Source organism: Hordeum vulgare, chromosome 7H (genome assembly GCF_904849725.1).
Source record: "Hordeum vulgare subsp. vulgare chromosome 7H, MorexV3_pseudomolecules_assembly, whole genome shotgun sequence".
Classification (NCBI taxonomy): Eukaryota; Viridiplantae; Streptophyta; class Magnoliopsida; order Poales; family Poaceae; genus Hordeum; species Hordeum vulgare.
The window spans coordinates 342,408,103-342,480,191 of record NC_058524.1 but is presented as its reverse complement, the minus strand read 5'-3'; positions in this window follow the sequence as shown (position 1 = coordinate 342,480,191).

Here is a 72,089-nt window from a genome sequence, read left to right as displayed (position 1 = left end):
GGGTGAGTATAAAGGTGCTCTACAGGTATCTTCGAAGGTGTCCGTTGAGTTCGTATGGATCAAGCCTGGGATTTGTCACTCCGTGTGACGGAGAGGTATCTCGGGGCCCACTCGGTAATACAACATCACACACAAGCCTTCCCAAGAATGTGAGTAAGTGTAAGTCACGGGATCTTGTATTACGAAACGAGTAAAGCGACTTGCCGGTAACAAGATTGAAATAGGTATGCGGATACCGACGATCAAATCTTGGTCAAGTAACATACTGAAGGACAAAGGGAATGACATACGAGATTATATGAATCCTTGACACTGAGGTTCAATCGATAAGATCTTTGGAGAATATGTAAGATCCAATATGGGCATCCAGGTCCCGCTATTGGATATTGACCGAGGAGTGTCTCGGGTCATGTCTACATAGTTCTCGAACCCACAGAGTCTGCACACTTAAGGTTCGGTGACGTCTCGGTATAGTTGAGTTATAGGTATTGGTAACCGAAAGTTGTTCGGAGTCCCAGATGAGATCCAGGACGTCATGAGGAGCTCCGGATGGTCCGGACATAAAGATTGATATATAGGAAGTCCTGTTTTGGTCATCGGAAAAGTTTCGGGCTCATCGGTAGTGTACCGGGAGTGCCGCGAGGGGTGCCGGGGACCATCGGGAGGGGTGTCACGCCCCAAGGGGTCTCATGGGCTATGGGAAGAGATAAACCAGCCCCTAGTGGGATGGAATGAGTTCCCACTAAGGCCCATAAGGTTTGAGAAGGAAAAAACACAAGGTGGAAAGAGTTTCCAAGTGGGAAGGTGGAATCCTACTCCAAGTAGGATTGGACTAGGACTCCTCCACCCCCAATTTTGGCCAAACCTTGAGGGTTTGAGGCTGGCTCCTCCCCTCCCTCCCTCCTATATATACTAGAGGTATTGAGGGGTTTTGAGACACAACTTGCCCACGTGCTGCTCGACCCTATACCATGCAGTTTTTCCTCTAGATCGTATTTCTACGGAGCTTAGGCGAAGCCATGCCGGAGTAGATCATCACCACCACCGGCGTGCCGTCATGCTACCGGAGAAAACTTCTACCTCTCCGCCCCCTCTTTCTGGATCAAGAAGGTGGAGATCGTCATCGAGCTGTACGTGTGCTGAACGCGGAGGTGTCGTCCGTTCGGCACTAGATCGGAGCGGATCATGAGACGGATCGCGGAACGGTTCGTGGGACGGTTTGCGCGGCGGATCGAGGGACGTGAGGACGTTCCACTACATCAACCGCATTTCTTAACGCTTCCTGCTGTGCGATCTACAAGGGTACGTAGATCCAAATCTCTTCTCATAGATGGACATCACCATGATAGGTCTTCGTGCGCGTAGGAAATTTTTTGTTTCCCATGCGACGTTCCCCAACAGTCCTCACCGAGTGACAGTAGGGGTAGCGAGGCATGTATTGTATTGATGCCATCGAGGATAAAAAGATGTTGTTTTTATCATATTGCTTGAGTTTATCCCTCTACATCATGTCTTCTTACTTAGTGTGTTACTCTGTTCTTCGTGAACTTAATACTCTATATGCATGCAGGAGTCTGTCGATGTGCGGAGTAATAGTAGTAGATGCAGAATCGGTTCGTTCTACTTGATACGAAGGTGATGCCTATATTTATAATAATTTCCTTAGATATCTTCATGATTATTCCCTTTTCTATCAATTGATCGATAGTAATTTGTTCATCCACCGCATTATTTTCCTTTCTGAGAGAAGCCTCTAGTGAAACCTATGGCCCCCGGGGTTTATTTTCCATATTATATTTTCAGCTCTATAAACCAAAAATACAAAAAATACTTTGTTGCAATTTATAAACTTTAGTTTTACTTTCACATCTATCAATACTTTATATCTATCTCTATCAGATCTCATCCTTGCAAATAACTCTGAAGGGATTGACAACCCCTTTATAGCGCTGGGTGCAAGTATTTGATATTTGTGCAGGTACTACTATTCGGGCCTTGCTTGTTCCTCCTATTGGATTGATACCTTGGTTCTCAACAAACTGAGGGAAATATTTATCTACTTTGCTGCATAACCCTTCCTCTTCAAGGGAAAACCAACGCAAGCTCAAGAGGTAGCAGAGACTGACATATAAATACACTATCCTGGACATATTTTATGATCGTGAGCCTTCGTAAAATATTATATAATGATCAAGGGTTAATATAGGACATGGAAGACAATGTAATGATCAGGGAAGTTTATATTCACACAAAATTTATATGGTCTCGAATCCTTCAACATGTGATGCTTTCTTTAGATTGTTTGCTAGCCCAAAAATTCCGCACTAAGAAGAGATACTACTTGTGCATCCATAACCTTGAAACCCAGTTTCTTGCCATGAGAGTCCATAATACCTACCTAAGAATTGAGTTAGATCCTTCAATTAAGTTGCCATCGTTGCATCAAGCAATAAAAATTTCTCCTAAATATGTATGATATTGTATTGCAAGGGAAAATAAGATTTGTACGATCTTGTGATGGCAAAGGAATAAAAGGGACACAGTGCATAATAAAGTTAGCTATCATAAGGGCCAATATAATCTGATGTTCCTTTGCATTAAGAAGTCACAAATCCAACAAATTAAAAACACATGACAACATGTGCGTCCCTCTGCAAAGGGCCTATCTTTTACTTTCAGTAGTTTAACTATATGCTTGAATCAATAAAGTATATCCCTCTTCCAACCTATTAATTCGATAGTAGCAAGCATCATGTGTTGAGGAAAGATTCAGACTTATATATCCAAGTGGATGTAGATGGTCATGATTCATTATTGTTGACATTATCCTAGAGGTAAATAAACTGGTTGGAGAGCCATTGAAGCCCCTATCTTCCTATGTGTCCTATGGAAACAAGAGCTCCAAAAATATGCCTTGAAAGTAGCAATCATAGAAGGTTAAATGATAGTTGATTATGTGAACTTGCCAACAAGAAATCTCTTACATATACTCTCCTCTGAATTATGATGAATTATGATTTACCTAGTAACTGAGAATATGGTTTGTTGACTATCAGTAAATTTTATGTTTCATACCCCAACCATTGTGAATGGATTGCAGCTTGTTTATGAGAAGTTATATAATAAAATACTTGTTGTTATACCAAAATTCATCATGCTCATATTATGTTTTTATTGATACCTCTCTCTCAAATCATGTGGTCACTATTTTCAAGCCCGGCTTTCGCTTGAGGACAAGCGAACTCTAAGCTTGAGGGAGTTGATACACTCATTTTGCATCATGAACGACTATTAATATTTATGCTGATCATGTCCATTATCCATTATTATCATACAATTCTTATGCATTTTCTCTATGAATATGCAGAAACATCACTTAGGGGGGATTATCGGGAAACTGGAATTCTCGACTGGGAAATCGAGAAAAAGCTAGAAAAATCAACTTGCTCCAAATGACCTAAAACTTTATGGATATTTTTTCTCGAATATTTAAGAAATTATAGGCCAAAAATATACCAGAGAGAGGCCACCAGCTAGGCAAAAGCCAACAAGGCACGACCCCCCCCCCCCTTGTGGCCGCTCCCTGATGGCTTGTGGGCCCCAGCTGACCCTCTGGCGACCATCTTCACCTATATGGTGTGTTTTTCCTATAAAAATCATATGTTACCTTTCAGGAAGAAGCACCGCTATCTCGAGGCGGAAACCTGGGCACAGGCCCTTTTGCTCTCCAGCAAAGAGATTCTGCTCGTGGAATTCCCCTTCGGGAGGGGGGAATCAAAGCCATTGTCATCACCAATGCTTCCTTCTTTGTGGGAGGACCAATCTTCATCAAGATCTTCACCAGCATCATCTCATCTCCGACCCTAGTTCATCACGTGTATGTAATCTTTGTCTCCAAATCTCACATTGGTGCCTATGGGTTACTAGTTGTGTTGATTACATCTTCTAGTTGATGTTTTTTGGATTACTTGGTGGAAGATATTATGTTCATATCCTTAATTAGTATTATTACACCTCTAGTATTGAACATGTTGATGATGCGTGAGTAGCATTTAGTGTTCCTGAGGACATGGGAGAAGTCTTGTTATAAGTACTCATGTAAAGTTGGTATTCGTTCAGTATTTTGATGATTTGGATGTTGTTACTTCTCTTAGTGATGTGATGTGAATATCGACTACATGAAACTTCACCATCTTATCAGCCTAAGGGAAGTCATTGTGGAGTAATACATAGATGATGGGTTGCGATAATGAAAGAAGCTTAATTCCTAGTTTATGTGTTGCTTCATAAGGGGCTGATTTGGATCCACATGTTTCATGCTATGGTTAGATTATTCTTAATTGTTCTTTAGTAGTTAGAGATGCTTGCGAGAGGGGTAATCATAAGTAGGTTATTAGTTCAAGTAAGAACAACACCTTATCACCGGTTCACCCAGATCTCAAATCATCAAAGTAGTGAACACGAATCAACTTAATATGATGAACTTCCAATGTGTCCTTGGGAGCACTTGCTTTATGTAAGAGAACTTTCGGGCATGTCCCGTGCTATAAAAAGGATTGGGATACCTTGCTGCACCTTTTCTACTACTGCTACTTGTCACTTGTTACGAATTATCTTGCTACAAAATTATCTATCACTGTTACTTACATCACTTTCAGAGAATTCCTTGCTGAAAACTGCTTATCATTTCCTTCGGCTCCTCGTTGGGTTTGACACTCTTACTTATTGAATGGACTACGATTGATCCCCCATAATTGTGGGTCATCAGTCGGCACAAAGCGAGCTCTCGTGAGATAGGAGGTTCACCTCTTTCTCTTCTTCGCTCAATCACTTGTTCCCGCCAAATGAGAACATAATATTGGTACTCAAGTGAGGCCATGGCAATCTTCTTTTCTTCATCAAAGTTGTGAAAACGGAAGACCTTATCAAATTTGAGTGCCCATGAAATATAATCTTCGGGATCGTTCCTTCCGGAGAAGTTAGGCATGGTGAACTTGAGATTGCTGAGGTGATGCTCCTCATTGTGGTTGCTTTGGCGGTGCCCTTTTCTTAGCGGAGGTGCATCATGGTCATTGTGGACTTGATGTTGTTGTTCTTGCCTTGGATCTTAGTCATCTATTGGCTCATCGTGATGTGCTTGGGGGCGGTGTCGAGGTCCTCGCGCCCTATGTTGTAGCTTTTCGTGCTCCTCGTCGTGTGTGGCTTCGTCTTGACGTTCACACGTGAGTGCTTCTTGTTCTTTACGTGCTTGGCAGTTGCGTTCTTACATGACGTATGTTGCTTCATGGAGAGCATGTTGAGCTTCAAGCGCTTGTTCTACATGTCATCGTTCGTCTTCATAGCGTTGATGTATGCGTTATCCCTCCAAAGCATACTATTCTGGTGATATATTGCCATGGAAAGGATTGTCCGATTCTTGGTTATGGTGTCGTTGAGCTCGTGGTGGACTTGCGCTAGAAGAGTACTCATCGAAGTGACAACTTGAGTAGCTCCGTCGTGATGAAGTAGAGGTTGAGGACACATTGGTCACCATCAATACGCGAATCTCGTCCATTTAGCGTGATAGCTTGTCATCAAGATAGTCCCCCGTGCGCACCTTGGATTCATGCAAATCGGTGGCAAGTTGATCAATGTGATCATTGAAGGCATCTTGTGCTTGGTGCATTCCTATTTGGGAGCCGAATGAGTGTAGTTTGGTGACATAGTTGTTATCGTCATCGTATTCCTCCTCGAAGGACGGGTTTGTCATAGTAGTCATATCGATAGCACTCAAGTGGATATAAGTGGAAGAATGAGAAGACAATACCAATTACCGTTCCAAATGTTGAAAATGGATCAAGATCACTCAATGTGCAAGTATGAAAATAGTGGAATTGGTACCGGAATTAGTCTTCTCACACCTACTCAAATAAGGCTTATGGAGTAGCTTGGTTAGGATGGTGGCACAAAATTCAAGCAATCCAAAGATAAGATTCAGTAATGTTGAAAGAAATTCGCAAATTCACAAGTCAAAGAAGCTGGATCAATAGCAATGAGTATACACGGAAACACACACACGGATAGAAAAGTGGGGTTGTGCAACCAAAGAATGAGCAAAAAATGTGGTATCCATGGAAAACGCTCGTGTTGCACAACACTAGAGAGACACTAGCACGATTGCTCAAATGGGCATGATACCGACTTGTGCACAACCTATATGGAACAAAATGTGTCGTTCTCCTATTCCCGGCTTCCACTATATGTATGAGGCACGATGTCACTCGCTCAAGTGATCCAACATGATCAAGTATGATACGATATGATATCAATATGTTATGCAATTGTGCGATGCTATTGCTTTTGCTCTTTGCACTTGCTTAGCAGCTTTCGTTGTCTTTCTTTTGTCAATGATATATTGTATTGTCATTATGCGATATGCACACACCAAGATTGCAATTATGTATGAGGGTACTATCTAAAAACAAAATATACAAATATGACACCATAATGTGATTGTTCTGGTGTTTGCATGAAATTGAAGCTATGCGGCGTATGTACCACTAATGTGCACAAGTAGCGTAGCCCGCAATACTCAATGTCTACTCTCCATACGCAAGTTACGCAAATAGGCTTGGGTTAACAATGAAATGGCAAAGTTATATGACAAGAATGTCATCGCGGTTACCATCCTTGCTTATGGTGAAGTGTCAACGAAGAGTCGGTTGTCGATGATCCTGAGCGATGATGAGCAGCGATGTCAGTGTAGAACCACACCTAATTAGTTGAGACACCTTAGGAAGTGGCGGCGCTCGTGACTCAAAATAACAAATGCAAATGGGTTGTGGAAGAAATGGCGGTAGCAAATGCGGAAGAGAAATGGTGTAGAAACAAAAAAATTGGGGGGGGGATTCAGCTAGGATAAAGTTGTCCGAATGTCAGGGCTTTCTCGGTCGTTCGGAAGGGCTCGTACATCCGACGGTGTCTGGACGTCAAGGAGGGCTCGGTCGTCCGGAGCATGTGGACTGGCCTCGGTGGCTGATGAAAACGAGGCAAACGGTGATGAAAACGAAAAATCTAGGCGATTTGGGGGATGAAATGATGGGGATGGTGGGGAAAAGCTAAATCCACTTGTCCAAAACAAAGTCCATGGGTCCAAATCAACAAAATCTCTTCAAATCCAATGAATTCAAGAAATTTTGGTAGGGCTATTTTTGTGGGAATTTTCGAAATTAGGTCAAATCAAAAAAAAATTGGCTAGAAAGTGGGGGATGAGACTCCTAGGTGTGAATCAACATGGCTCATGATACCAATTTGATACGGGGCACACCCGATGTAGTCGATCTTTTTACACTTGGAGGGGGAAAAGGGAGAAAACTAAGAGAAACACACGAACTCAAGAACAATCTCCAATCACTCATCCACTAGACCACTCAAACACAAGAGATAAATAGATCCAAAGTCAACAAAAGGATACATGTAACCGATAGTCTTCCCTACGAGAGGGGCCTTGTATCCACGAGGGGATTTTCCCTACATGAGGTGCATTGGCATCACTATAGATCTTCTCACATGGAGATCTTCTCCATGGGAGGAGGATAATACATGGAGCTAAGCTCAACAAATAATTTGTCAATACATTAGCTAACCCTAGATGCAGGTAGGGGATAAGTATTTGTAGTACTAGGCGAAATAGAGGGCTACACGGGCTATGGCCCAAGGACCTATGCATGGACAAGTCTTTGACGTCCAAGAGGTGTCGGTTTTATGGAGGCTGAGGAGAGTTGGACGTCCTGTGTTGTCCGGTCGTCCGAGGGTTCTGGATCGGGTACGCTGTTGCCGGATTTCTGGAGCTTGCCACACATCCGAGGCTCGGTTGTGCGGCGGGGTCCGGATTTCTGAGTTTTTTGCTCTGACTTGGCGCTGTCAGATGTTCGGGAGAGATCGGACGACTGGGCGCTGTAGCGTGTGGCTTCGTGGAGAGCAAGCCATTGGTCGTTCGGACAATATCGGACGTCTGAACGCTGGGATGTCTTGGACATCTAGACGTTGGGATGTCTCAGACGTCCAGACATGCTCAGGCATCCGGCTGGTGGAGCGTTGAGCTCGGCATCTTTGTGTTCCTTCGTGGTTGTTCCATGACCTCCGTCTGAGTACCTGAGTATGCAAACAGTTTTCACTTGAGGTAGCGACCATGTGTCGAGTGGATCCAATGGTGGATAAGAAAGGAGAGATGTCACCTCAGTTTCAATAGCACGTGCACGGGCTCTTGTCATGGGACCACTTGGATCTTGAGGTGTTGGTGATGTATCCATGGAGGTGATCATGGGATGCTCCGTATTTGTCGGTCTTGGGCTGTTATAGGAAGATTAAACACAAAGAAGACACGGAGATTTTTGGCGTGGTTTCGATAGGTGGTGCTATCGTACGACTTGATGGAGACTTCACCCCATAGAGGGTAATGTAGGATCCAAAGTATGTCTAGAGGGGGATGATTAGACTACTTGACAAAATAAAAACATAGCCTTTTCCCAATTTTAGTTGTGGGCAAGTTTTAGCAATTATTGTAAGTCAAGCACACCCTACACATGCAAATCTAAGAGTATAGCAGGGGAAGTAAAGACATACACATGTAAAATAGAGCGTATGGATAGGAAGACCAAATGCAAAGGTTCACACGACGAATTATGCCGTGGTTCCGTTGGGTGGTGCTATCATAAGTCCAGGTTGATGTAGACTTCAACCCACGGAGGGTAACGGCCGCGAAAGTCCACGGAGGGCTCAACCATTGAAGGTTCCACGGAGAAGCAACCTTGTCTATTCCATCAAGGCTTACATCCGCGAAGGACTAGCCTCACTTGGGTAGATCATCACAAAGTAGGCGATCTCCTTGACCATACAAACTTCTTGGTTCAACTCCACAACACGAAGTAGGAGGCTCCCAAGCGATAACTGGACAATCTAGGAGGCACCACCCTCCAAAAGGTAATAGATGTGCTAGAACGATGAACTCCTTGCTCTTGATCTCCTCAACACTCAATCACGCTCTCACAAATTTGGCATGGGTAGAAGAGATTGATTGGGTGGAAAGCAACTTGGGGAGGCTAGAGATCAAGTTTCAAATGGATGGATAGGAATATCTTGGTCTCAACACATGAGTAGGTGGCTCTCTCTCAGAAAAATGGATATGGAAATTGTATGTGTGTTTTGAGTGCTTCGACCACAAAAGAGATGTGGTGGATGGGTATATATAGGTATATCCAAAAATCCAACCATTACAACGTTGTTGCCCAACTCAGTGAAACCGAATTGAATCTCGGTGGCACTGACTTGCACAAAATGTGGCAACTTTCGCATTCTCGGTGAGGCCGGTATAGGAATCTGGGTGGTACCAATATAGGTGACCTAGGGCAGTTTCCAAATCTTGGTCAAATTGATTCCAAAACTAGGAAGTTCTGATTCTTAAAAACGACATACCAGAAACTTGGTCACTGATTGCGGTGGCACCAAAAGGAATGTTGGTGGTACCGAGACTCTAGGGTTTGGCAAAGGCTCTGTCTGGTGGAAAATCAGTAGGGTCGAATGGAAATTCTTGGTGGCCCCAATTTTGATGTTTAGGCTTTGGACGGAGAACTTTTGTGGGAGAATGGATGAGTATTTTTGGTGGCTATCTCTAAGCACTTGAGCAACCAATTCATCATAGATACATCACCCCCTTTTAATAGTATTGGCTTTCCTATGGACTCAAATGTGATCTCTCACAAATATAAATTGTAGAGTCTTGTAGCTTGAAACTTGGCCAATCCTATTCCTTTCTTTGCATCTAGGGGTTCTCATCACAATCCTTAACCAATGTATCTTTGAACTTTTTTGAAATACACTTAGATAACATCATTAGTGCAATGACACATATATTTTTATTAATTACCAAAACGACCATAGGGAGAAGTCGTGCTTTCAAACTCCCCCTTTTTGGTAATTGATTACAATATATAGATCAAAGCTTCCGCAAAAGGTATAATCAATGATTAGCATCGCCGCTTTGTTAAATATGTAATAAGCCAGAAGTCCTCCTAAATTTGTGCATTATTTTAGATATGTGTTTGAATGCAAATGCACAATCAGTTAGGATAATGGGTCACTCTTCCACATCACTTACATCTTGGTGGTGCACACAAATGATATGTATGAATAGTAATTGACATTACACCAAGCAAATGATTGAATGATCAACATGTAGATAGCTGAGAGGTATGACATAGTAGCATCAACAATCAAAGTGTATGATCAAGCACGATAAAGTTTAATACATCCAAAAGACCTATTGTTTTGAAAAAAATAAAGAGATAAATAGAAAAGCAACTCTCTCTCTCTCTCTCTCTCTCTCTCGAAGCCCTATTGATTTATACACTTCTCCCCCTTTGGCAACAAGTTGCCAAGAATTTCAAAGGTCTAGAACTAAGCGTCGCTCTAGGCTCCATCTCCTCCCGTAGGAGTTGATGGCGTCGATAGGAGAGCATCGGTGAAGGCTTCAGCAGATGTCTTCTGAGGTGGAGCTGTGGACACTAGAGTTGCAAGAGCTGGTGGAGCTGATGGAACTCATGCTTGAGCTGATCAAGATGGTCTTGCTTTCGGAACAGACACAGTTGCAGATCTAGCCTGAGTCCTGAACTTAGTGGTAGTACGAATAGACGTATCATCCTCATCGTCACTCCTTGAGCGAGGTGTGTGCACTACATCAACTTCATGCTTCAGTTGATAAATAGTTGTAGTCAACTGTGTCATCCAGGTCATGGAATTTTGTCTCCACGATCCTTCGAGACTCTTTTGGTTCAGCAAGATGTCAATGATATTCTTCTCCATCCCTTTGATGGTGCTGATAAGATAAGTGAGTTGTTCCTCTCTGGTCCTCAACTATGGAGATGGAGCTGCTCTAGATGTGTATGCCTCTGTTGTTACCTCTGCCTGAAATCGAGCTGAAGCTAAGCTAGGATGACTGGGGTCCATCACTATTTTGTTGCCTTAAAACTCTAGTTTTAGTGGCAAGTGTGGACGATCAAGCAGATATGCATTCTTACCAATTTCGGAATTGGTCAACATTTGAATGTACGGAGCCTATCCACATGATCTATTTTTATCAGCATTTGTCCTTCTGTCTGTCTCAACAATCATATTCATCACTCTAATCCTGGTTTGAGTGTCAATGTGGTGCAACATGTTGATGGAATACCCCCTGATCATCTTACCATCACCTGACTTAGGCAGCAAGGCGTATCTAATGATGGTATTGGTGGTAGGTATCCGAGCTTGCAAGAAATAGACAGATCCAAGCATGTGGGTCTTCACGTACTTGTGGGGCACTAGATTGTACATTTGAGCCATAGAGTTGTGATGCATTTTTGTCTCGGGGTAAACATCCAAGTCACTCTCAAGTGCCTTTGAAGCTCCTATGATGGTTTCCCACTCCTCAACAGTCGATTCATACCTATGACCTTTAGTCATCCACACTATTCTACCATCTCGATAGAAATGTGAAGTGGAGTAGAACTGCATGATCATCTCATTGTTCCAATCATTCATCTCTCTCCCAACAAAATCCTCTATGTCAATGGCTTTCAAATTTTCTCTCACGCGAGGGACATAGTCATCATGTTCCTTGATAAATTCCCACTCTACATGTCTCATGTCGCTCACAGCTGAACTCTTGTCCAATAGCACAGTCTCATAAAAGTCATGTTGTTCCTTGGTGTGAAAGTGACCATCGAGAGTTGTCCTTCTCCTGACAGCATAGGGATCTGCTGCTCTCAATAATCTCATTCCTTGATCTCTCCCCTTCTTCATGTCCTCTGCAACAGGATGAACATCATTATGCACTCGCACGTGAGATCTCAGCTTCTTCAGAACAACATGTTCTTCTTCTTCTTATTTTGTTGCAACATCTCTGTATGCAGAGCCTTTGTTCTTATGTGTTGTAGGAATATGCCTTGTAGTCCTCATGTGCTTAGGAGCTAAAAGCTTTTTGGCCTTGGAAGCAGTAGACTTTGCCTTTTTCGCAGATTTGCTGGGTATAGCATGTGCCATCAACTTCTTCTTCTTGGAAGGAGGTGGATTAGCAGGTACATCTTCCTCTTCTTCCTCAGCAGCTTCTGCTCGATCTTCATACATGGATGTTGGCCTTCCAAAAACATGAAGAACTCTCTTTCTGGATCTTTTCTGGCATGGCTTCTTGGTGAGCTTGGAGGTAGGGTTCTCAAGGGTGAGTGTCATATCTTTCTTCTCAGTCTGTGGCGCTCACACATCATGTGAGCGGGCATACTCGTTTCTCACAATTTTATTTACTATGACCCTCTCCTTTTGCTTGTTAGGAATGCTTTCTTCAGGGATGAAATCCGCATCCTCCTCATCTAAGTTCAGCTTCTTCCTGGACCTGGTAGCTTCCTTGGGAATATCATGAGAGCTTGAAGTTCCTAAATCAAAAGATGTCTTCTGAGAGCTAGTGCCTGAGTCCACTTCAATGCTCTACTCTCTGCAATCATTCTGGCTATCTTCAGACCCTGACATGTTGAAAAGCTGACAACCAAACAAGCTAACCCTGCGAATAGTCAACGAAGAGTAGGAATGGATGAGGATCACAAAACACAGACATTTTCAAAAAATTGAAATAAAAAAATTAGTCTGAAGTACCATCTTTGTGTGTTTTGGTTCCACCGAGATGGAAAAAATGGAGCCTCCGAGATTGACCATGTGCTTAACAGAGACTCGGCCACACTTTTTGGTACCACCAAAAAGTGAAACTTCGCCTCACCGAGATGGTTCTCAGAAATCCTAATACATGAATCAGTGACACCGATCCAGTTCACTCGATGACTCCGAGACACAATAAGCGGAGACCTAACCCTAAAGTTCATTGTTCGTCCATGCTACGGGATATATTTTGTCGTTGGAGTCATTGCAAGTTGTGGCAAGATAAGGGGTGAATACTGATGCCATAGAATCAGAACAATGAGCATAGGAGGCGTTGGAACTTCACCCTAATTTGGTGAAGTTCCGCTACGACGACGCAGCGGTCGAGATTGCCGACGAAGAGGATGGAATCCGGCGGCGAGGACGCATTGGAGACGAGATGGTCATATGTAGACAAGGGCGGCGACAGCACATGGGTACGAATAGCCGAGGGGATGAAGTAATTTTCAGTCTCAGGTCCGCCAAGTATATATGCCATGTAGTTGTAAGTGACACTAGTTTGAAAATATTGGTGCCACCGAGTTTCATAACTGTGAGGTGACGGAGAAACTCGGTGAGGCTGAGAAATGTGAATGGGTGGTATCGAGGTTCTTAAAACTAGATCAATCCTAGTGCTTCGGTGGGACCGAGATTTTGGAGTTGGTCACACCATGTGGCACATGCGAGGTCTTGGCAGTTTGCTCTTGTCGAGACGAAACTCCGAGTGCTCCTCACACATAGTGTGCCTAAAGTGCTTGCTCAAATTTTGCGATGTAGCATGAATAATTTTTGAGACGAGAAAGCACAGATAGCTAGAGAGGGGTACTTAGGCATTCTTGTATATCCAATTGTCCAAATAAAAGGAAAAGCCAAATAACATAAATTGGATATCCTCGAACGAACAAAAATATTCATAACAACATATTCACGCAATAAGATGTCAATTAAAACATGACAAACATTCTCAACCACTCTAGTATCTACCAATCACTTTGGTGATGACGATGTCATCTATATATGTGTATATGGACTTAGGAGCCAAGCAAGAATACTTGATCATAGGTCATACTCATCGTTTAAGCACAAGTGGGATTGCCACTTTTACATAAAGCTCTAAATGTGTTCACACCTTAAGAGATGCTTTAACTCAAGTCTTAGAGTAACGATCCACTTGATGTGACATCCTACCTAAGAGGGATAAACTAACCTTGGATTTTGTCATAGAAGACTTCATGTAGGTGTAGAAGTGGTGAATGCTCATTGTTGATGAATATCATCTTGAGTTGGGAGCAATCCTAGATGTTTCTTACACTTCTCACCTACATGGGTTAGTCCCATACACAAGGAACAAATACAAGGATATCAATGGACATGGAATGAAGTAACCATGAGATAATGTCCATTGATACATTAATTACCTTGTCCCTTGCTAACCTTTGGTGGGATGTGTGACTCCTTGAACTAATGCATAATGTTGGACTTTATTGCAAATAGTTATTTCCAAAATGAATTAGAGTGAATTTCATTGGCAGAGTCACCCCTCAAGAACTTCTCTAATTCTTCTTCTTAAGGACCCACATCAGCTTCATGGGGATCCTTGGAGTTGAGGTAGCGCTTGATGAAGTAGAGCTAGTAGTGGCCTTGGGAATCCACTTGACCATGGCTTGGGATTCTTCCTCAAATGAGTCAATCTCCTCCTGAAGCTTGTCCTTTACCTTGATCTTGTGATCTTGTGGTGGAAGGTCATCTTGAGAATTTGTTCCCTTAGGGAGTGTAGGATCATACTTCTCCTTTTGGGGAACAAAGTTTGGGCTGGGGTATTGACCTTCTTTCCATTCAACTCTGTTGGCATTGAATTACCCAATGCCTTGTTTCTTCCAATGTCCTCCTTGCTTGCGTACAATCTCCTCAAATTGCTTACTTCTGGCAAGACTCTTTGTTATGACCAGAGGTGCAGTTAGCCAAACTGGCCCAGTTATCCTAATAATATTAGGGGCTTAGCCCAGTTTATTATAACCTAGGGAACTTATATATAGTCATGTAATCAGCGCTTTTGAGAATAAGCAAAGATCAATCTATTTTTATTGGCTCCAACTAGGAGTCGGTGCCCTAACCCTAGACGCCTCTTCCATCACGCCGCCGCCCCCATCCGTGCGAGACGGCGCGCCTGCACCGGCGACCACAGTTGATCCCCTCTTTCCCCTAAAGCCTCCGGCCAAGACCTGGAAGAACCCTAGATTCTACCACTCTTTAAGACACCTCTCTCTATAATACTTTTCAATAAATCATTTTCTTGCTCAAGTGTAACTTGTCTAAGAGAATCATTACTGAAATCAAGAGAGCTACTAGCAACAACATCATTTGATTTAGCATTAGTGTTGTTGTTTCTAGATGAAGAAACTTCCTTGCCTTTGTTACTAGTATTCTTAGGTTTAACTCGTGGAACAAAAGTAGGCAAGACTAATTGTTTTCGCTAGATAGGTATAACTCTTCTTTCGAAGATCATCATTAATTTCTTTTAGAAACTCATGCTCATGCTCTATATTTTGCTTCTCGAAGTGTAGCTTCACATGAGTTCTTGCAAGCTCTCTATTATCTTCTAGAGTAGATTCATGGGCTAACTAAGAGTGTTTAATTATTTAGTTACACGCTCAATCTCCTTCTTATCATCATCACACGACTTATCTTGACTATCATGATTATCATAAAGTTCATTTTCATTGCTATTAGTAGTTTTATCAAAGAACAAGTCATCATCTCCTAGTAAGTCATCCTTATCACTACTAAAGTCGAAGTACTCGTGGTGTGATACCTTGGGGCCTTTAGCCATGAAGAAGTTTCCAATCCCTTCATTTCGTGTATCAAATATGTCATAGGAGTTGGAGGATACGACTGCTAGACTGGACACACCTTCATCTTGACAATAGTCGGAGTTGGAGTGGTAGCTTCTCTCGAATTGGTTGTCGAACTCGGAGCCGGATACCCATTCACCAAGGTGAGCTTGATATCTTCTTCTTGAGTGGATCTTGATGTACTTGTACTTATTCTCGATTCTTTGCTTCCCCACGAGGGTCTTTGTTCCTGGTGATCTTATCTACTCCTTCTCTCTCTTTGAGGTTGTAAGAGCACATTTGTGCATGTGTGGTTTCGGTAATTGATGACAATCCCTATGGATTAATGGTTTCCTTGAGTTATATTCGAAGGATTTGTCCATAAGCACTTCTTGAAGTCCACTTGTTGGTTTCAAGGAGTTTATATGATGACCAAGGTGGTATTCAAGGTTTTTATCAAAAGATTGGTCATTGAGAAGATAATATACAAGGTTGATCAAGACAAAGACAAAGAGTGGATCAAGTTGATCAACACACAAAGCGTACAAGATGTACCAAGGGGAATCAAGTGATCCCATGGTATGGTAAGAATTGCCCATTACGCTTTGTGTACTAACCCATAATCTACGTGAGAGTTCTATGTGGGGTTAGGTATGTGTCCATGGGCTTGTGTCAAGAGGAAGATCTCATCCAACCCACGAAAGATGACATCAAGTGGTGATCGACATCAAGATTGCGGTGTGCAAGTTGAAGTGGAGAATCACTAAGAGATCATGCTTTAAGGTTGTCGTCCATTTGGTTACAATGGACTTGTGAAGATGTGCCGAAGAGTCGCTCACCCATAGTGGAGTATGGGGGAGCAATCAACTAATTATTCATCAAGCCAATGAATGCAGAAAGGTGGTTTATCTTGAGGAAGTCAAATTCGTCATTGTCTAGCTAAGTGGACTATGTGCAAGTTATAAGTTTGCCCTTTATAAGTTTTCTATTTTACCGGTCTCATGGTTATAATTGCGAGACTAGGTTATAGGATCGATTGATGTACTATCAAGGGGGCTCTAAAGTGAGTATCTTGATCGTATCGTTCGTTGAGAGCTCAAACCATTTGCATCCTTGCATCATATTTCTTGGTTCTTGTTTGGCATTTCGCTTTGGGAGTTTTGGAGCATATGGTCTTCATCGTGATAATCTCAAGCACATCGAAAATTGTTTTCATATGTATCATATTTGTGTTTTCAGGGTTGGAGATTTTGTCGGATAATTCTTGGGAAGGTAATCTTCCTTATCCTATTGGCATTTATTCTCCACTGCTTGATAGTTCTTGTCATCATCTATCCAACAAGCTCGATAGCCTATTTGTTTACGGTTGATGAGTGGAGTAATAGTAATAGGTGCACGCAGGAGTCAACCTATTTGTTTACGGATGTGATGCCTATATACACATGATCATTGTCGTGAATATCTCATAACTATCTGCTTTTCTATCAATTTCCCAACAATATTTTGTTTACCCCCATTTGCTATTTTTCCATGAGAGATACCATTAGGGCAAGCTATGGCCCCCAGGTCTATTCACAACATATTAGTACAACATTCATCACCTTGCTGTCATTTGCTGGTTTTTATTTTTATTGCTATCTACAAATATCTACGTACCTCACTTTCTTGCAAATAGCAGGACGAGAGGATTGACAACCCTCTTACCCGTGTTGGGTGCAAGTTGTTGGTTCTTTTGTGTGCAGCCATTGAATATAGTTGTGGTTGATACTTCTATTAGTTCGATAAACCTTGGTTTCATAACTAAGGGAATTACTTAGCCACTTTGTGCTGCGATAACACGTTCCTCTTCATGCAAAACCCAACACAAATCACGAGTATCAGGAAGGATTTCTCGCGCCGTTGCCAGGGAATATCATCAACAACTACCAAGTAACTCCACACAAGATTTCATTCACTTGTTCCTATTTTTAATTGCTTGTATATTCAGTTTGTCCCATTAAAAAATAAAAATTACAAAAATATTTATCTTTGCTTGCTTATCTTGTCGCTAGATTGCATCTTCGCCTTCTAGTTTGCTTGAAAGTTGCTATTATGTCTGAGTTTGAAGTAAGTAGTGCTTCGGCCTCTAGTGCGGAAACCCTTGCTTTGCCAACTTTAACTTTCAATGATAATTCTAAAAGAAATTTTGTGAAGTTGCTAATAACAAACTTGATAATCTTGCAAATGATGATCCTCCTAAGGTTGAACCTATTATGCAAACTAAGACATTTCGCATAGGAAGTGATAATATTATTGGGAAGAGTGTGATCCAAGATTTTTCCACTTGTATGGGATCATTACTTTTGATAGGAGGTTCTATTTTTTCTAGAACTACAAGTTATGCGAATGCAATATCTTTGCCTATATCACAACCAGAAAGACAAATTCTACGCATGCATCCTTTCATACAAAGGTTGGTCCTAGAATTTTTTTAATATCCATAAAGCTTCCACTCAACGTCTAGCTACTATATTCCTTCTTCTAGAATTTAGTAGTATCATACAATAAGCTAGGGATATATTTTGTCATTATAGGGTTAACGATGAATGCCCACACAAAGAGGGAATTGCTTATGAGTTGGAATAAATAAGAAAACTAAGATCCACAAACTATATTTCTTATGATGAGAACCTTAGAAAGAGGGCACCACTTAATGTCCTAGTTGATAGGATTCTGAACACAATGATCAATTTTCTATACCAAAACATGGATTCGACTATGAGATTCAAACAAAATTAAGGAAATACCTTCATAGGAATCTATAGAATGATGAATTAATCAGCAGTTATGAAAAACCCGAGGAAGCGCCTCATGTTCCTCCCAAAGTAGACCTTTTTATGCTAATGTTTTGCTATTTAGCCCTTTCAATTATTTTCACCTACCTACCAGAAAACTTGCTTCTAAAATAAGGGAATATTATTATAGCATGATGGGTCATTCTTGCAAAGATGACCACACTTGAAACTATGCAATATGCCTAATAGGGGCGTAAAACAATAGTGCTCGTTGGGAGGCAACCCAAGAGTTATCTTTAATTTTTGCTTTTTATTTCTATTAGTGTGTGATAACATTATTATTGCATCTGTAATCATTGTGTTTTATGCTTGAATTAGTGTTCGTGCCAAGTAAAGCCTTTAGGATGATTTGCATAATGAGTATAACTGATACGGTGCAATAACAAAAACATTGTCGTCTAGTGCAAACTTTCTCTGATTTTACTAGAACATATTTTTAAGCTGAATTTTTTACAAAATATTTAAATACAAATTCCTCGGGCAGTCCTAAGTTTTCAGAATTTTGGGAGTTACATAAGTATAGCTTCATTACAGATTACTACAAACTATTTTGTTTTAGTTAGATTCTGTTTTTTGCGTGTGTAGTTTGCTTGTTTTGATGATGCTATGGATTGTATCGGGGGTATAAGCCATAGAGGAGTTATGACACAATACGCTATTATAAAATACAATAATAATCAATATGTAAAATTACCTAAAAGGATTTTATATGTTGCTTACACTAACGGATCTCACGAAGTTTTGTTGAGTTTTATGAGATTGAAGTTTTCAAGTTTTGGGTATTGTCCCAATGGACAAAGGATTGAGGAGCAGCAAAAGCCTAATATTGGGGATGACCAATGCACCCCAAGGTAATATTGAAGGAATACTCCACCATCTAAGCTTGGGGACGCCCAGAAGGCACCCCTTCTTTTCTTCTCAATCCGTCGGTATGTTACTATATTTTCATTCATCACATGATATGAGTTTTGCTTGGAGCGTTATTTTATTTTGTTTGCTTTTACTTTCAGTATAGCACAGTCATTGTTTTCTGGTCACCCCCATTTGAGAGAGAGACCACATTATCACAATTTTTTACACTACTCTATGGGCTTCACTTATATCTTTTGATCTTAGGAGTTGCTCAAGTACTTCACTTGCATCTTTTTCAGCACGGTGGCGTGCAGATTTTATATAAATATTATGCTCTCACTCTTCACTTATATTTGCTTGAGAGCTGGAAAAATAGTGACGGTGATTTGCATGGGTCAAAAGACTACATCAAACATAATGAGTATCCAATGAATGATGATAAAAACCATTATGTAGCATATATAGAGAAGTTGTGGGTTAATAATATTGATGTGGTGATATGAAAAAGGTAAGAATGATTTATTTTTAATTCACATAGGTGTCGATATTAAGAGATGTTAAACTTCTCATTCGTCTAAAAAATTTAAAAATGCATGGTAATGATGTGTGAGTATTTCTATTCCTCACTGAAAACCGTGTGTTGTTTTTAGTCGAAGTCACGCGATGGTTAACTCCTACCAACCCTTTCCCTCGGGGCATGCAAGTAGTACTTCGATTTTTGATAATACAAATAAAAAATTGCAATAAGCATATGAGTTCTTCATGACTAATGTGATGCCATGGACACACGCCCTCTCACCTCCTCATATTTCCTAGCCTCTTCGGTACCGTGCAGCGCCCGTTCTCACCTTGAGGATCGGTGCAACTTTCGCTGGTGCATCCAAACCCCGTGAGATGACACGCTCTGTTGCACATAAAAAAAAATATTCTCCTCAAAACATCTACTATACTATCATATCATGGCATTTCCATAGCCATTCTGAGATATATTTCCATGCAAGTGCCATCGTCACTTCATATGACTAGTTCGTTCGTCATCATAATGCTTTGCATGATCATATAAAGCGAACATAGTATTTTTGGAAAATTTTCCATTCATCATATTTTTGATACATGTCACGCTAGATATTTGCACATCCTGGTAAACTACCAAATGCATTCATTCACAATCATATTGTCCTACGAGTTTTCATGATGAGTTGTAAGTAAATAAAAGTGTGATGATCATCATCATTAAAGCATTGAACTAGTGAGGAAATAAAAATGGGGGAAGCCAAATGATCCCACCATAAAAAATGATAAAAAATAGATCACGGACTTTACTACTATCATTTACCACACTTATGCCTCAAAGTGGCACCTGGTTCTTCATATAGAGAGTGTAATGTTATATCATTCTTATGCTAGTGGGAATCACTTTTTCATAAACTTGGCTTGTATATTCCAATGACGGGCATCCTCAAATCCCCGAGGTCTTCATGAGCAAGCAAGTTGGATGCACACCCCACTTAGCTTCAATAGAGCTTTGGTACATTTATAGCTGTTGTGCATCGTTTGCATGGCAATCCCTACTACTCGCATCGATATCTACCGACGGGCATCTCCATAGCTCATTGGTACACCTAGTTGATGTGAGACTATCTTCTCCACTTTTAACCCTTTGAAACCTACCACCATATTCTATTCCACCTTTATTCTATGTCCAATGGTTCACGATCGTGTACTGCGTGAAGAATAAAAAGTTCATGCATATTGAAAAACTATGATAAATTTGCTTGACTTGAACACTGTGGTGCTTGAAATTTGTATTAATGTGGTGAAGATGGAGCCATGCCTTGCTAATATAATAAAGATGGATGGGGGTTAAAACAAGCTTTTAGGATCATATACTTTGAAAGATTAATGATTTGCTACTTATACCTATAAGTATTGCTATATTAATGTTTGTTAATTCATTGTTTCTCAATGAGCATACATGCATAACGTTACATCATGGATAGCATGTCACATCAAAAACTCTGTTTTTATCATTTACCTACTCGAGGACGAGCAGGAATTATGCTTGGGGATGCTTGATACGTATGTAACATATCTATATTTTTTGATTGTCCCATGCTAATATATTATCATTGTAGTATCCTTTTGGAGTATTTATTTACCATTTTATATTATTTTCAGGAATAACCTATTCATCCAATGTCGAGTGCCAGTTGTTGTTTTCTCTGTGTGTTTCACTTTGCAGGTTTTCCTTACCAACGAGGTCCAATTGTCGTGAAACATTTTGATGAATTTTTCTAGACCAAAAGAAGACGAACGAGCATCGAAAGAAAGGTGGAGGCCTAATGAGGGGCCCCTATGCTATCAGGGTGCGGCCTGGGGGCACGACCTGATAGCTTGGGCCCCCCTCATGGACCTCCTGACTATGTTCATCCTCTTATAAATTTGTACTTACCCTAAAAACATAAGGGGGTCCCAAAACACTTTATATGTCGCTGCAAGTCTATTTCCCGATGGGAGGCCATCTGGAGCTCCGTTCCTGCACCCTGTCGGAGGGGGTCGATCATGGAGGGCCGCTTCATCAACCTTGCTTCCCTCAAGATGACGTGTGAGTAGTTCACCATAGACCTACGGGTCCATAGTCACTACCTAGATGGAAATCTCTCTCTTTGATCTTCAATACAATGATCATCCCATCTTTGCTTTGATCCATATGATGTAATTCCTTTTTGTGGTGCGTTTGTTGGGATCCGATGAATTGTGGGTTTATGTTCACATTATTCATGATAAATATTTGAGTCACCTCTGAATACTTATATGATTCCTATGTGCAATATTATGATAGCTTCGTAATTCTCTCCGATCTATTGACATTGTTTGGCCAACTAGATCGGTATTTCTTCGGTGAGAGAGGTGCATTGTGGTACCTTCAACATCACGAGTTCCTATATCCAAGTGACAGAAGGGAACAAGATGTGTCTTTGTGTTGCTGCTACTAAGGATAAAACGATGGGGTTTATTCATATCCCTTGAGTTTACTTTGTCTAGATCATGTCATCTTACTCCATGCATTACTTCGTTCGCCATGAACTTAATACATACAGAGGCAAGCATAAAAATGCTCTTGAAATGAATTAATAGTAATACTTGTAGGTAGGTGTTGGCGTATTTTTTTATGCACGTGATGCCTATATACACATGATCATTGCCGTGAATATCGCATAACTAACCACTTTTATGTCAATTGCCCAACAGAAATTTGTTTACCCACCATACGCTATTTTTCCATGAGAGATGCCATTAGGAAAAGCTATGGCCCCGGAATCTATTCACAACATATGAATAAAACCTTATTATCATGTTGTTATTTACTTATTTTAATTTTATCTTATTGTTAACAAGACAAGAGGATTGAGAACCCTCTTGCCCGTGTTGTGATCCAAGATTTTTTCACTTATGTGTCCTCATTACTTTTGATAGGAGGTTCTATTGTTTCTAGAAGTACAAGTTATGCGGATGCAATATCTTTGCTTATATCACAACTAGAAAGACAATTTCTACACATGCATCCTTTCATACATTGGTTGTTCCTAGAATTTTCTAATACCCATAAAGCTTCCACTAAACGTCTAGCTACTATATTCCTTCGTCAAGAATTTAGTAATATCATACAAGAAGCTAGGGATATATTTTGTCATTATAGGGCTAATGGTGTGTGCCCTCCCAATGAGGGAATTATTTATGAGTTGGAAGAAATAGAAAACTAAGATCCACAAACTATATTTCTTATGATGAGTACCTTAGAAAGAGGGTACCACTTAATGCCCTGGCTGATAGGATTTTGAACACAAAGATAAATTTGCTATACCAAAACTTGGATTGGATTATCAGATTCAATCAAAATTAAGTAAACACCTTCATAGGAATCTATACAAGGAGGAACTAACCATCACTTATGAAAAACCCGAGGAAGCGCCTCATGTTCCTCCCAAAGTAGACCTTTCGGATGCTAATGTTGTTCTATTTAACCCCTTCAATTATTTTCGCCTACCTACCAGAAAACTTTCTACTAGAAGAGGGGAATATTATTATAGCATGATGGGTCATTCTTGCAAATATGACCACACTTGAAACTATGCGGTATGCCTAGTTAGGGGCTTAAAACAATAGCGGTCCTTGGGAGGCAACCCAAGAGTTATCTTTAATTTTTGCTTTTCATTTCTGTTAGTGTGCGATAAAATTATTATTGCCTATGTAATGATTGTGTTTTTATGTTTGAATTAGTGTTTGTGCCAAGTATACCTTTGAGATGATTTGCTTAATGAGTAGAATTGATACGGTGCAAAAACTGAAATTTTGTCATGTAGTACAAAACTTCTCTGATTTTACTGGACCATATTTTTAAGCTGCATTTTATAAACAGTATTTCTATACAAATTTCTCAGGCATTCCTTAGTTTTCAGAATTTTTTGAGTTAAAGAAGTATAGGTCCATTACAGATTACTACAAACTGTTTTGTTTCAGTCAGATTCTCTTTTTTGCATGTGTAGTTTGCTTGTTTTGATGATGATATGGATTCTATCGAGGGGTATAATCCATGGAGGAGTTAAGATATAGTATACTATGATAAAATACAATAAGAATCAACAAGTAACAGCACCTGAAAGTGTTTTATATGTTGCTTACACTAATGGATCTCGCGAAGTTTTGTTCAGTTTTATTTGATTGAAGTTTTCAAGTTTTGGGTATTGTCCTGATGGACAAAGGATTGAGAAGCAGAAAATGCCTAAGCTTTGGGATGCCCAAGGCACCCCAAGGTAATATTCTACTAAGATTACACCGTCTAAGCTTCGGGATACCCCGGAAGGCATCCCCTCTTTTATCTCAATCCATCGGTATGTTGCTTGGAGCTATATTTTCATTCATCACATGATATGAATTTTGCTTGGAGCGTCATTTTGTTTTGTTTGCTTTTACTTTTAGTATACCACAATCATTGTTTTCTGGTCACCCCTATTTGAGAGAGAGACCACATTATCACAATTTGTTAGAACACTCTATGTGCTTCACTTATATCTTTTGATCTTAGAAGTTGCTCTAGTACTTCACTTACATCTTTTTGGTCATGGTGGCCTGTAGATTTTATAGAAATAGTATGCTCTCGTTCGTCGCTTATATTTGTTTGGGAGCTGGACAAATAGTGACGGTAATTTGCATGGGTCAATAGACTACATCAAACATAATGAGTATCCAATTAATGATGATTAAAACCATCATGTAGCACGTATAGAGAAATTGTGGGTTAATGATATTGATGTGGTGATATGAAAAAGGTGCGAGTGCTTTATTAGTAATTCTAATAGATGTCGATATTAAGGTATGTTAAACTTCTTGTTCATCTAAAAAGGTTAAAAAGGCATGGTGATGATGTGTGAGCATTTCTATTCCTCGTTGAAAACCTTGTGCTGTTCCGAGTCGGAGTCGCGTGATGGTTAATTCCTACCAACCCTCTCCCTTGGGGCATGCGAGTGGTACTTTGATTTATGCTAAAACTATTAGTAATTTGCAATAAGTATATGAGTTCTTCAGGACTAATGTGACACCATGGACATCCGCAATCTCACCTCCAAATATTTGCTAGCCTCTTTGGTACCATGCATTGCCCATTCCCACCTTGAGGATCAGTGCAACTTTCGTCGGTGCATCCAAACCCCATGACATGACATGCTCTGTTGCACATAAACCTTTTTATTATCCTCCTGAAAACAGCCACCATACCTACCTATCATCGCATTTCCATAGCCATTCCAAGATATATTGACATGCAAATGCCATCGTCACTTCACATGACTAGTTCGTTCATCATCATAATGCTTTGCATGATCATATAGAGCTGACATAGTATTCGTGATAAAGCCATTGTTCATTATGTTTTGGATACATGTGACTGTAGATCTTTGCACGTCCTGGTACACTCCGAGAGGCATTCATTCGGAGTCATATCGACCTATTAGTTTTCTTGATGAGTTGTAAGTAAAGAGAAGTGTGATGATCATCATTATTAGAGCATTGTACGAGTGAGGAAATACAAATGGGGAGGCCAAATGATCCCACCATGATAAAAAAAACGAATGAGATAAAAAGAGAGAAGGGACTTTGTTACTATCATTTACCACACTTGTGCCTCAAAGTGGCACTTTGTTCTTCATATAGAGAGTCTCATGTTATATCATTCATATGCCACTGGGAATCACTTTTTCATAAACTTGGCTTGTATATTCCGGTGACAGGCTTCCTCGGATGCTTGAGGTATTCATGAGAAAGCAAGTTGGATGCACACCCCACTTAGCTTCAGTGGAGCTTTCATACACTTATAGATGTTGTGCATCATTTGCATGGCAATCCCTACTCCTCGTATCGATATCTATCAGTGGGCATCTCCATAGCTCGTTTGTACGCCTAGTTGATGTGAGACTATCTTCTCCACTTTTACCTCTTTGAAACCTACCACCATATTCAATTCCACATTTATGTAATATCCAATGGTACACGCTCATGTATTGCGTGAAGAATAAAAAGTTGATGCATATTGACAAACTACGATCCAATTACGTGACTTGGACACCGTGGTGCTTGACATTTGTATTAATGTGGTGAAGATGGAGCCATACTTGCTAATATAATAAAGATGGATGGGGGGTAAAACAATCTTTGAGGATCGTATACTTTAAAAAATTAATAATTCGCTGCTTGTACCTATAAGTATTATTGTGTTAATATGTCTTAATTCATCGATTCTCAATGATCCTATATGCATAAGGTTACAATCATGGATAGCATGCACATCAAAAATTCTGTTTTATCATTTACCTCCTCGAGGACGAGCAGGAATTAAGCTTGGGGTGCTTGATATGTCTCCAACGTTTCAATAATTTTTTATTGTTCCACGCTGATATATTATCATTGTAGAATAATTTTGGGGTAAATATTTACCAAATTATATTATTTTTGAGCACTAACATATTGACACAGTGCCAAGTGTGAACTTTTTTTGCGTGTTTTTCACTTTTCATATTTTCCATATGAAACGAGGTCCAGTTGCCATAAAAAATTTGTGATTTTTTCTGGACGAAAAGAAGACCAACAAGCATCGGAAGAAGGCTTGAGGCCTCACATGGGGCCCACAAGCTAACAGGGTGCGGCCTGGGTGTGGGCGTCCTCATAGCTTGTGCCTCCCTCATGGCCCTCCCAACTCCGTTCTTTGGCTTATAAATTGTCATCTACCCTAAAAACACTAGAGGGAGTACCGAAACACTTTTTACTCTCCCGCAAGTCTCTGTTTTGATGGGAGGCCATCTCGAACTCCGTTCCGGCACCCTGTGGGGGGGAATCAATCACGGAGGGCCTCTTCATCAACCTTGTTGCCCTCACGATGATGTGTGAGTAGTTCACCATAGACCTACAGGTCCATAATCACTACCTAGATGGCAATCTCTCAATTTGATCTTCAATACAATTATCATCGCATCTTCGCTTTGATCCATATCATGTAATCCTTTTGTGTGGTGTGTTTGTTGGGATCCGATGAATTGTGGGTATATGTTCAGATTATTCATGATAGATATTTGAGTCAGCTATGAATACTTATATTATTCTTATGTGCATGATTGTGATACCTTCGTCATTCTCTCTGATCTATTGAAATAGTTTGGCCAACTAGATCAATATTTCTTCGGTGAGAGAGGTGCGTTGAGGTAGGTTCAACCTGGTGAATTTCTGTATCCCAGTGATAGAAGGGGACAAGATGTGTCTTTGTGTTTCTGCTACTAAGGATAAAATGATATGTTTTATTCATATTGCTTGAGTTTACTTTGTCTACATCATGTCATTCTTCTCCATGCATTACTGTGTTTTACTTAATATTCAAGATGCATGCTGGATAGCAGTCGATGAGTGGAGTAATAGTAATAAGTGCAGGTAAGAGTCGACATATTTATTTATGTATGTGATGCCTCTATACACATGATCATTGTCGTGACTATCGCATAACTATCCTCTTTTCTGCCAATTGTCGAGCAGTAATTTGTTTACCCACCGTATGCTATTTTTTCATGAGAGAGGCCATTCGGGAAAGCTATATATGCCCCTGGTCTATCACAACATATTAATAAAACATTCATCACCTTGCTTCCATTTAATTGTTTTATTTATTTCTTACTATCTACAATTATTTACATACATCACTTGCTTGCAAATAACAAGACAAGAGGATTGACAACCTACTTGCCCGCGTTGGGTGCAAGTTGTTTGTTCTTTTGTTTGCAGCTGCTGAAGACGGTTGTCGTTGATATTCCTATTTGTTCGATAAACCTTGCTTTCATAACTGAGGGAAATACTTACCCACTTTGTGATGCGATAACCCGTTCCTCTTCACAAAAAACCCAACGCAGGTCACTAGTATGAACTACCTCTCTCGCAGAACTACCACTCATGTTTTTCCGTCTAGTTGCGCTGTTTTGACCGTGCTAAGCGGTAGTACTGCTCCCCCAAGCAGTAGTACTGCTTGAGCACGACTTGTGGGCATAACGGCTGGATTTTGGGATGCCTATTTAAGGGGGGTTTTCTTCCATAGCATTAGTTGTTGTAGTGAGATTTGGGAGAGTAGGACTTGGGCACTCCGTGTACCCTTTCCATTGCATTTGGTGCATAGGTTTGAGTTCTCCATGGTGATATGTGGAAGTGAAGTTCAAGAAGCTTATTACTCTTGGGTGTTTGGGCACCCTAGAGCATGTCCCTCCTGGGTGCTTTGGTGCCCTAAACAGTTGGAAGTATCTTGGAGCTCAATCATTATGGTGTAAAGCTATGGGCAAGTGTCGGGGTCTCCAATTAGGTTGTGGAGATTGCCCCGAGCAATTGAGGTCACCGCAGGGCCACAATCCATTCTGGTCAAGCTTCGTGGTGTTGTTGGGAGCCTCTAATTAAGTTGTGGATATTGCCCAAACCTTGTTTGTACGGGTTTGGTGACTTCCCACAAGGGTCCCTTAGTGGAATCACGACATCTCGCATTGTGCGAGGGCGTGAGGATATTACGGTGGCCCTAGTGGCTTCTTGGGGAGCATTTGTCGGGACCCCGATCCTAAGCCATAGGAATCCAGCCTGTAACACATCGCATCTCTTTGCGGTCTCACGCACGGTTATCCCCACGGCTGCTGCCTTACCTTAGCCGGGTCCGTTTGCGCCTTTTGACTCGCGTATGCAATTGTGTCGCTAGAAATCCAATGACAAAGAACCCGGATCGACATGTCTAGTCATAAACCAAAGTGGCAGTTCCGCACAGGGACAGGCATACATGACCCAACAAAGTAGGTGTCGGTCACTAGCGAATGTAGACGAGTTGTAGCAAGCTACAAGGACTCCATTACATCGCGTGACATTTCCCCATCGGGGACAGACACATCACCTAAGAAGGACACATGCCGGTCAACCAATGTGTCCGGAGCAGTAGCGAACTACCATGGCACGTTGGATCACAAAGGGGCATTTCCCTGTAAAGAATGCTACTAAAGCCTACGGCTAGGTAATCGAACCCCATACATATCAAGTACTACACACGTATGCATGGCATACTAAAATTTATAGATACATCGATGGCATCACAACAAAACCATAAACATACAAGCTTTATTTAAAAGGCTCGGAAGAGCCTCACACATAATATTACATAGTAGGGGTATCACGACCCATTATAACAGTCATTCAAGTTACAAGCCAGCGGAAGTAGATAAACTGTCTGAGTACAGACAGATGAAACTAGAAGGCACATGGCCTTACTATACTACAGACCCATCCTAGGGCCAGATCGTAGCTGGGATACCAGCTACTCGTCGTCGTCGATGTCTAGGAAGAACCCTCCATTAGGGTGGTCATTAACAACCTCTGCAACAATATTAAGCAAACATGAGTACTGAGGTACTCTTTAGGATAACTATCTACTCATGCAATGTATCAATAAGGAGTTGTGGGGTTTCATGCGGAAAGCCAGCATTTGACTCGTGGCTAGACAGCTTGCATTTTTAAATAATTTTGACAACTTGATTTCTCGCACACGAGTCCACTAACACCACAACAATAGTCCATCGTGGAATCATTCCGTCTCCATACGGAAATGCCGTCCACGACACTCACGCTTATCTTGACAATTTCGTGAGTAGCCATTAAAGTTATCTATGAACAACATATGTCTCCAAGTAGTCCATATCCGTAGACGAGGCTATTCGAATAGATCATAACCCTGCAGGGGTGTACTTCTTCACACACGCTCTCGCCACTTATCGCCATGTGCACGTCATGCACCTCGGCAACCTTCAAGCGGAAGCCCAGCGAGGGAGTCGGCCACGACCGTTAACCGCGCGAATACTTAGTCCAGGTCTATCGCCTATCTGAGGGTAACCCGCATGGAAGTCCGGCCGAGGTTTCCGCCACGGCCCCAAACGATGTGCGCAGGGTTCCCAAGCCCACCATCCGGGTGCCACTTGGTACACCGTGCCACTGCCTACCGCATCACAGCCCACCTCTCAGGTCAGCGCTATGCACGGCCTCCAGCATGACTATAAACACCAGAAACTACTTGCAACTCCTGGACCGAGTACTAAGCGATTAATAAGTCGAGAGGGTCAATTAAGTATCCCAACGTGTGGTAGTATCTAGTCTTGGATTACATACACAGAACTCAGTTCCTAAGGACGGTTCCAATGAAACAACATGCCATGTACTCCTACATAGACTTTCATCGGTACCTTTACCAAATCAGGTTCAACACACAACCTTTACTTACTGAACACAGTCTCACAATTCTGTTCATCACCCAGATGACAGACCATACACAACTCTAAGCATAGCATGCATCGTAGGATAAGGCACATCATGGCTCAAGCATCTACCAGGTCTGCTAGGTTGCAAGGTTCAGCTATTTACTGTGACAAAGACAGGTCATGCAAAGGAAGTGGGTTCAACTAACGTGGCAAAAGCATTTGAAGCATTTGATCCTAATGCAATAAGTAAGTGCAGGAGCGAGAACATGGGATTTATCGGGATGATCAAAATGGTTGCTTGCCGTGTTGCTTAGTAGAGGGACAATATCCGTCAGTCGGATATTCGGTGGAATCCGGAGGAGCGGAGCCTACCGATAGAAATGACATCAATCAATAACAATCATATGCAACAAAATGATGCATGAGCATGGCATGAAGATGCAAGGTGGTATGCTAATATAGCTACCATTATTAGGTTGAAGTGGATTTGAATCAGATTCAAATATCACTTCAAACAAGGTGTTCTCGAATACCATTTTAATCGATTCGACCTGATGCTCAGATCAACTTGTTTTTAACATCCATGGAAATGATATCTTAAGTTGCTGGTTGTGATTGAACAATGTTTGATCATAGCATTTGAAGTGGAATTCAAATGATTTTCAAATTCCAACTCCAAAGCATTTATTAAATTTAACCTATTCATTATTCTACATGTTTGGTCCAGTAAAATTTTCAAACATGTTTAAAAATGCCATATTCAGATTCCTTGGATTTTTCTGATACTTTTTCATATATAGATTATTTTCATTGGAGTTACAGATTAATTTCTATGATTTTTAGAAGTTTTGGGCATTTTCTAGAATTCTTTTAAATAAGAAAATCCACTTATTGCGTCAGGCCCACGTCATCATGGCGTCAGCCGTCGGCTGACCTGATCAGGTCAAACCCAACACGGTGGACCCACTGGTCAGCCTCACACGGATAATCCCGCGCTGACCAGCCCCTGATTGCATTTGACTTAGGCCTCGGCCCACTGGTCAGTGTGTGCTTAACATTTTAAACATGGATTAGCAAGGCCAGGTCATCCCCTGCCGGAGACAGACCGGCGGCGACCGGATCCGCGGCGGATCTTTGCCGGGGAGTCGCCAGAGATGGCTGTAGTGCTCGGGATCGAGAGCCGAGAGCACTGGGAGGATCCCCAGGCTCGGCCTCATCCAGTACTGGCCTCAGGGAGGGCTGGGAAGGACCGGAGGTCATCGGCGACGAGCTAAGGCGACGGCCGGAGCTCGGGCTCGTCGGTCCAGTGGCTAGGGGCACGAAACCGAGGGGAATAAGAGGGAAAACAAGCGCAAGCTCACGGGGAGTGCAGTAGAGGGCTTAGACGGCTCGGGGAGGAGCTGTGGGTGACGAATCGAACGAAGCTCGCCGGCGGCCGAATCTTGAAGACGATGGTGCCGTGGGCGTTGCAGGGCTCGGGGGATCTTCCTTTTTGCAAGGATGACCAGCTCATCGAGGCGGAGCGATTAGAGCACTCGGGGGAAAGAACTTGTGGCCAGAGGCACGGGGAGCTCGAGCTCGAGCTCGTGTCAATGGCGGCAGTGGGGAACAAAGCAACCGAGAGGAGAGGGGAGGAATGGGTCGCGGGGATGGATAGGGCCGTGCTCGGGGAGGTTATCCCCATCTTGCCAGCACATCGGGACATCCAGGCAAGCAGGGAGCTGCGTGGAGGCGCCGGGCGTCGCGGCGGCCACCTCCTGCTCCTATTGGCGAGGAGGAAGACGACACGGGAGCTGGGCCCGGGCCAGGTAAGCGACAAGTAGGTGTTTTGCCTTTTTTTTCTTGTTTTTTTTTCTGATTTACTAAATATTTTGATTTGCTATTTATTTCAGCTCCAAAATAGTTTATAAAATTATTTTGAACACGCCAGAATATTAGTTGGAATATATCCAACCATTCCTGAAGTTTTCAACATTTTTGAAAACTTAAAGTTTTTGAAATCAAATTTAAACTTGAATCCAGTGGCTTTTTGCATTTAAATAAAATGCCAAAAGTGTTGTGAAAATAGTTTTCTTCACTGCTTATTTGCTTTCAAGAATTATCAGAAAAGTTGAACTTTTCTTGAGGCCATTTTTGGGTTCATTGATTTTAACAAGTTTGGAATTTCTTTGAATTTGAGAAGTGGCTAGGGTTTTTGAGTTTTGCTTCACCACTTACTTTGATCTTGATGCAATTTTTTGGATGCAATGCAATGAAGACATGAGCACAATGCTAAACCTTGGTTAGGGTTTCAGGGATGTGACAACTCACCCCCACTCAAAAGAATCTCATCCCGAGATTTACAAGTCGTCGGGAATAACGCGGGATATTCAAGTTGGAGACGATCCTCTCTTTCCCATGTTGCATCCTTTTCAGAATGATTTGACCATTGAACTTTAAGAAACTTGAGGTTTCGACATCGAGTGGTACGCTCAGCTTGATCAAGAATACGCACAGGGTATTCTCGGTATGAAAGGTTATCTTGGAGATCAAGCGTTTTGTGGTCCACTTCACGGATAGGATCCGAAAAGCAACGCCTGAGTTGCGAAACGTGGCAGACATCATGAACCTTGGAAAGATGCGGAGGAAGTTCCAACTGGTAGGCAACTTCTCCTCGTTTGGCAAGAATGCGAAAAGGACCAATGTAACGAGGAGCCAACTTGCCCTTGATACCGAATCGATGGGTACCCTTCAAAGGTGTAAACCGAAGGTAAGCCTTCTCGTCAACTTCAAAGGTCACAGCCTTATAATGACGATCATATTGGCTCTTTTGACGAGACTGGGCTGTTTTCAACTTTTCACGAATAATGCGAACCTGCTCTTCTGCATCCTGGATCATATCCAGGCCAAAGAGTTGCCTCTCTCCGGTTTCTGACCAATTAAGAGGTGTTCGACATCTTCGTCCATAGAGAACTTAAAAAGGGGCTTTGCCCAAGCTTGATTGATAACTATTGTTATAAGCAAATTCGGCGAATGGAAGGCACTTCTCCCAATTCATACCGAACGATATAACACAAGCTCGGAGCATATCTTCTAGGATTTGATTCACTCTTTCTACTTGACCACTTGACTGAGGATGGAAGGCAGTGCTAAAAGATAAGTGAGTCCCCATAGCATTCTGAAAACATTCCCAGAAGCTAGAAGTAAAGATACTCCCACGGTCTGAGTTAATCTCTAGGGGAACACCATGGAGAGACACTATCCGAGAGATATATAACTCCGCTAGCTGGCTAGCTGTTATACTCTCACGAACTGGAAAAAATGAGCTACTTTGGAGAGACGGTCAATGACCACAAAGATAGCATTATTTCCTTTCTTGGTCTTGGGAAATCCGGTAATGAAATCCATACTGACTTTATCCCATTTCCATTCAGGAATAGCTAAAGGTTGAAGGGTGTCAGCAGGCCTTTGATGTTCTGCCTTAACTTGACGACAAACGTCGCAGTTAGCAACGAACTCAGCAATTTCTCTCTTCATCCTAGTCCACCAAAACCTCTCGTGTAGGTCCTGATACATCTTAGTACTACCGGGACGAATGGTGAGAGGAGAATCATGAGCCTCCTTAAGGATCAATTGTCGCAGACGTTTGCTCTTAGGAACCACTAAACGGTTCTGAATGAACACAACACCTTTCTCATTGATGGAGAATTCCCTAGCATTTCCGCTAGCAATATTCTCCTTGATCCGGGATATACCCTTATCATAAGCCTGCCCGGCTATGATTTGATCCCTAAGAGTAGGCTTCGCCACCAGGGTAGAAAGAAATCCTTGAGGAACAATATGAAGATTTAACTTCCGAAATTCCTCATAGAGATGTGGTTGAACTTGTTGTAGCATCAAATTGTTACAATAAGACTTACGACTTAGTGCATCAGCCATAACATTGGCCTTCCCCAGGGTGTAAGTTATTCCTAAGTCGTAATCTGAGATCAACTCAACCCACCGTCTTTGCCTGAGATTCAAATCCGGCTGGGTGAAGATATATTTCAGACTTTGGTGATTAGTGAATATTTCGCAACGATTACCTAGAAGGTAATGTCGTCAGGTTTTAAGTGCATGGACTACAGCTGCAAGCTCAAGATCATGTGTGGGATAATTATTCTCATGTGGATGCAACTGTCGAGATGCGTATGCAATCACATGACGATCTTGCATGAGAATGCAACCTAATCCTTGTCGCGAGGCGTCGCAATAGATAACAAAGTCCTTCGAAAAATCTGGTGGTAGCAACACAGGTGCGGAAGTCAGGCGTCTTTTCAGTTCCTGGAAACTATGCTCACACTGTGGTGTCCACTCGAAATTTTTATCTTTCTTGAGGAGTTCAGTTAGAGGCTTTGCAACCTTGGAGAAATTCTCAACAAAGCGGCGGCAATAGCTCGCTAGACCAAGAAAACTCCTAACTTGCTTAACCGATTCAGGTTGAGTCCAATCAAGGACAGCTTGAACTCTCTCGGGATTGACAGCAATACCCTTACCAGAGATTACGTGACCTAGATAGGTCACTTCTGGTAACCAAAATTCAAATTTTGAAAACTTGGCATAAAGGCGATGCTCTCGAAGTTTCATCAATACCAGCCTTAGATGCTCGGCATGTTCTTGTTCGTTCTTCGAGTAGATGAGAATATCATCGAGGTATACTACGACGAATTTATCCAAATACTCCATGAAGATTGAATTCATCAAGCGAGAGAAGGTGGCTAGGGCATTGGTTAAACCGAAGGACATGACGGTGTACTCATATTGGCCATAACGAGTAACAAAAGCCGTTTTTGGAATGTCCCTGTTCTTGATCTTAATTTGATGGTATCCCAACCTCAAATCCATTTTTGAGAAGACTGAGGATCCAGCGAGCTGATCATACAGGTCGTTGATCCTGGGGAGCGGATACTTGTTCTTCATGGTGACCAGACTCACTGGTCGATAATATACAACCATCCGATCCGTTCCATCCTTCTTGACGAAGAGGATGGGGCAAGCCCAGGGAGAAGAGCTAGGATGAATGAAACCTTTATTCAAAGCCTCATCTAGTTGCTTCTTAAGTTCGGCTAGCTCCAGGGGTGCCATCTTATATGGTCTTCTGGCTATTGCAACGGTTCCCGGAACAAGATCTATCACGAACTCTACATCTGTGTCAGGTGGAATTCCTGGCAGTTCCTCTAGAAAAACATCCAGAAAGTCACGGACTACCAGAATGTCTTCAAGTTCCGGAAGAGGGTTGGCATTGAGGGAATAGAGTTGGCATTTGGCAACTCGAGTAGAGAGATTGACAATCTCACCCGAGGGATTGGTAAGCTGAACATTTCTGGAATGAGTATCAATCTTGGCATAGTGAGCTGACATCCAGTCCATACCCAAGATGATATTAATATCCGAAGAATTCAGGGCTATCAATGAGGCTAGAAAAGCTAGCCTGTCTACTAGAATTTCATTTTCATAGGTTATCCTAGAGGTTTGCCACTTACTACCGGGGGTTTGGACAACCAATGGAATTGGCATATCACAGAAAGACATGTTATGCAACTGTGCATAAATTTCTGAAATGAAGGAATGAGAAGACCCAGTGTCAAAAAGAACAGACGTTGGGTGATGATTAACAAGGAGCGTACCCAGAATGACGTCGGGATCCTCTGCAGCTTCTTCTGCTGAGACATAGTTCACACGGTCACATGCAGGAGTTGGCTTCACATAGTAAGCTTTGCCCAACTTGCCTTGTCCGACGAACTTTCCGGGTTGCTTGGCACCCACATTCTGAGGACACTCACAGGAATAGTGCCCTGGTTCTCCATACTTGTAACATATCACTTGGTTGGCACGTGGTGCAGCATTACTAGCTGGACCACCATGGGTTTTTGCTGGAGGGTTGGTCTGATTCATCTGAGGCACCACATAGGATGGCCTCGGAGTGTATCTTGGCGGCAGAGAACTGTTTGGAACCCACAGCCTGCGTTTCGGAAACACGGAACCGGATGACGAGTCAGAGTCACGGGAGTGCTTCTTTGTGGCTTCGTAGTCGGTATGACCATTCTCGGCACTGATCGCCTTGTTGACCAGGGCTTGGAAGCTTGTACATTCGTGGAGGCGCAAATCACGATGAAGCTCAGGGTTCAGACCCTTACAGAATGTTGCTTGCTTCTTGGCATCAGTAGACACCTCCTCTGTTGCATAGCGGGCGAGGTTACCGAACTCGCGGCTATAGGCATCCACGGTCAACTTTCCTTGGGTGAATGCACAGAACTCTTCTCTTTTTCTGTCCATCAGGCCCTCTAGAATATGGTGCACACACAAGGCTGCACTAAAGTCTGCCCATGTGGCTGCTGGTTCAGCAGGACGCATAGCTTCAAAGTTCTCCCACCATAGATTGGCGGGTCCTTCCAGAAAATACGCCGCAAAGGTTACCTTGTCGGCCTCAGAAACATTCGCAGAGTGAATCTTACATGAAATACTGCACAGCCAATCATCAGCATCGAGGGGATCGACGGAGTGATGGAACTTTGGACGATTCGGCTTCAGAAAGTCACTGAGGGACACTTCAGCATTTCTAGGCTGACGAGTCGTATTTTTCTCAATACGCTCTAACAATCGGTTGGTCTCCCTTTTGTTTCTCTCTGCCTCAAGCATAGATTCCGCCAGAGAGGGCGGGTGAGGCAGGTCTTCCTACGACGCTTGACTACCCTCGCCTTGCTCATGAGAAGGGGCACGGTTCAACCTGGTGAACACCATCCTGACAAACAAACTCACAGCTTAGACCAATATCAACATCAATACTAGCTATGGATTAAGAATGCACTGAACACATGGAATGCGGAAATGAATATCCGAATAGCATGGTAACAAGCAACTGCTATATATACACCATGGTTCATACACACCATTACATAGTTCAGTACAACCTTAACCGAAGAGCAAACTACTGAAATTATGAAACTACTCATCACAGGCTTACAAGCTTCCTATACATTATTTATCTATGCCTCCGGAATTCATTTCACGTCACAAGCATACTTCACAAGTCACACAGGACTGTGAAAGTACAACTACTACCATACTATCCTTCCACTCACGGTTCAGGCATCCGCATAGAACATCTCATAAAGGTTGCCTCCATGGCCTGGAAGCTCAACCTGCGGATCAGGAAATACTCTGGCCTGAGATCCCTGGGATCCATAAGGACACGGATGTGGCCTTGGTCCCCTTACTGGTGGTAGTAGGGGTCCCCGAAGAGGGGTGACTCCTCCTATAGCGGGCCAGTCAACATGGGCCAAAAGATGGGTTCTAATAGGGTTCAGCATCTCCATATCTCTGTACCCTGTCTGGACAACCGGTGCCAGCTGCGTCAAAGCCGTCCACAGACAGGCACGTGTAGCATAAAGCTCCATGCGGAGGGCACAAGCATCCCTGTATCTATTCTCTAGCATCTCAGCAGTGGACTCCAGCAGTTGATCCTCCATAGAGGAATCAAAATAGACCCCGCTGAGGTATCCTTCTTCACCTGGCTGAGAGGCAGGAACATAGCAGAACTCTGAATTCTGCAGCAATGCATGTCTCGCCCTCATAATGGTCAGCATTGAATAGGCAGCATCTTGTACTGCCATGTCAACAGTGACTCCCAATCCATAAGCCCAATGGATTGGCTCCTCAGCTCCAGGGTAGTCTGGAAATACCCTAACAGTGCAGATATACTGGCTCTGGTTGAAGTCTCGGTATTGTTCCTCCACTGTGTACTCTGGGTACCAGCGGTAACCGCACACCGACATCACCCTGACCAGCATGGCCGTATGACCCGGCACATCAATGCACCTGGTCAGACGAACCACCTGACGAGAAGGACGGCTAGGCATTTGAAAATAGAGAGTAATGCAAAAGCATTAGAGCTCTGAATGCAAAAATTGGGCAGCATAACGGCTGTAAATGCTCAAAAACAATTTTGAGACAACCCAGAAAATAGAATAGCATAACCACTCAGCTATCAAGTTCAATTCTCTGATCATCAAACTTACTTCCTTTTCCTAGGGATAAAAGACACCCAAAATATCTCTCGACCCGTAGTCTTATAATCTACCGATCAGAAACACGAGCCTAGACGAAAATGAGTAACCTAGTCCTTAATTCCCGCAAAAAAGACGAGGATGACCAGAATAGAATAACTTGAGAAGAGAACAAGAGTCTTACGTTCCCTTCCACAAACCATTCCCTTATATATAACTAAAGCAATTCTAGACTCAACTTCGACCAGTTTGGCTTAGCAGTCCTACAGTCAGTCAGGCTCTGATACCAACGCAGTCGGGACCCCGATCCTAAGCCATAGGAATCCAGCCTGTAACACATCGCATCTCTTTGCGGTCTCACGCACGGTTATCCCCACGGCTGCTGCCTTACCTTAGTCGGGTCCGTTTGCGCCTTTTGACTCGCGTATGCAATTGTGTCGCTAGAAATCCAATGACAAAGAACCCGGATCGACATGTCTAGTCATAAACCAAAGTGGCAGTTCCGCACAGGGACAGGCATACATGACCCAACAAAGTAGGTGTCGGTCACTAGCGAATGTAGACGAGTTGTAGCAAGCTACAAGGACTCCATTACATCGCGTGACATTTCCCCATCGGGGACAGACACATCACCTAAGAAGGACACATGCCGGTCAACCAATGTGTCCGGAGCAGTAGCGAACTACCATGGCACGTTGGATCACAAAGGGGCATTTCCCTGTAAAGAATGCTACTAAAGCCTACGGCTAGGTAATCGAACCCCATACATATCAAGTACTACACACGTATGCATGGCATACTAAAATGTATAGATACATCGATGGCATCAGAACAAAACCATAAACACACAAGCTTTATTTAAAAGGCTCGGAAGAGCCTCACACATAATATTACATAGTAGGGGTATCACGACCCATTATAACAGTCATTCAAGTTACAAGCCAGCGGAAGTAGATAAACTGTCTGAGTACAGACAGATGAAACTAGAAGGCACATGGCCTGACTATACTACAGACCCACCCTAGGGCCAGATCGTAGCTGGGATACCAGCTACTCGTCGTCGTCGATGTCTAGGAAGAACCCTCCATTAGGGTCATTAACAACCTCTGCAACAATATTAAGCAAACATGAGTACTGAGGTACTTAGCAAGACTTTAGGATAACTATCTACGCATGCAATGTATCAATAAGGAGTTGTGGGGTTTCATGCGGAAAGCGAGCATTTGACTCATGGCTAGACTCATGGCTAGACATCTTGCATTTGAAAACTTGATTTCTCGCACACGAGTCCACTAACACCACAACAATACTCCATCGTGGAATCATTATGTCTCCATACGGAAATGCCGTCCACGACACTCACGCTTATTTTGACAATTTATGAGTAGCCATTAAAGTTATCTATGAACAACATATGTCTCCAAGTAGTCCATATTCGCGGACGCGGCTATTCAAATAGATCATAACCCTGCAGGGGTGTACTTCTTCACACACGCTCTCGCCACTTATCGCCATGTGCACGTCATGCACCTCGGCAACCTTCAAGCAGAAGCCCAGCGAGGGAGTCGGCCACGACCGTTAACCGCGCTAATACTTAGTCCAGGTCTATCGCCTATCTGAGGGTAACCCGCACGGAAGTCCGGCCGAGGTTTCCGCCCCGGCCCCAAATGATGTGCGCAGGGTTCGCAAGCCCACCATCCGGGTGCCACTTGGTACACTGTGCCACTGCCTACATCATCACAGCCCACCTCTCAGGTCAGCGCTATGCACGGCCTCCAGCATGACTATAAACACCAGGAACTACTTGCAACTCCTGGACCGAGTACTAAGCGATTAATAAGTCGAGAGGGTCAATTAAGTATCCCAGTGTGGTAGTATCTAGTCTTGGATTACATACACGGAAGTCAGTTCCTAAGGACGGTTCCAATGAAACAACCCGCCATGTACTCCTACATAGCCTTTCACCGGTACCTTTACCAAATCAGGTTCAACACACAACCTTCACTTACTGAACACAATCTCACGATTTTGTTCATCACCCAGATGATAGACCATATACAAATCTAAGCATAGCATGCATAGTAGAATAGGGCACATCATGGCTCAAGCATCTACCAGGTATGCTAGGTTGCAAGGTTCAGCTATTTACAGTGTCAAAGACAGGTCATACCAAGGAAGTGGGTTCAACTAACGTGGCAAAGGCATTTGAAGCATTTGATCCAAATGCAATAAGTAAGTGCAGGAGCGAGAACATGGTATTTATTGGGATGATCAAAATGGTTGCTTGCCTTGTTGCTCAGTAGAGGGACAATATCCGTCAGTCGGATATTCGGTGGAATCCGGAGGAGCGGAGCCTACCGATAGAAATGACATCAGTCAATAACAGTCATATGCAACAAAATGATGCATGAGCATGGCATGAAGATGCAAGGTGGTATGCTAATATAGCTACCATTATTAGGTTGACGTGGATTCGAATCAGATTCAAATATCACTTCAAACGAGGTGTTCGCGAATACCATTTTAATTGATTCGACATGATGCTCAGATCAACTTGTTTTTAACATGCATGGAAATGATATGTTAATTGCTGGTTGTGATTGAACAATGTTTGATCATAGCATTTGAAGTGGAATTCAAATGATTTTCAAATTCCAACTCCAAAGCATTTATTAAATTTAACCTATTCATTATTCTACATGTTTGGTCCAGTAACATTCTCAAACATCTTTAAAAATGACATATTCAGATTCCTTGGATTTTTCTGATACTTTTTCATATATAAATTATTTTCATTGGAGTTACAGATTAATTTCTATGATTTTTAGAAGTTTTGGGCATTTTCTGGAATTCTTTTAAATCATAAAATCCACTTATTGCGTCAGGCCCACGTCATCATGGCGTCAGCCGTCGGCTGACCTGATTAGGTCATACCCGACAGGGGGGACCCACTGGTCAGCCTCACAGGGATAATCCCGCGCTGACCAGCCCCTGATTGCGTTTGACTTAGGCCTGGGCCCACGGGTCAGTGTCTGCTTAACGTTTTAAACATGGATTAGCGAGGCCAGGTCATCCCCTACCGGAGACTAACCGGCGGCGACCGGATCCGCGGCGGATCTTTGCCGGAGAGTCGCCGGAGATGGCTGCAGTGCTCGGGATCGAAAGCCGAGAGCACTGGGAGGATCCCCAGGCTCGGCCTCATCCAGTATTGGCCTCAGGGAGGGCTGGGAAGGACCGGAGGTCACCGGCGACGAGCTGAGGCGACGGCCGGAGCTCGGGCTCGTCGGTCCAGTGGCTAGGGGCACGAAACCGAGGGGAAGAAGAGGGAAAACGAGCGCAAGCTCACGGGGAGTGCAATGGAGGGCTTAGACGGCTCGGGGAGGCGCTGTGGGCGACGAATCGAACGAAGCTCGCCGCCGGCCGAAGCTTGAAGACGACGGTGCCGTGGGCGTTGCAGGGCTCGGGGGATCTTCCTTTTTGCAAGGATGACCAGCTCGTCGAGGCGGAGCGATTAGAGCACTCGGGGGAAAGAACTTGTGGCCAGAGGCATGGGCATCTCGAGCTCGAGCTCCTGTCAATGGCGACAGTGGGGAACAGAGCAACCGAGAGGAGAGGGGAGGAATGGGTCGCGGGGATGGATAGGGTCGTGCTCGGGGAGGTTATCCTCGTCTTGCCAGCACACCGGGACGTCCAGGCAAGCAGGGAGCTGCGTGTAGGCGCCGGGCGTCATGGCGGCCACCTCCTGCTCCTACTGGCGAGGAGGAAGACGACACGGGAGCTGGCGTGGGCCAGGTATGCGACAGGTAGGTGTTTTGCCTTTTTTCTTGTTTTGTTTTCTCATTTACTAACTATTTTGATTTGCTATTTATTTCAGCTCCAAAATAGTTTATAAAATTATTTTGAACACGCCAGAATATTAGTTGGAATATATCCAACCATTCCTGAAGTTTTCAACATTTTTTAAAACTTAAAGTTTTTGAAATCAAATTTAAACTTGAATCCAGTGGATTTTTGCATTTAAATAAAATGCCAAAAGTGTTATGAAAATAGTTTTATTCACTGCTTATTTGCTTTCAAGAATTATCAGAAAAGTTGAACTTTTCTTGAGGCCATTTTGGGTTCATTGATTTTAACAAGTTTGGAATTTCTTTGAATTTGAGAAGTGGCTAGGGTTTTTGAGTTTTGCTTCACCACTTACTTTGATCTTGTTGCAATTTCTTGGATGCAATGCAATGAAGATATGAGCACAATGCTAAACCTTGGTTAGGGTTTCAGGGATGTGATAGCATTGTGCCTCCACACCACTCCAAATGGAGATTAGCATCCGCAAGGGTTTGAACTTCGGGATACATCTGTAACGCCCTAGATGCAATCATATCCTTATTTTGGCACGAGGGCCTCGACAGGTATATAAGCACATCTCATCATTTCGCAAGAATCGATATTGTTACAAGTAAAAGTAAAGAAGAGGTGAGTATATGGAACTAGCTTACACTCGGCACAAGCTACAACATGAACATCTCAATAGAACAATGCATTCAATCTCCATATAGAAGAGCAGGGTCCGACTACGGACGAAATCAAATGACAAAAAGACATCCACACTTGCTATCCCACGTTGCTGGCCTGGAACCCATCCTAGATCGATGATGATGAAGAAGAAGTAGAACTCCAAATCAAACAAGTATCATGCTCACATAAAATCATTGCATTACCTGAACATGCAATTGTTGTTGTAGTAATATGTGAGCCACGAGGCCTCAACAATCTCATTTCCAAAGGTATCAAGACTAGCAAAGCTTAATGGGTGAGGTATGGTTAAGTGGTGCGGCTACAACAACTACTAAGCATTTATTTGAGTGGCTAGCTTATGAGTACAACAATAAGAGGGGGTGATCTATGCATAAACGGTGGGAACTAGTAATGATCAAGAAGTCAATTTGAACACCTACTTACGACTCAAACATAGCCCCATTGTGTTCTCTCTCGGATTCAGAACTCACGAGCATAGACAGTCACGGTTACGCACATGGTTCATATGTTTTATTTGAGTTTCCTTAAAGTTTTCTATGATCGAGTATTAAACAAAGTTTCCAAGTTGCCACATAACCACGGGCACGACTCTGAGAATGAGCTAACCCTGCAGGGGTTCTCCAACTCATCATCACAACCTAGCGAGAAGTTGCGTGGAAAATGGTATGTCTAGAATGTATCTATAATTTTTTATAGCTCCATGCTGATATATTATCATTCTAGAATACTTTTAGGGTATTTATTTACCCATTTATATTATTTTTAAGCACTAACCTATTGACCAAGTGCCCAGTGCCAGTTTTTGTTTTCTGCGTGTTTCCCACTTTCCAGATTTTCCATAGCAAATGAAGTCCAATTGCCCTAAAACTTTTTGGTGATTTTTTGGGCCAAAAGAAGACCAACGAGAATCACAAGAAGGACGGAGGCCTCACTAGGGTCTCACAAGCCAACATGGCGCAGTTTGGGGTGCCTTGATGGCTTGTGCCTCCCTCGTGGCCCTCCCAACTCCATTCTTTGTCTTAGAAATTCTCATCTACCCTAAAAACATCGAAGGGAGTCCGAAAACACTTTTTACGCCACTCCAAGTCTCTGTTCCGATGGGAGACCACCTAGAGCTCCATTCCGGTACCGTGCCGAAGGGGGGTCAATCATGGAGGACCTCTTCACCAACCTTTCTGCCCACACCGTGATGTGTGAGTAGTTCCCACAGACTCACGGGTCCATAGTCAGTACCTATATGGCAATCTCTCTATCTCTCTTTGATCTTCAATACAATGATCATCCCATCTTCGCTTTGATCCCTATGATGTAAGTCCTTTCGTGGAGTGCGTTTGTTGGGATCCTATGAATTGTGGGTTTATGTTCAAATTATTCATGATAAATATTTGAGTCTCCTCCGAATACTTATATGATTCTTATGCACATGATTATGATAGCTTCGTAATTCTCTCCGATTTATTGAAATAGTTTGGCCAACTAGATCGACATTTCTTCGGTGAGAGAGGTGCATTGTGGTAGGTTCAACCTGGCGAATTTATATATCCCAGTGCTAGAAGGGGACCAGATGCGTCTTTGTGTTTCTACTACTAAGAATAAATTGATGGGTTTATTCATATTGCTTGAGTTTAGTTTGTCTACATCATGTCATTGTTCTTCATGCATTACTGTGTTTTACTTAATACTCTAGATGCAAGTTGGACAGCGGTGATGAGTGGAGTAATAGTAATAGGTGCAGGAAGGAGTCGGCCTATTTGTTTATGGACGTGATGCCTATATACACATAATGATTGGTGTCAATATCGTATAACTATCCGCTTTTCTGTCAATTGCCCAACAGTAATTTGTTTACCCACCGTATGCTATTTTTAATGAGAGATGCCATTAGGGAAATCTATGGGCCCCGAGTCTGCTCACAACATATTTATAAAACCTTCATTACCTTGCTGACATTTACTTGTTTTTATTTTATATTGCTATCTACAATTATCTACACACCTCACTTGCTTGCAAATAACAAAACAAGAGGATTGACAACCCTCTTGTGTGCGTTGGGTGCAAGTTGGTTGTTCTTTTGTGTGCAACTGCTCAAGATAGTTGTGGTTGATATTCTAGTGGTTTGATAAACCTTTGTTTCATAACTAAAGGAAATACTTATGCACATTGTGATGTGATAGCCAGTTCCTCACGGAAAACCCAACGCATATCACAAGTATCAGGAAGGACTTATGGCGCCGTTGCCGGGGAATATCTTCACCAACTACCAAGTAACTCCACACAAAATTTCATTCACTTGTTCCTCTTTTTATTTGCCTATATATTTTGTTTATTTCATAAAATAAGTAAAAATACAAAAATGTTTATATTTCCTTGCTTTGCTTGTCAATAGATTGCATCTTAGCTCTCTAGTTTGCTTGAAAGTCGCTATCATGTCTGAGTTTGAAATTAGTGATGCTTCTACCTCTAGTGCAGAAACCCTTGATTTACCAACTTCACCTTTATATGAGAATGCTAAAAGATATTTCGATGAAGTTGCTAATGAAAAACTTGATAGTCTTGCGAATGATGATCCTCCTAAGGTGGAACCTATTATGCAAACTAAGGTACTCAGCATAGGAAGTGGTAATATTATTGGAAAGCGTGTGATCCAAGATTTGTTTCACTTTTGCGGGATCATTACCTTTGATAGCACGCTCTATTGTTGCTAGAACTGCAGTTATGTAGATGCAATATCTTTGCTTATAGCACAATGGGAGAAACAATTTGTACACATGCATCCTTTCATAAAATGGTTGTTCCTAGAATTCTCTAATATCCATGAAGCTTCCACTAAACATCTAGCTACTATATTATTTTGTCAAGAATTTAGTAATATTATACAAGAATCTACAGAAATATTTTACCATTATACGGTTAAGGGTGAGTGCCCACCCATAGAAGAGTTTTTTATGAGTTGGACCAAATAAGAAAACTAATATCCACGAACTATGTTGCTTATGATGAAAACCTTAGAAAGAAGATACCGCTTAATGTCTTGGTTGATAAGATTTCTGAACATAATGACAAATTTTCTATATCAAAACATTAGATTATGATATTCAAACAAAATTAAGGAAATACCTCCATATGAATTTATAGAATGAGGAACTATCACTTATGGAAAACCTAAGGAAGAGCCTCATATTCCTCCCGAAGTAGACCTTTCAGATCCTAATGTTGTGCTATCTAATGCCTTCAATTATTTTTTATTACCTATAAGAAATATTTCTACTCAAAGAAGGGAATATGATTATAGCATTATGGGTCATTCGTACAAAGATGACAACACTTGAAGCTATGCAATATGCCTAAGTAGGGGTGTAAAACAATAGAGCTTGTTAAGAGGCAACCCAATAGTTATCTTTATTAATGGTCTTTAATTTATGTTAGTTTATTCTAACATGATTATTAACTCTGTAATTATTGTGCTTTTATGTTTTAATTAGTGCTTGTGCCCAGTAAAGCCTTTGGGATGATTTGCATGATGAGTAGAATTTATATGGTGCAAAAACATAATCTTTGACGTCTACTGCAGAATTTCTCTGATTTTACTGGAACGTCTTTTGAAGCTTAATTGATTTACACAATATTTCTATAAAAATTCCTCAGGTCGTAATATATTTCGAGAATTGTTGGAGTTATAGAAGTATAGGATCATTACAGTTCACTACAGACTATTATATTTTAGTCAGATTCTGTTTTTTTTTGCGTGTGTAGTTTGCTTGTTTCGATAATGCTATGGATTGTATTGGGGGTATAAGCCATGGAGGAGTTAGGATACAGTACCCTATGCTAAAATAAGATAAGAAGCAACTTGTAACAACACCTAAATGTATTTGATATGTTGCTTATACTAACGAATCTCACGAAGTTTTGTTGAGTTTTACGTGATTGAAGTTTTCAAGTTTTGGGTATTGTCATGATGAACAAAGGATTGAGGAGCAGCAAAAACCTAATATTGAGGATTCCCAAGGCATCCCAAGGTAATATTCTAGGAATACTACAACGTCTAAGCTTGGGGATTCCCCGGAAGGCATCCCCTCTTTTTGTTTTAATCAATCGGTATGTTACTTGGAGCTATATTTTTATTCGTCACATGATATGAGTTTTTCTTGGAGCATCATTTTCTTTTGTTTTCTTTTACTTTTAGTTTACCACAATCATTGTTTGCTGGACACACCTATTTGAGAGTGATGCCACATCCTCACAATTTGTTAGAATACTCTATGTGCTTCACTTATATCTTTTGAGATTGTCAATTGCTCTAGTACTTCACTTTTATCTTTTCGAGCACGGTGGCATGTAAAATTTATAGAAATATTATGATCACATTCTTCACTTATATTTTTTAGAGATTTGGAAAAATAGTGACGGTAATTTTCATGGGTCACAAGACTAGATCAAAAAAATGGGTCTGAAATAAGTGATCATTAAAACCATCATGTAGCACATATAGAAATTGTGGGATAATGATATATTGATGTGGTGATATAAAAAAGGTGTGAGTGCATTATTATTAATTTAGATAGGTGTCGGTATTAGGTGATGTTAAAGTTATTTTTCATCTAAAAATTTAAAAATGCATGGTGATGAAGTGTGAGCATTCTATTCCTCGTTGAAATCCTAGTGTTGTTTTGAGTCGGAGTCGTGAGATAGTTAATTCCTACCAACCCTCTCCCTCGGGGCATGCGAGTAGTACTTCTATTTGTGATCAAACTAATAAAACATTGCAATAATTATATGAGTTCTTCATGACTAATGTGACATCATTGACATACGCACTCTCACCTCCTCATATTTTCTAGCCTCTTCGGTACAATGCATCGCCCGTTCTCACCTTGAGGATCGGTGCAACTTTCGGTGGTGCATCCAAACCGAGTGACATGAAATGATGTGTTGCACATAAACCTTTTTATATTATCCTCAAAACAGCCACCATACCTACCTACCCATCATCAGAATATACAAGCCATTCTGAGATATATTGCCATGAAAATGCCATTGCACTTCACATGTTTGGTTCGTTCATCATCATAATGATTTGAATGATCATATAGAGCTAACATAGTATGTGTGGAAAAGCCACCGTTCGTCATATTTTTGATACATGTCATGCTAGATCTTTGCACATCGTCGTACACTGACAGATGCATTCATTTGCAGTCATACCGTCCTATTAGTTTTCATATTGAGTTGTAAGTAAATAAAAGTGTGATGATCATCATTCTTAGAGCATTGTCCGAGTGAAGAAATAAAAATGGGGGAGGCCAAATGAGCCCACCATGATAAAAAAATGAATGAGAGAAAAGGAGAAGGGACTTTGCTACTATCCTTTACCACACTTGTGCCTCAAAGTGGCACCTTGTTCTTCATATAGAGACTCTCATGTTATCTCATTCATATGCTAGTGGGAATCACTTTTTCACAAACATGGCTTGTATCTTCTGATGACGGGCTTCCTCAAATTCCCGACATCTTCATGAGCAAGCAAGTTGGATGCACACCCCACTTAGCTTCAGTAGAGATTTCATACACATATAGCTCTTGTGCATCGTTTGCATGGAAATCCCTACTCCTCACCTAGTTGATGTGAGACTATCTTATCTATAGCTCATTGGTACGCCTAGGTAATGAGAGACTATCTTCTCCACTTTTACCCCTTTGAAACCTACCACCATATTCTATTCCACCTTTATGTTATGTCAAATAGTTCATGCTCGTGTATTGCGTGAAGAATAAAAAGTTGATGCATATTGAAAAAACTACAATCCAATTGCCTAACTTGGACACTGTGGTGCTTGACATTTGTATTAATGTGGTGAAGATGGAGCCATGCCTTGCTAATATAATAAGGATGTATGGGGGCTAAAACAATCTTTGAGGATCGTATACTTTGAAAAATTAATGATTTGTTGCTTATACCTATAAGCATTGTTGTGTTAATATGTGTTAATTCATTCTTTCTCAACGAGCCTACATGCATAAGTTTACATCATGGATTGCATGTCACAACAAAAATTCTGTTTTTATCATTTCCCTACTCGAGAACGGGCAGGAATTAAGCTTGGGGATGCTTGATACGTCTCCAACATATGAATATTTTTAATTGTTCCATGCCGATATATTGTCATTCTATAATAATTTTTGGGGTATTTATTTACAAATTTATATTATTTTTTAGCACTAACCTATTGACCCAGTGCCGAATACCAGTTGTTGTTTTCTGTGTGTTTTACACTTTTCATGTTTTCCATACCAAACAAAGTCCAATTGCCTTGAAACTTTTTGGTGATTTTTTCTAGACCAAAATAAGACCAACGAGCATAGGAAGAAGGTCGGAGGCCTCATGAGGGGCCCACAAGCCAACAAGGCGCGGCCCGGGGGCGCCCTTATGGCTTATGCCTCCCTCGTGGCCCTCCCGACTCCGTTCATTGGCTTATAAATTCCCATCTACCTAAAAACACCAGTGGGAGTCCCAAAACACTTTTTACGCTGCTGCAAGTCTCTTTCCGACGTGAGGCCATGTGGAGCTCCATTCCGGCACCCTGTCGGAGGGGTGATTGATCACGGAGGGCCTCTTCATCAACCTTTTTGCCGTCACGATGATGTGTGAGTAGTTCAGCATATACCTACGGGTCCATAGTCAGTACCTAGATGGCAATCGCATCTTCGCTTTGATCCATACGATGTAATTCCATTTGTGTGGTGTGTTTGTTGGGATCCCATGAATTGTGGGATTATGTTCATATTATTCATGATTAATATTTGAGTCTCCTCTAAATACTTATATGATTCTTATGTGCATGATTACGATAGCTACGTAATTCTCTCCGATCTATTGAAATAGTTTGGCCAACTAGATCGATATTTCTTCGATGAGAGAGGTGCATTCTGGTAGTTTCAACATGGCGAATTTTTATATCCCAATAACAGAAGGGGACAAGATGCATCTTTGTGTTGCTTCTACTAAGGATAAACGATGGCGTTTATTATTATCTCTTGAGTTTACTTTGTCTACATCATGTCATTGTTCTCCATGCATTACTTTGTTTTACTTAATACTCTAGATGCATGATGGATAGTGGTCGGTGAGTGGAGTAATAGAAATAGGTGCATGCAGGAGTCGGCCTATTTTTTTATGGACGTGAGCCTATATACATATGATCATTGTCGTGAATATGGCATAACTATGCGCTTTTTTGTCAATTGCCCAACAGTAATTTGTGTACCCACGGTATTGCTATTTTTCATGAGAGATGCCATTAGGGAAAGCTATGGCCCCAAGTCTATTCACAACATATTGATAAAACCTTTATTACCTTGGTGCCATTTACTTGTTTTTATTTTATCTTGCTATCTACTATTATGTACACACATTATTGCTTGCAAATAACAAGCGAAGAGGATTGAAAAACCTCTTGTCCATGTTGGGTGCAAGTTGTTTGGTCTTTTGTGTGCAATCGATGAAGATGGTTGTGGTTGATATTCCTATTGGTTCGATAAACCTTGGTTTCATAACTGTGGTAAATACTTACCGACATTGTGCCGCGATAGCCCGTTCCTCTTCACGGAAAACTAAACGCAGTTCACAAGTATCAGAAAACCTCAACCACGGAAAACACGTGGAATCCTCAGAATCCCGGTGGAAAACCTCAACCTCAAGATAGCCAAAAGTATACTCAGAATCCCGGTGCACAAGATGTTCGAGAAAGGTAAAACAAATCCAGCAAGGCCGCCCGATGTGTCAACAAACCCGATAGGAGCGGCGTATCTCGTTCTCAGGACACGACCGGGTGAGCACTACGTATGGTGGCCTAACAGAAATCACCCGAGTTGCCTCGGGTGACCCCGCAAGTGGCTCTATTTTATACTAGCACAATCAGCACTGGTCCCCCTGTATTATGTTTAATTAATCCACAAGTAGCCTAACTCACTATGTGTTCCTAATGGTGTTTAGTATTACTATGTTCGGAAAATATAGTACAAAGTTTGGGCCTTGCTGAAAGATTTCTATCCCAGAAAAATCAAGGGGGTCCCCATAACAACCCCAAGCATGTTAGGAGCGCTCAATATGGAACATAACATTGGTACACAAGTAACTAGGGCGACAAAGGTGGAACAAAAAGTCAAGCAAAAGGCCAAGCCTTCCACCTTTTACCAAGTATGTAGGTGTCGGGACCCCGATCCTAAGTCATAGGAACCCAGCCTGTAACATATCACATCACTTTCCGGCCTCACGCACGGTAAACTCCACGGCTTCCACCTTACCTTGGCCTGGACCGTTTGCGTATTTTGGCTCACATATGTGAATATGTTGCTAGCGTTCAAACGACAAAGAACCCGGGTCGACATGACTAGTTATAAACCCAAGCGATACATCCGTACAGGGACAGGCATACATAACCCAGCAAAGCAGGTGTCGGTCATCAGCATGAGTAGACGAGTCGTAGCAAGCTACAAGGACTCCATTACACCGCGTGACATTTCCCCGAAGGGACAGACACAGCAGCAAAGAAGGATACATGCCGGTCAATCAATGTGTTCCGAGCAGTAGCAAGCTACCAAGGCCCGATGGAAACACAAAGAGGCATTTCCCTGTAAAGAGTACTACTAAAGGCAAACAACTAGGTGTCGAATCCCACACATATAATGCATTTCAAACATACACACATTATGCACGATATGTGTAGATACAACATGGCATGACAACATAACTCTATGACTCAAGCATTTATTAAAGACTCATAATAGTCAACGTAGTATGATATTACAAACAGGGGTCTCGTGATCCGACACTCAAGTCATAGAAACAACAAGCGGAAGCAAATCATGTCTGGGTACAGACATCTACTAAAAGTGGCTGGAAGAGCCTGAAAATCTACTACGACCCTACCAAAGGAGCCAGACCTCTGTCTGGGATTCCCAAGCTATTCCGGTCAACATCGAACACATCGCGTAGAAATTTTTAATGAGTCTAAGTCTTCTCTGCAAAAACATAAATAAAGCAGCCATGAGTACAAAGGTACTCAGCAAGTCTTACATCAGAACTATCTACATATGCATCATGTTTCAATGAAAGGATTGTGGAGTTTGATTGCAGCAAGCCAGCTTTGACTCTTGGCTAACCTGTACTACGACTACAAGTTCTTTCTTTGAGGTGGGATAGCGCACACGAGTCCACATATTCACCAATTCAATACACCACTATGGATCCACTCTCGTCTCCCTACGAGAAGGCCTTCCATAGCACGCACACTTATCTTGCATGTTTTAGAATATCCATTTAAATTGTCTATGTACCACGTAATGTTTCCAAGTAGTCCATATCCGAGGACGCGGCTATTCGAACAGATTAAATCACCCTGCAGGGGTATACTTCTTCACACATGCTCTCACCAATTAGCACCATATGCACGTCATGCATCTCAGCAACCTTCAAGCAGAAGCACTGGCGTGGGTGTCGGCCACGACCGTTAACCACACAAGACCCTAGTCCAGGTTTATCGCCTATTTGAGACTGAACCCACAAGGAAGTCCGGCCGAGGTTTCATCTACGGCCCCAAACGATGTGCGCAGGGTTCCCAAGCCCACCATCTGGGTGCCACTTGGTACACCGTGCCACTGTGTATGTACCGTAGTGAAGCCTACCCTGTCGGGCAGAGCTAAATAGGGCCGCCAACACTTTTCCTACAAACACCAGAAACTAATTGCAACTCCTGGATAGGGATCTAGGCAATTAATAAGCCGAGCGGGGTCATATTTCAGGGCCCAATGCATGGTAGTATCTTGTCTTGGATAACATACACAGAACTAAGTTCTTAAGGACGGTCCCAATGAGACAACCCACCATGTACTCCTACATGGCCTCTCATCGCTACCTTTACCAAATCGGATTCACACTTTTACTCTCACACTATAGAACATGATCACAACCATTCCGATTCATCATCCAGATGGATCAGACCCGACACGACTCTAAGCATAGCAGGCATTGTAAACAAGCATGGATGAGTAAGCACAACAAGGCTCAAGCAGTTGCTACTCATGCTAAATGGTTTCAACTATTTACTGTGAAAAAATCAGGCCATGCAAAGGAATGGGTTCAACTACCGATAACATGTACAGTTGAATCGTGTTTGTCCTAATGCAGTAAAGGAGAGCAGGAGCGAGAGAGTGGGTTTATATCAATATGCTCAAGGGGGGTTTGCTTGCTTTACACGTCTGAAGATAGCAATGAGTCTTCATCAATGTCAACGATCACATCGTCGGAAACATCGTCTACCGGGAGGGAACAACACCGGCAAACAAGAAAGGAACAACAATCACTTCACGGAAACGCAACACTATGATGCATGCTCAAGACATGAAATGAAAGGTGGCAGGGCTAATGTGGCTATCATTTCTTAAGTTGAAGTTGGTTTGAATTAGGATTCAAACATCACTTCAAGTCGGTTACCTTTCCAAGTACCCTTATAATTGATTCGACCTGATGCTCATAACAAATTGTTCCAACATGCATGGGGTTAGTATTTTGAGGTACTGATTTGCATTGACCAATGTTTGGTCATAACAATTGAAGTGGAATTCAAATAAGTATCAATTTCCATCTCCAAACTAAATATGAAATTTATCCTATACACCATTTTGCCTATTTGGTGATGTTAAATTTTTCAAAGATGCATGAAAATGCCATAATCAGATTCTTTGGATTTTTCTGATCCTTTTTCATATATAAATTATTTCCATCCGAGTTATATTTTAATTTCTATGATTTTTACAAGTTTTGCTATTATTATGGAATTTCTTTTATATCAGAAAATCCTTCATTGCGTCACAGTGACGTCTCTGGTCAACAGGGGCTGGGCCAGGTCACACCTGACCAGTGGGGTCCACTGGTCAGTGACCAGGGGCTAATCCCCGAGTTGACCAGCCCCTAACTGGGGTTTGACCCACCCTGGGGCCCACGGTCAGCGGCTAGGGGGTGTTAGTGGGTTAATTCGCTGACCACGTCGGCCCCCACCGGAATGTGGCCGGCGGCGACCACGGGCGCGGCGGAGGACTCGCCGGAGTTGAGCTAAACGGCGCTACAGGGCACCAAATCAGACGCGGTTTGCGGCTACGCGAAGCTGGCGAAGCGCCTGATCTGGCAGGGGCATCAGGAGGAGCTCAGGTCGCCGGAGAGAGTGCCGGCGATGAGCCGAAGCGGCGGCGGGGTTCGGCCGTGGTGGGGCTAGCGCTGGGGACGCGGAACGGGACAGGGAGATGGCGAAAAATGGTCAGCGGCTCACGGTGATTCGAACAGAGTCGACGGCAAGGTCGGAGGTGCATCGGAGCTAGCGAGTCGACGACGGCATCCGGAGACCGAGGGGGGCGACGGTGATGGCGGCATCAGGGGGCTCCGCCTCGATTCCTTCAGCGGGGAGGTGTGGCTCGTCGTTGCGGGGTCGAAGGATAGGTCAGGGTAGGCTAGCAGGGCCGAAGGGGGCGGTGGAGAGCTTGAGCCCGAGCTCGTCAATGGCGGGAGGAAGAAGAGAGAAGAGAAGGGGAGGAAGAAGATGAGGCAGAGGGTCGGGTGCGGCTCAGCGGCGCGAAGATAAGGGAGACGAGGGCGACGAGGCAGGCACGCAGGGAGGGGGTGGAAGCACGAGGTGGCGAGGCACGACGGCGAGCTCACCATGGCTCTGCCCGTCCTCCTGGCACAGGAGGAAGATGACCTCCTCGCCCCTGGTGGACTGGGCCTGGAGGGGCGACAGGTAAGCTTTCTATTTTCTTCTCTTTATTCTTTTTTGTTTTCTATTTGCTAACATTTGTATTGATTTGAAAATAAAACCAAATCATTTTGCAAAATCCTTATAATATTTTTATGTGGCATAAATATAAATGTCCAATACCACATAATAGTTTCATTATTTACAAAGCTATATTTATACATAGAAAATATAATTCCATTTAAAATAGTTGTTTGACTAAATCAAAAATCCAATATAAAAAGTTTTTGTGATCCAAAATATTGGTTGACATTTTTATTTCAGTCCAATATTTTATTGGAAAATCAGGGACATTTCCTTGAATCAATTTGAAGCAATATTTATGTTGCTTGTTTGACAAAAATTAAAATGATGAGGCTTGATCACTCCTCATTTCATTTCCAAAAGAAAAAAAATAGGAATGCATGCATGAGATGAAAAGACAAACAATTCTAGGTCTCGGCAGTGACAGTAGGTGCATTAAATTAAATAGGAATAATACTGCGATATATCAATAAATCCATGTCGTCACATGGGAAACAACCGCACCTGCAAATAGCAACGCTATAAGAAGGGTTGAGAAAGCGGTAACATAGCCAAACGATGGTTTGCTAGGATGTGGAGGGGTTAGAGGCTTTTCATGGCAATATTGGGAGACTTGACATTCAGGTGGTAGGTAACGAGACATAACGATAGAAGCGACACATCTAGCAAAGCAATGATAGTAGTGGTATCTAGGGAAATGATCATGTTGCTTGAGATCCCGCTTGTAAGAAGAACAAATCCATGAAGTAGACGAACGGACGTAGTCGAACGAATCCTCACACTTTGACTTACTTGCGGAACTATATCAGGAAAAAGAAATCCAGAAACAAAACATCAACACACGATAAACACCAGAACATGTGCATGACATGATGTGCAAATAATTATGATGCTTGATACGTCTCCAACGTATCTATAATTTTTGATGGTTTCATTCTATTATCTTGTCAAACTTTGGATGTTATGCATGCCTTTTATATATTTTTTGGGACTAACTTATTAACTCAGTGCCAAGTGTCAGTTCCTGTTTTTTCCATGTTTTTGACCCCTTTCAGAGGAGATTTTGAAACGGAGTCCAAACGGAAGAAAATCCCCGAAAAGATTTTTTCTAGAACGGAAGAAGATCGGGAAACTTGGGATCCAAGGCAGGGGAGCCTCAGGGGCCCCACAAGGCCCCACTCCGCGGCCAGGGGGAGGCCGCGCCATCCAGGCTTGTGGGCACCTTGAGAATCCCCTGACCTAGGGGTTGCGCCTATAAATTCCCTAAAAATCCCAAAATATCAGGAGATCATCGAAAGTACTTTTCCGCCGCCGCAAGCTTCTGTCTCCGCAAGATCCCATCTAGGGCACGTTCTGGTGGCCTGCCGGAGGGGGGATTCGGACACGGAGGGCTTCTTCATCAACACCATGACCTCTCCGATGATGCGTGAGTAGTTCACCATAGACCTACGGGTACATAGCTAGTAACTAGATGGCTTCTTCTCTCTCTTGGATCTTCAATACAGAGTTCTCCATGATCTTCATGGAGATGTATCCGATGTAATCTTCTTTTGTAGTGTGTTTGTCGAGATCCGATGAATTGTGGATTTATGATCAGATCATCTATGAATCTTATTGAGTTTCTTCTGATCTCTCTTATGCATGATTTCATATCCTTGTAGTTCTCTTCCAGTTGTGGGTTTTGTTTGGCCAACTAGATCTGTGATTCTTGCAATGGGAGAAGTGCTTGGTTTTGTGTTCATACCGTGCGGTGACCTCACCCAGTGACAGAAGGGGTAGCGAGGCACGCATCGTGTTGTTGCCATCAAGGGTAAAAAGATGGGGTTTTCATCATTGGTTTGAGATTATCCCTCTACATCATGTCATCTTTCTTAAGGCATTACTCTGTTCGTCATGAACTCAATACACTAGATGCATGCTGGATAGCGGTCGATGTGTGGAGTAATAGTAGTAGATGCAGAAAGTATCGGTCTATTTGTCTCAGACGTGATGCCTATATGTATGATCATTGCCTTAGATATCGTCATGATTTTGCGCGGTTCTATCAATTCCTCCACAGTAATTTGTTCACCCACCGTAATACTTGCTACTTTGAGAGAAGCCTCTAGTGAACAATATGGCCCCCAGGGTCTACTCACACCATATTTTCAGCCTTACACTTTTTACTTTGTTGCACTTTCCGCCTTCAGATCTCACTTTGCAAACAATCTTGAAGGGATTGACAACCCCTTTGAAGCGTTGGGTGCAAGCTTGTTTTTGTTTGCGCAGGTACTCTGGACTTGACGAGACCCTCCTTCTAGATCGATACCTTGGTTCTTAAACTGAGGGAAATACTTACTGCTCCTGTGCTGCATCACCCTTTCCTCTTCAAAGGAAAAACCAATGCAAGCCCAGCCTCCGTCAATGTGTCAATTTCTGGCACTCTTGTTTGTGGGATAGCAATGCATGTCCATGCAATTATGAAAGCCATCACAAGCAGGACAATAAATACTACACATTAAGTTAAGTTCAACATGCAACGAGTTGCATATTGACAAAACTCCACATTTGAATTACTTAGTTCACTCCCATTTAGGTACACGGCAAGGTTAAATGTTGCTAAACATGGAAAGAGGTGAAGCATAAATAAACTACAATACCTAGGCATTTTCAATGAGGTCGGAAACAACTTATAGTATTTCCAAAGCGACCCCATATGTTAATTTCGAAATTGATCCAGATCTGAACTAAACACATTTTATATTTATTAAATAGGAAAATAAATTGCATCATATGATTCTACACGTCATTCTAGTCGATTTACATATATGGATCATCTAAAACGGAGTTACGGTCTAAAACATATGACCAACACAAGATAATATGCCATGAATGCAAAATGTATGCAAATGACAACCACAAGCATTCCAAATTATGGTTACAGCAATATATTACAAAACTACATGATATTCTACGCAAGTTTCATATATGGCATGTTCGAAATTGAGCAACGGTTCCACAAAATAGAACTAATACAACTTATAGTGAAAATATGTCCAAAACAGCAACATGGCATTTTGCACACACCAAACAGAGGCTGTAAGAATGTAAAATGAACAAACAAAACATGAGTCAATAGTTGACATGATACACAACAATTAAACAAATAACAGCAATTGAATAGAAGCATGGATCAGTGGGAGATGAGCTCACATGATGGATACTTGAACACAGTTTCACACTTAGTGAAAATACCAGTTTTCAACATGGCAGTTTTATTATGAAGGCATATTGGCAGCAAGAAAGACATATGATATAGGACATATAATGGCATAAAAATTTACTCTGTAGTCATAGGCATGTTGCACTTATTTTCATTCCATTAGACCAACCTCAAAGGAGTTGTAGAACACTAGCAAATGACATGGGAACATAACAACAAAATATAGCAGATTCGAAACTAAATATTATTTTGGATCCCTAAAACAGCAACATTTTCATGGCATGTTCATATGATGAGAACTACATCTAATCATGACATACACGCATGGGAAACCTACTAATAGCAACTAGACATAGCATGCTACAGATCACTCCATTGCATACATTCAAAAGAGGCATGCCCTACTAGGGAAAAACCTAGCACCACGTGGTTGTTAGGGCTATCAGTAGCGGGGGTACCACGCTATTGATATGGCACTATAGCTAACGCTTATCAGTAGAACTTTTTTGCCCGCGCTACTACTATAGCTACTTAGCAGTAGCGTTGTCCATACGAGCGCTACTGCTAAGCGGCTTAGCAGTAGCATTTTTTTATTTTCAGCGCTAAAGAGCGCTACTACTATATTTTCACAAATATTTTTTTGCTACGTATTTGCCATGTTTTATACAGTATTGTATGATGAGCATATTGCCAGTTTATCATATGATTGTCATACACATAATAGTCTCATCATACCATCCAACACAAATCATGTCGTCACATCATAATCATGATATAGCTATACAAGTTACATGGCATGTCTCATCATACATAATGTAGTATTTCTTGAGTCACCGGTTCATATACACACGATTACACATATTAATATACAACATCAGTAATTATTGTGCCAACAACTACATTTTCATTAAAGTGGCTCGATGTAGGTGATCATGTTGAATTAGAAGAAAATATGATGTTGCAATCGCGACATCATATTTTCCTCTAATTCATCTTGGTCACTTGAATCCATCCACTTTAATCAAATATATGACATATAACTCATCATCATCTTACGTACTCATCTAACAACTCATCATCATCTTAATCATATACCAAGTTAAAATCTCATAAAACAGAAAAACATCATAATAGTCATCATATGCATGCATCCTAATCGATCATACCAAGTTAATATAAACCAAAACAATTGTCTCTCATAAGACCTAGTCCTCGCTCCTAGCTATAATGTCATAAAACAGAATAACACCTATGTCTCTGTGATGAAGCACAGAGATCCAACGGTCTTCAACTTGTGGCTTGTGATCCTTCTTTATTCCTCTCCATTCTTCAATTTGGAGCCTTTTTGATTTGGGGTTAGTCGAGTATGGAGCATCGAACTCAGCCCTCAACGGGCTTTTAATTTTCATATGACCTTATAGGTGAATCAACAGAGGCACTACATCATTTGGAAGTTGTTGTTGAAGAACATAATAATAACCTAGTTAGCAATGTAATCAACACCATTTATGCAATAGTAGAGCGTACTTAATTAGCAAACTCTTACCAAGATATTTTGGCGAATGTCATTTGCCCTCAACCTATGCACTAGTGGCATGTAAAATGTATAATTTTGGCCAATTACCAAATTATAGGGAAGTTATCCCTACAAACGAGGACACCAACAAGAAAGTAGAGAAGAACATCCTTCTCCTCCCAAGTTAGATGTGATCCATACATGTAGTGTGGCGTGTTATAAGTTGTAAATTGTAATTTAAGAAATTTAGTATATGGATGAACACCAACTATTTCTAAATATAGAAAGCAAATTACTTGACAAATATGGTTGAGGATCTCACATGGAGGTAAAACAGGAAGCATATCGACAACCAGCCAAATGTCGATGTTACCTCGCATATTATCTTCACGACGAAGATCGGAGGTTATTTCCATACCCTCGTGAAAACCATATTCCTTGCAAAGATCTTCCCAATTTGGGCACCCTATTTCTGTGTTAAAAACTGAATTCATTACTTTGATCACAAATTTGTGACCATGTATAGTCCTCGGGTTAGCTCTCCTCGTCTCCATACTCTTGTGGTCTTCGAAACCGAGCCTCTCCAACACATACCTTCTTGAATGGAAAAGGAGGAACTAGTCGAATCTTATAAAACATAAGTTACGCGTTGAAGCAAAGAAGTAGAAGTCGTGCATGCTTAATTATGAAAAAACACTTGTCATCATTGCGTACCATAAAATCTTCGAAGGTCTCGTCAGGCTTCATGTTGAAGAACCTGTTGTCTCGCAGGTGAGGCCTGTCACACATACCCCGATAGTCTCCATAATATTCACAATCCCAATATTCATCGTCAAACATTTCCTACGTTCATGATTCAAAAATTCGGCAAGATCATTATTCAAATAAGACAAATTGAGCACGTGAAATTTGTCACAACGGAAATGAATCAACATTCCGGCAAAACATATGCACTAGGAGGTGTTCCATGCAATAATATACACACATAAAATATATGACATATAACTCATCATCATCTTACTCATTTAACAACTCATCAACATGAATGCCGGGATCCCTCGATCAAGAACACACATGAAAATCATACAAGGAGAAACGACAAACCGAAAGATAACCTATATTATCACTAATACATCTCGAATATTATCATATAATATCACAAATACAAATCCAGTTGACGCCTCACGGTGCACGCGGCGGCAACCCAAAAGACAAGATAACCAACATTATCACTAATACATCTCGGATATTATCATCTAATATCTCTAATACAAATATAGTTGACGCCTCAAGGCGCAGGCGGTGGCAACCCAAAGATAAGGAACCATCACCGGATCATAGCTCGGGTGATGTCCTTGAAGAACCTGCCAGGTATTGGAGAACCTCGCATACAAGGCAGCCATGTAGCAACAAACATGATCATCCTCCTCCCTCACACTACGATGTACCACCTCCGTGGGGGCCGGCTCCCTCGGCACAGATAGTGGCCCACGCGACAGCCACCAAAGAAGCTCCAGGTCGACGACGATACCCGGATTCCTCACCAAGGTGCGTGCCCCGGAAGGTGGCACCTCCCAGTGCCATCCTGGCGGAGCCCAGTCCTGGACATGGCGCCTAGCAAGCAGGCTCTCGCCGACAACTCGACGATAAGGATGCGGGCCGGGCATCGTCGACGTTGAGACAAATTCCTATGAGAATTTTTTCTTATTGTTTAATGTTTTACTTTCTAGTTATCATTTGTATAGCAATCATCTCATTTTAATTTAGCTAGCGCCCACTACCTATTTTTCTCAACATGCAACTATGACACCAAATATACAATAATAAAACGCAATATATATATTTTGCAAATATTTCCGCAACAACGTTCGTGGCTTGAGCAAAAAAATGAAAAATGACATAAAAAGGCCTATGTCTTGCAGGAACGTTGATTCATTCCCGGTGCGGCATATCGCGGGTACTTGATATGTCCTAGTTTGTACCACAAGTTATCCCGAAATTCACGAAAATTTCCGGCATGACCTTTGCTAAAAAGTGGACCAATCGAGCACCTAAAATTTGCCGGAACGGAAATGTATCAACATTTCGGCAAAACATAGGCCACTCGGCTTCATTCCCTGGAAACAACAAAAGGCCACTTGGGTATCCATCTCTCTCCCTCTCCCTCTCCTTACCTATCCATATCTCTCTCCCTCCCTCCCCCTCTCCCTCCCTCTACATATCTCTCCCTCTCCCTCTCTCACTAAGTACATTGCCCTAACATAACCTAACTAACAACATTTTCACTAAGTACATTGCCCTCTCCCTCTCTCACTAAGTACTATATAAATTGCTCTAACATAACCCAACTAACAACATTTTGCTCTAACATAACCTAACTAATGACGTTTTCACTAAGTACATAACCTAACATAACATAAGTACCATATAAATTGCTCTAACTAGGGTTCATAACTAAATTCATAACTAGGGTTCATAAGTAGGATTCACCTAAGTTAATTCCTAAGGTTCATAACTAAATTAACCTAGAGAGGAGGGGTAGAGCTTACCGAGAGGCAGGGGCCTTATGGGTGGCTCAAGGGAGAAGGTGGCGTGGAGGGTGGCTCCGGTGGCAACGAGGCGGCTCTAGTGACGGCGAGGGAGGCAGGGTTGGCGAGGAGCGGACGAGGGTGGTTCCGGGGGCGCGCGGCCCTGATGGAAGTAATGGTGCACGGCTCCGGCGGCGGCTCCGGTGATGGCGACAGAGGGAGAGGTTGAGGGCGATGAGGAAGCAGGGGCGGCGAGGGAGAAGTTGGAGTAGGGGCGACGAGGAAGAATGGGGAATTGGGGGAGGGACACTCGCATGCGGGGGAAAGTCAAACTTAGTAGTAGCGCTCTTACCCAGCAAGCGTTGTAGCTACTTAGCTATAGTGGGTTATATAAAAACGTGCTCCTGCTTTATAACTTAGTAGTAGCGTGGTTCTGAGAAGAGCGCTACTACTATTACAAGCGTCGCAGCAACAGTTAGAACAGTCATAGTAGCAACGCGTTTTATTTGAGCGCGCTACTGCTATTTGGGTAGCAGTAGCAGGCTTGTTCGCCACGCGCTACTGTTATTTAGCAGTAGCGCTTTGTTTTAACACGCGCTACTTCTAAGATTCCATGTATAAGCTTTATCCTAGTAGTGATGGTTTGCTTAATTAGAGCTTCACAAACTGGAACTTAACATAAACAGATTAGTAGTTTTTACGTGATAGCACCTTGGGGGCAAGAAATGAACATGTTAATGAGCAATTACATGGCAACAGGAGGCATGGCATCAAATTACACATCAGGTAGAGCAAAACTCACGAGGGAACCATATGCAAAAGACCTACGAATTTGATGTAATGATATACACAAGATTGAATAAAATAACAGTTTTAGACTTATTCGTGAAGCCCTTAAAATAGATATTTGAGCATGTAGATGCAACCTATTATGCATGCAAATTACCACAATCATGTAGAGCACGAGCAGTACATGATTTTTCATATGAAGCTTACTTAACTCAGAGCTAACATTATTTAGTTATGAATTAAACCGATTAACATGGCAATTATGCAAATGTGACATCCCCGACTTTTGCTACAGTAATTATTGTAATTAAGCTACACTGATCAATCGCTAATGATGCCACGTCATCGAATTCCCATCTCAGACCCGCGTTGCTTCCAGTGTGTCCGGATCCAAAATTTGAAAGCAAAAGAAAAAGTACTCTATAAGTTCATTACAAATATTAAAAGAATATGTATATGAAAGAGAGATTTAGAAGTATGTATAATAAATTTAAAAAGAAAGTATAATAAAAGAAAGTATTTAAAAAGAAAAATCAGTTAGTGAAAAGAAAATTGAAAGAAAGAAATAATAATAAAAAAAAGAACAAAATAAAACAAAACAAAACAAATCAAAAAAAAGGGAAAACCAACCGGCCCAACTGGGCCAAAAGGCCGAGCCGGCCACCCCCCATCCCGCAAACCCTAGCCCCATGGCGAGGGAGCCGCCACCTCTCCCTCCCCCCTCGCTACTCCCTCCCCCCCCTGGGCGCCGCCAGCACCCCCCCCCCCCACCGACGCACCCCCCACCGACGCACCCCCCACCAACCGGGCCCCACTCCCCCATGCTCCCTCTCGGTCCCCCCCACCCCAACCGACAACCCCCCCCCCACGAGAGCAACTCCCTCTCTCTCCCGTCGATCCCTCCCCTCGATCCCTCCTCTCCCTCCTCTCCCGTCGCCCCAGATCTCTCCTGCCTCCTCCCTGGCCGGCGCGCCTTCCCCCCCCCCCTCCCACCGGCGAGCAGCCCCCCCCCACGGCCTCTCCTCCTCCCGCCGGCGGCCCCTCTTCCCCCACAGATCCTCTCCCCGCCTGCCCTTCTCTCCATCGCCTCCTCAATCCCGCCGGCGAGCCACCCCCCCCCCACGGCCCCTCCTCCTTCCCGCCGGCGAGCCGCCCCCCACCTCGGCCCTCCAACCCCGCCGGCCTACCAACCGCCTCCCCGTTGGCCTTCTCCCGGTCGGTCCAGGAGGGACCGGGCAGGGAGACATCTCCGCCTCGCCGGATCCGGACGGCTCCTCCTCGCCGGCGCGTCATCACCATCATCACCGTCCCCTCCACCACCGGAACCACGCCGTCTCCACCGTCACCTTCGTGCGAACTCCGGCTTCATCGGGCCGTCTCGTCACCGTCGGTGAGCCCCTCCTCGGGCTCCTCCCACCATGACGTTCCCCTCGTCGTCCCGGTTCCGTTCCGACAAACGGGACCTCGATCCATCGACGGTAGACTCCGGTAGGAAGGATTGAATATTTGGTTCCTCTAGGTTGAGTTGGAGCAGAGAGAGTTCTCTGTCTCTGTGTTAACAGAGAGGGAGATGAGAGTTTTGAGAGAAAAGAAATAAAAACAAATGATGTATTAGATGCGTATGTATGTATGTATGTATGTATGAGATGTGATGTATGTATTTGCGTATATGGATATTTAGAGGAATACGGTATTTGCTCGGTTAGGTATCTAATAAAAAAATGAGAAAATAGCCTTAGACCACTTACCGGTGGGGCCAATGCACCCGCTGTCTATGACAGGGAGGCCCCACGCGATAGTTAAGTTAAAAATAAAAATAATGTTTTTATTAAATAAATAAATAGATATATTAGTTAAAATAATTAATTAACATAATTAGAGTATGACACGCGGGTCCCCCACTAAATTAATCTGATAAATCAATATTTAATCGATATTAAAACTTGTGCCTATGACGTTCGGGACCCGCTGGTCACTTGACCAGTCAACTGCTGATGTCAGCATGACATCGTGATGATGTCATATTGGAATTTTATTAAAATAGCTAAATCTGCTTTTAATTCCTAAATAATTAATAAAACTTTGAAAATTAATATTAAATAATCTGTAAGTCAGATCAAAATATTTTCAACATGAAAGTTGATCAGCAAAACGAGACGATCCCGGATACACGGCCCGTTCGTCTGTCACGCGTCCCTAGCATAGCAAACTTGGAACTTTTCCTTCATTTCCAGTGTACCCGGTAGTAGCCCGAGACCCGGGAAAATATCGTCATATATTCTTCCGACCCGTCTATGACGGATGTTGATGCGTTAGCTCATGTCTAGCCTGCATCTTGTCATGTCATACTTTGTGTTGCATCGGTGCTATTATTTATTGTTTCTTCCCCCTCTTCTTCCCGGTAGACCCCGAGACTGACGCTGCTGCCGGGTACATCTACGACCCTGCCGATCAGTCCTTTGCCGCAGAGCAGCAAGGCAAGCAAACTCCCCTTGATCATTCCTATATCGCCTATGTCTTTCTTCCTACTGCTTGCATTAGTATTTTGCTACTGTTGTAGTTAGCTCCTATATCTGATGCATAGCCTGTTTTTGATGAACTGCTACTTTCAGTCATGTATCCTTAATATGCTTAGTATAGGTGGAGCAGTCATCCCCTCTGACCCCGTAGTTCAATTGCCCCGCTTGTTTTCAATTCTCGATCTCTGATCGACGAGCTAGACCCGACACAGCACATTCACCCCCCCCCTTCATTGTACGACGCTACAGAGATACTATCGGGTACCGAGGGTGACACCTCACTAAATACTCCTGATGATATCTCTGTAATATAGCTAGTCGGTCGTGGTTATCGAGGGTGATTCCTCTTTCACCATTCCCGACGATGCCCCTGTCGTGCAACCCCGCGAGTGTGGGACCCCCGAGGGTGATTCCTCTAAGCCCAACTTGACGGGTACATCGTTCGGAATCCAACGAGGGTGATACCTCGGATTCCCCGATGTTACAACCACACAGTTACTCGACCATGTTACTGGGATCATTGGTGTTTAGTTGTAAGACGGGTGGATTCCCGTGAGACTGTGTTGCTGGCCTAATTAAAATGCTAATGGATTTGGGTATTTGATCTGGGTTGGTCGGAGACCTTTTCGCACTAACCGGCTACGCGGGAAGAATTATGGGTACTCGGCGTCGCGGTATCAGCCGAAGCTTTTCAGATGCCAGCAATGTAGCGGTGCGCGCCCGAGTGGTCCCGAGATGCATCGCGCTTGTGATTAAGGGATGCTAGGACTGACGTCGGCCGCCCACGCCACGTGTAGGAGCGTGAAGGGGAACTGGGCCCACAAACCCTTTGTGCTTGGGATTTTAGACCGGCGGGCTGGCCTCTCTGATTAGTCTTAGGTGGGGCTGCGACGTGTCGATATTCCGAGGCCGGGCAGGACCCAGAAAAGTATGTCCGGCCAGAGTGTTATCAAGCGTGACGGGACATGTGGTGCACCCCTGCAGGGATGAAAATTAACTATTCGGATAGCCGTGTCCACGGTTACAGGACGACTTGGAGTTGTGCCCCGATCTTTTACAACTACAATTGTTACTTAACTGGAATTAGTTTGCCTCGGGATTGCTTCCTTGCAGGGAGTCGAGGGAGGATCTTTAGGCGTGACCTCACTTTAATATTGCTGCAACAATATGACTATTTATGTGTTACCCTTGTTCTACTCTCGTCTATTGCTGCAAGACCCTGAAGATGCTAGTCTTCGCTAGGACTAGGCCTTCTCTCTCTATTCTCACATTGCTGCAGTCAGTCCACATACGCACCCCCCTTCTTTGATACTGATGCATATTTAGAATAGTTCTGATGTAAGACTTGCGAGTACTTTGGATGAGTACTCACCGCTACTTTGCTCCCCCCTTGTTCCCTTGATCCGTTTGCTGCGACCAGATGATGGAGCCCAGGAGATGGAGGTCCCCGCCGCCAACGACTGCTCCCCCGACGGTGCCTACTACTACGTGGAGGCCACTGATGATCAGGAGTAGTTAGGAGGTTCCCAGGCAGGAGGCCTCGCCTCGTTCGATCGTTGTATCTTTTGTGCTAGCCTTCTCTAAGGCACCCCATGTTTTATGTCTGTACTCAGATATTGGTTGCTTCCGCTGACTCGTGTGTTTATCGAGCTTTCGTATTCTAGCCCTCGAGGCCCCTGGCTTGTAATATGAAGCTGATGTTATTTTATTTGTGTCTAGAGTTGTGTTGTGATATCTTCCCGTGAGTCCTCGGGTTTGATCGTACGCATTTGCGTGTATGATTAGCGTACGATTAAATCGAGGGCGTCACAGCAAATCAATGCAAAAAAAGCAGGTTTAAACATTTTTATCATGGATGAAAGTGGGATATTCTGAATCTACGCAAAATTCTACACATTTTACATAAATAAATCTTATAAATCCGATGCACAATTATTTAGTTATTGGCATTTTAAAATCATGGAAAAAATCTATAATATGCAATTTAGTGGATAATTGGATGAATCAGAGGCGCATAAAAAATACACTTGGGCCGAAATTGACCGGCCCATCAGCGCACATGATAGCCACCAACACACATCAGCAAGGGTAGCGAGATTGGCACTGTGCTCACCATGGGCCATGGCCCGTTCGGTGGCGAGACACGCGAGGGAGGTGGAGGCGGCTGGGCTTTGGGCGGTTGCTCACGGCATAACGCGGTTGGGCCTCGCACGGCTAGCCGACACACACACGAAGGCTGTGCTGGAAAGGGCCATGGTAGAGGCCCACACAAGGCGAAGGAGGCACACGCGAGGGCGCTGAGGCCGTCGCCCTCGATCCCAATCGGATGAGGCAAGGGAGCTCAGCAGCGTTGGCAACTGCAGCAGCGGATGGAGGCAACCGATGGGACAAGGTCTGGTGGACATGGGGAGGCCTGGAACGGGATCTCTCGGTCTGGATCTGGTCAGATCCTGCCGGCGGCACGGTTACGACGCGGCGGCGGTGGTGGTTAGCGAAAAGATTCGGGGCTCCACTGGGCGCTGGCGACGGGGTGGTGTAGAGGGAAGCGGGAGGTCCGACTAGCTCCGGCCAGGATGGAGGAGGCGCTGCAGCGATGGAGTTGAGCTCCTCCGGCGATCTCTAGTGGTGGCGGATTCTAGCCGGCCGGTGCAAGGCTCGCTCGGGAGCGACGCCATGGACAAGGAGTCGGGGCGAGATTGGGGGAGCCGGGCGGCGGTTGCAGGCGTGCTCGGCCTAGTTCGGGGCTGGGCAGGTGAGCGATAGGCTCGATAGGCCCGGTGGCTAGAGGTTGAAGGAGCAGTGCGAAGTGGCAAGGCGCCTGCGGGGGCTGCGGAAATCAATGCGAGCGGCTAGGTTTTTCAATTTGGAGGGCTTGCTCTTCTTTTTATAGACACACACTGATTTTTGGGCTAGGATAGGGAGTTTTAGTCCGTTTTTGAGCCGTTCGATCTCGATCGGACGGCTCCAGTCACAAGGGTTCGCTAGGTGGGTTGTGTTGGGGTGTGTAGAGTGTCTCAGGATGACAAGAGAGGGATGATTTGCGTCCCGGCACATGTTTTGAAATACCGATACGGTTTACTGACTATAGTGTCGCTATAGGTTTAACGGTTGGGGTACCAAACGACCTCCGAATGCGACGAAATTTGGCACGGAGTCTACCTGCATGAAAATAATACTACATGCCAACTTTTGACCCATTCTAAGAAAGTTTTATACACACTTTTAAAAAAAACTAACAATGTCTCAGCGCGTGCTTGTGTGGTTGGTATCGAAATGGTCAACGACAAGAACAAAGAGAACCGGAAACTAATAACAGATGCAAGTTTTGAAAAATAAAATGACATCAAATGAGTACTGATGCAATGCGGATGATGCGCATGATGTGATGATGAATGCGACAACCAAATAAATCACATGGCAAAACACGAAATAAAAGGGAATCTTGTGGAGCATCAGTTCAGGGCTGTTACAACAGTCCTCCACTAACAAGAGATCTTGACCCGACATCTTTGAATGAGAAGAGAAAGAAAAATGAAGAGGTAAAACTTAGTTGATTCTTTGACAAATGAGTGAAACCAACGATCCTTGAAGGTTTCCATAGATGAAGAATGGCATTAGGAACAAGCGAGAATTCAAAAAAATGGGCAGCACTTTGGTAGGAAAGAGAAGGAAAACTTGATAAGATGGAAAGAACTTGAAAACGGAACACAACACTCCCGTTAAATGGACAAGCAAGGAAACAACATGATCTTGATAAGACGAGATGATAAATCAAAGAGAGTGACCTCCAGAATAAAAGAATGATCAAAAGAAATGAAGATTGAAATAATAAGATTGGCCTTGCAAAGATTTAGATTGAACTTCACGAAGAGATATTCAAGAAAAACTTGAAACTACGGAAAGAAGAGATAACAATTTAGAATCTAGAATTTGATAGCATGAACAACTCCGGAAGAAGGATTGAAATCAATTTGAAGAAAGAAGAACAAGAATTATGTTATGCTTATCCTTCAACAAGTTAAATTGATGACAATCATGGATTTGGCATACCACTTGTTCTTCTTGAGAAGATTGGATAATATCATGAACATGAAGAACTCTTGATTGAACTACCAGTTAGAACTTGAAACTAATGAGGATACTACAAATGAATGGATATACATGAGAATGAAGACATCATGATCCACCTAGCAGGGAACTTGAATGAAGCACCAGAATAATTGAGATACGAACAAAGAGACACAATTGAGAAGAATTTGAGAACGAAAGATGAAGTTGAGAACGAAGAAATCTTCTAAAATGATGAACTTCGAAGGATCGAGAAATGAAAACAATTATGAAATGCACCGGATAGATATGGAAGGAATTAACCATGATTGCTAACAATTTAAGAGAGAGCACGAAGTTGAGATGACAATCTCCAAAAGAATGGACAAAGATTTAAGAGAAACACTTCTTCCGTCTTCAGTGCAGAGAATGATGATGAGAAATAACACCATGAATTACTGAGGCACTCCCGAAATATGAATAAGGAAAGGTCGAGCCGACGATGGAAATAATTCAAAGCAATCTTGGAGAAGGAATATGAGTGATGAAGTTCATTCTTATGCCACATTAGAAAAGAACTTGAGATCTCTGGAAAAGATTAGAAGAGCCAGGTACGATCGTGGGAAACTTGTGGGTTATGGGCCCACTCAAAGGAAGCACCATTGAAATGATTGCTTACGAAGAGAGGTTGCACCGATACAAATTAAAAACTTGATGAGGTGGGACCCTCAAACTAACTGAAAGGATTTGAACGAAAACATGAATCTTCAGATATATCTTCAGCACTCAAGATAGAATAAAGAGGGGTGAAAAAAACAAGAGAGGCTTGGACAAGAATTTCCAACACGGGAATCATTTAACAAATGAAAAGGATATGATGAACACCGAAAGTTGAACTGAATCCAGTCGACAAGAAAAACAAAGACAAAGAAATGATAAACTTACCACTGAGAATCTTCACAAAGAATCACTAGATACAATACGGAAAAAAAGATAGCGGAATCGTCAGTTAAAACAAAGGCACTTGGATGATAATTAAATCATTGAAGAAAAGGGCGGGAGGGCGGGGAAAACAAAGACAACTTGGATGCATGATACAAACTCCAGAAGAAATATGAGGACTGATCTTGCGAATATTGGAGAGGATTTGATTGTCTTGAAGATAAGCACTCGAGTTGAAAAGAATTGACATGAAAATTGATTGAGCCAAATGATTAGCACTCTCATACAAAAAATAAGAACACCGCGGAGGGAAGATAGGAAATCACCACTTGATATCAAAGCAACTCGAATTACCATACTCCTACAAAACAAAGGATGGGGCTTAAGGATTTAGCCAAAAACAAATACATAACCCATTATGAATTTGTTGGAAGGATAATCTTAGGTAACTACTTGGATTCCCACCTAAGAACTCCTAAAACATTTTTAGTTATGCAATTTGGTCCAACAAGCTTACTATAATACAGAAGTGAAAAAAACTCGTGACAATTCATGATGAAGATGAGATAAGAAATAATAGACTTGTCAAGAGGAAGGATACCAATCAAAATGGCAAAACCCTTGTCAAGACAAGCATGAATAAAAACAAACGTCACCTCCAATGAGTACATGAAGATGCAAGGATATAATATCTGCACTCAAGACAAATTCTTTCACGAAACCACCAAGGGAATAAAAAGGGAATGCAATGGTGGACATGAAAGAAAAAAGGATATAAACTAGAGATGTAACATCCCTCGTGTGTAAAAGATTCTAGGTAGAAGACAATCATGATGATATATCCACAAAGAAGGATGTACACACGAAATAGTTACAAGAAAAAACAAACAAGATATAAAAAAGGAAGTCATAAATATACCAATAAGATCTTTGCTTGCAACCATAGCACATGGCCAAATATTTTTTTATTGTAGATAAATGAACTTCCAGCATACGAACATCAAAGACATCACAACTAGCAACAAGAGATCATCGTTGGGATGCTTTGAGAAAGGAAACAAATACCATAAGAATGAATCAAGAAATTCATGCCATGATGCAACATACAAAAGGTTGAATACAAGAAATGTATGCATGAAGTAGATAGTTGTTACCGAGATAGCATTGGATTGATGTAGTTCATAAATGTTCATCGATCATCCTAGCTTGGTTCCAATAAGCACATGGTATCAACACCTTCCTTGTATGTGAGCCGAGCATCCAATGCATCTCCAATTGTTCCTAAAATAACAACGCAAACAAAATGGTGCCCAAACTCATTGAGACCAAAGAGTTAGAGAACCAACAATACATAGAACAAACTCCACATAAATATGTGCATATAGATATGAAATTGAATTTCATGCACACATTAGCCAATTTATGACATGGTGGACTTTCCATGAGGCCAGTGGACGGTGAAATTCTGTTCTTGAAGGGATCTCTCCTAGGGATCGAGAACCTTATGACTCGTCGGATCCGCAAAAGCCGTCTTGAAGATCTACATCAACTCCAATTTCAAGATTGATTTGGACGAACGATGCCAGGGAAAAATTGGAACTTCACAATGGCGTGTACAAAATTAAATCCAGATGAGAGTTAGAATTGCAGTCAATTAGATGTGGTGGATGTCTGATTGCTACTCCGGAGGCCAGCACAGGCATCAATCTATATGTATTACTTTGTATACGTTGAATAAAAAAGAGAGAAGGAGGGCCACGAGCAAGAGGAAAAAGCAAAGGCGGATTTGCCGAATCGCCTCGACCCGGAAGCGGACTCGGCCCCGTACAACCACCCCGTCTGCACCACTGTGGCTGCCTCGCCCCGCCCTCGCCGAAGCGACCTCGGCTGCAAATCGCCAACCTTGCCTGCTCACCTCCATTCGACCTCGCCATGAGCCGGCCCGCATCCACTGTCGGCCGCACCTCGAGCGAGCCTGTCAGCGCGACTGCGGCACTGCCATGCTTACCTCTGTCGTCAAGGCTTGCCTCGACGCCGCGGCCTCGACTGCTCACATCCGCCATGGTCACGCCCGGTCCACCTTGCTCCGTCTCAAGTCGCCCCGCTCCGGCCAGCTCAGTGCACCAGTCGGTCGCTG